General features: G+C 39.8%; 1 pseudogene; it reads left to right on the top strand.

The window, feature by feature from the left end:
• Positions 1–49,149: 49,149 nt before the first annotated feature.
• Positions 49,150–49,267, top strand: LOC126095431 (5S ribosomal RNA; annotated as a pseudogene).
• The last annotated feature ends 22,822 nt before the right edge of the window (positions 49,268–72,089 follow it).

The raw sequence follows: 72,089 nt of genomic DNA, 5'->3' as shown, positions 1-72,089 counted from the left end.
ATCACACTGACAGAACCACAGGCACATAGACACAGGCAACAGAGCATGCACAATGTCGGCACTAGTACAGTGTATATCCACCTTTCGCAGCAATGCAGGCTGCTATTCTCCCATGGAGACGATCGTAGAGATGCTGGATGTAGTCCTGTGGAACGGCTTGCCATGCCATTTCCACCTGGCGCCTCAGTTGGACCAGCGTTCGTGCTGGACGTGCAGACCGCGTGAGACGACGCTTCATCCAGTCCCAAACATGCTCAATGGGGGACAGATCCGGAGATCTTGCTGGCCAGGGTAGTTGACTTACACCTTCTAGAGCACGTTGGGTGGCACGGGATACATGCGGACGTGCATTGTCCTGTTGGAACAGCAAGTTCCCTTGCCGGTCTAGGAATGGTAGAACGATGGGTTCGATGACGGTTTGGATGTACCGTGCACTATTCAGTGTCCCCTCGACGATCACCAGTGGTGTACGGCCAGTGTAGGAGATCGCTCCCCACACCATGATGCCGGGTGTTGGCCCTGTGTGCCTCGGTCGTATGCAGTCCTGATTGTGGCGCTCACCTGCACGGCGCCAAACACGCATACGACCATCATTGGCACCAAGGCAGAAGCGACTCTCATCGCTGAAGACGACACGTCTCCATTCGTCCCTCCATTCACGCCTGTCGCGACACCACTGGAGGCGGGCTGCACGCTGTTGGGGCGTGAGCGGAAGACGGCCTAACGGTGTGCGGGGCCGTAGCCCAGCTTCATGGAGACGGTTGCGAATGGTCCTCGCCGATACCCCAGGAGCAACAGTGTCCGTAATTTGCTGGGAAGTGGCGGTGCGGTCCCCTACGGCACTGCGTAGGATCCTACGGTCTTGGCGTGCATCCGTGCGTCGCTGCGGTCCGGTCCCAGGTCGACGGGCACGTGCACCTTCCGCCGACCACTGGCGACAACATCGATGTACTGTGGAGACCTCACGCCCCACGTGTTGAGCAATTCGGCGGTACGTCCACCCGGCCTCCCGCATGCCCACTATACGCCCTCGCTCAAAGTCCGTCACCTGCACATACGGTTCACGTCCACGCTGTCGCGGCATGCTACCAGTGTTAAAGACTGCAATGGAGCTCCGTATGCCACGGCAAACTGGCTGACACTGACGGCGGCGGTGCACAAATGCTGCGCAGCTAGCGCCATTCGACGGCCAACACCGCGGTTCCTGGTGTGTCCGCTGTGCCGTGCGTGTGATCATTGCTTGTACAGCCCTCTCGCAGTGTCCGGAGCAAGTATGGTGGGTCTGACACACCGGTGTCAATGTGTTCTTTTTTCCATTTCCAGGAGTGTAGATGCTGCGCTACCGCCCGCCCGCATTATTAGACCAACCCGCGATATTAACACTTCGTTGCTATGAACGTAATTTCCAGTCGCAAGCATACGTGATAGAAATCTCGAACAGCAGATTTTTAGCAAACAGTTCGTATTGTGATGTTATTATGCCACTTGTAACCTTTCATGCCAATATGGCTTACTCCGTCAGTATTCGCTTCCATTTACCTATGTTTTTTCTACCTGAAAGTTCCTTCGTGGTTCCTTTGTCAACTGAATTACCTGTTTTATCCAATATATATAATGATCACCTTTTGACATCCATCAATGACCTTTTAAAACATGAGAGAGAACAAATTTCCTACGATCGCCCGATAGCACATTTAGTGAATGGCAGACTACCACTACTCTACATACAACTATTATATGCAGTGTCACAGTAACCCCAGTCACTGCAATTTTTATTATTGTGCTGATATGGATCTTGTATAAAATGGGATTTTGCAAACGGTTACGACTGTCCCCTCCAATAGTTCCAGAACCCCAGCCTCATGGCGAATATCGCCCATGATTTGTAAGAAAAAACCTATCAAGGCATGTGCCCTCCCTTAGTTGTAAGAGTTCAGCTGTGTTATTAACTAATGTGAAAACTGGTGCAGCATAGTGAAGTGCTCCCTTAATGTTAACCCCCTTTTTAAATATGTGTGAAACGTGGGAACCTGCCCTCATACTCCACTGCTCTGAGTTCCAATGGACGGTTCTGCCCACCGCCACACCCCCTTCTAGCCGGCAGCTTGTGCGCTGCTCGCCAAGGACAACGCAATGCCCCGCATCGCGCCACAGAGCCTTGTGTGTAACTTCGGCGGTGATACGTATATGTTTTTAAATTCATTTGGGAGACTAAGACGCTTGGCGTTTGCTTCTAATACAAAATATTACTTTCCATATGTTTTATTCACACTTATTAACTGGTGTAATTTTGTTTTATTCCTTGTTTATTCCTTGTTCTTGTGTAAACATCATATTGATGAAGTGTGTAAACCCCTTTGTGACCCCTAGGAGGTCGTCAATGTCTCTACTCCCACCCGTAGTTTAAGACCCCTGCCGACTTCTGTGGGAACAATCAAATAATGTCTATTTCATCTTTGCAACCTAAAATTGTCTACATTTAAATAACAATCACATTGAGCGAAATCACATACGTTCTCCACGCCCACGGGAGGGGGAGGAGTGTAAGGTTGAGCCAGATAGTAGGGGACTCTATCGTTATTTTATTTCAAAAGTTTTATTACATTCTCTTGCTATGGTCAAGCATTAGCCGGTAGCTTCAGCTGCTTGTAATTTTCTCGTCCCAAGATTCAGTAGCATCAAGTCAGCACAAGGTGGGCAGTCTCGATCACGCACCTCCCTCGTGTGCTGACTAGGTAACGCCGCTTAGGCGAAGCTGACCAACCAATGCTTCGGAACTTTCCATGCCGCCGCCATGGTTTTCTCGGCTCTTGACCAATCAGGGCGGAGGAAGTTGCGTGGCTGTGCTGGATGTACCCTGCTGCCCATCGTCCAAACGCTCTCTGCTGTGCGCCCTGTAGCCGTGAACATCATCTTCTCTTTCCTGTGCTGCGGCGATGAGGACTTCGTTTCTGTAGCTGCCACTCCATTCTGACTTGTCCGAATGGCAGCCACCACTTTTCTTTAACGTCGCCTAAGTTTGCGGTGAACCATGTTTCACCCACCACTACGTCTTGGCTCACCCTCGCTTCCCCAGCCCTGACTCATGTTGCCCATTGGAATTTTTAGTTTTTCTGCCAATAAATGGCCTCATTCCAAGCAACAAACACTGTCTTTCAATGCGCCCACCCCCTTGGCGCTCTCGCCAGAGCCGTTCCTGCACACTAGGTCAGCACTCTGCACTTCGGAAGCCAGCTAAGTTCTGGGCTCCGACCAACCAACAGCTTCTTGAAGTCTCTCCTACAAGCCTCTGCTGTGGATCTCGCCTGCCACTGCCTGCAAAGGTGTCTCATTGCGCTCGCCGTGAGCAACATCCACTGCTGCACTTCAGCGTCAGTCGCTCCCAAGAGCACCACTTCATAATATTCGAGTGTGAATGCCTACAACCTCATTCCCTTATGGGACCATGTCATTATGGTACCTTGCTGTTCACTGTGGACTGACCATGAGCCCAGCCTCTTAGGGCTATGTCTATATTAAAATTCTCTGCTCCTCATGACATTGCTGATCCCAAGTTGTGTAGACATTCATTCTCAGAATTTGTGTTTACTTTGGTTCTTGTAATAAACAGTTGTTATTTCAAAGAGCACACTTTAGTATATTGCCAGCCAACCACTGGGGCAAAGGATATTTCATTGGCGATGAAGTAAAAGGTTTTATATGGTTTTCTAGTGTTTTTCTCTCGTCCACCATATCACATTTGCGAGGAGTCTGTTTCTCACATACGTTATAGTGCTTTTGTGTCTATAGGCCTGAAGTTGCTTTCTCCTAATCTCGTCCATCATGTTACTTTGGCGTCAGGGAAAAATTTTTCAGCATTCTTCAAGTTCGTTTTAGTATGTCTTGCTGTGTTGTTTTGCTGGAGCAAGCATATCGTTTTTCAAGTTCGTTCAAGGCGTTTTAACTGATTGAATTTTTGCCTATGTACTAGCTTGATCTGTGGGATAGTGTCTCCTTGCTTCTGGTGTTGTAATAGTCTACATGTGGTGCTGTTCATCGCAGTGTATGATTCCTACAACATAGCCAATTTCTTATAGAGGTGGGTCATTTGCAAACGAACAGATCTAAAGGATCAGCCCACTAAAGTGAACAAAAGGATCAAGGAATTACTACTAAGGAACATTCACTTCTGTCGTTTCAGGACCAGTCGGAACGGTCGTGAGTGGTCCTTGTTCCGTGAATGGTAGCATTTCTCATTCCAGTAACATCTTATCCTCGTTTGTGGAATGGTTGTGGCTGGTCCTCGTTCCCAGAACTGTGGTAACTGGTGCTCGTTCCAGGAAGGAACGTGGCCTGTCTCATTCCCAGCTCCATCTCATTGTTTTTCGTGTAGTCACTCATTCCACATTCCATTATACAGGGTGTTACAAAAAGGTACGGCCAAACTTTCAGGAAACATTCCTCACACACGAAGAAAGAAAATATGTTATGTGGACATGTTCCCGGAAACACTTACTTTCCATGTTAGAGCTCATTTTATTACTTCTCTTCAAATCACATTAATCATGGAATGGAAACACACAGCAACAGAACATAACAGCGTGACTTCAAACACTTTGTTACAGGAAATGTTCAAAATGTTCTCCGTTAGCGAGGATACATGCATCCACCCTCCGTCGCATGGAATCCCTGATGCGCTGATGCAGCCCAGTAGAATGGTGTATTGTATCACAGCCGTCCACAATACGAGCACGAAGAGTCTCTACATTTGGTACCGGGATTGCGTAGACAAGAGATTTCAAATGCCCCCATAAATGAAAGTCAAGAGGGTTGAGGACAGGAGAGCGTGGAGGCCATGGAATTGGTCCGCCTCTACCAATTCATCGGTCACCGAATCTGTTGTTGAGAAGCTTACGAACACTTCGACTGAAATGTGCAGGAGCTCCATTGTGCATGAACCACATTTTGTGTCGTACTTGTAAAGGCACATGTTCTAGCAGCACAGGTAGAGTATCCCGTATGGAATCATGATAACGTGCTCCATTGAGCCTAGGTGGAAGAACATGGGGCCCAATCAAGATGCTACGTACTGATGTGCTTGATGCTAGTACTGTAGAGCAATGAGTCGCATGTCAATACAAGCACCGAAGTCAACATTACCTTCCTTCAATTGGGCCAACTGGCGGTGAATCGAGGAAGTACAGTTCATACCGACGAAACTAAAATGAGCTCTAACATGGAAATTAAGCGTTTCCGGACACATGTAAACATAACATCTTTTCTTTATTTGTTGCGAGGAATGTTTCTGGAAAGTGTGGCCATATCTTTTTGGCGCTAATAGTAGACACTGTACTTTTGAAAGCATCTAAATTTTTCTTTGTAATAACCCTATTTCTGAATACCTATTTGAGTGACAGCTTCATGATTACTTAACTGTGCTCTTTAAGTACAATGTCAACCACACTTACTTTGTCATCCCAACTATTTAGGTTTGTGGCAATTATGTCAAGATAAAATATCTCCTCTTGTTGGTAGATATTTTGCCACAAACAGCCCATAGCTGCTTATTATATTCACAAAAGCTCTCACTTTATCATTACCTTCTCCTATACAAATTTTAAAGACTCCACATTAGCCAATTTTTGCTCATACATACACTAGGTGACACAAATGACTTTGAATAGGTTTATAAAATTTTCAAAATTCCCATCTGGGGAATGGTACACAGAAACAACAATTAATTTAGCGTCTGGCAGCACCAAAGCAACCAATTCTAGGACTAAATCTACAAATAAGTTATTTAAGTTAATTTTATTGGCATCGATTGTACTATTTCAGCTGTGACACAAAAAGTTGAAGTATAGTATCAGAATTGAGGAACTAACAACAAAAACCTTTGTTAATGGCAAAAGCACACTTAGTGTCATATGTTCTTGATCAGTTTTTTGTGTTAAAGTGCTGAGAAATGAAAAACATTTCGAAATATCGACATTATACCTACACACACACACACACACACATACACACACACACATACACACTCACACAATATTTATAAGGCTCTGAGTAGGGCTTTTTTACCTTATTTGTTATGTTTTTTTTCTTACATAACTAATCTTGTCGTAAGTAATGGTACTTTTCTCCTTAATTAGAGATGACTTCTTCATTTAAAAGTATTATTTACTGAAAACTGCTTGAATTACTTATGTTCTTATTTATAAAAGGTGTAGGAATCAGCTGTATCTTGTTATTGTAAAACTTAGATAAATTGTCACTTTCAGATATCTACCCTCACTCATCAAAGAAAGCTCAATGGAAAAAATATCCATGTCATCGTGGAACGCTTGTAATTTGCTACAGAAGCAAAGAAAAACTAAGCTTAGGTAGGTATCAAAGTACGAAACCCATTTTTATAGCGTCAGTGTGGCGACAATAGGTTAACTTCCAATGTTTGCAGATGATGAACCATCAAAACTTTCTTTCCGAGAAAGTTTGATGGTGATGTGATGTAATGGTCCATTGACAGCCTGTGTGAACGCCGCCACTTCAAATACATTGTAGAATAATTTGATGTGAGGTTATGTGACGTAATGGCAAGTGGGAATTGGCCAAAGCCAGGTTCACACATGCAACTAATGTGATGCCCCAGTTTGTGGCTTTCTATAGTAGAATCATGAGCTACCTTTCACATAGGGTGCCACAAATTTTACATAACATACAGGTTTCAACATGCCATCAATTAAAATAGTATGGATGAGTATTAATTTTATAGTGCAGGTTATGGCATTATAGCTGTCACAAGAGTTAAATACTTGGAAGACGAAATCAAGATGTAAGGTCTGAAAATAGATATCACACAGGGATAAATCAGAGGCCAAAAACACATTTACTAAAGGTATGACACTCGAAGACGAAAATGCTGTCTGCTGTTGCAAATTAAGCAACAGCTGGCACGTCACTCTTCCAAGATTACAAAATTTTATTGTATTCGTTGATGTAGGAAATTCAAATAACTAATTTTTATTTTAACAGCTGTGACATCACACTCGGGAGTTATTTCCCAGATATACTCCTCAATTTATTGGTTTCACAAATCATGAAGTACAGTTCACTTTTTTTGTTACATATTAAGTCTGTTTATTTATTCATCTTTCAAAATTGTAAGACAGGCCTACATAACTGGGTTGCAAATATTTTGCACATGACGAAAGTTGCATCTCTTAAGTTGTCAAGCACCATTAAAAACTGTGAGTTCACACATGCAACTTCATTGCAACTGCAGTATGCCACTAGCTGTGGCGTCACTTTTGTTACAAGTGTGAACCTGACTTAATAGATGTGGCCGTCAGTGGACGTTTGGCATTAGATAGAACATCAACATGACTTTAATTCTCGTTGCTCAGCACAAAAATAGTAAAAGTGAGATTATGAGATATCATCTGTCATAGAATGATATATGTCACAGACGATTTTCTACAAGCCGCAGTCATGACAGATGACAGTGCTGTGAAATTGGACTGCCACTAATGCAGTACTGTATTCAAGGAAATATCAGTTGTGATCTTTTTGACTTCAGTTGTAGTAACACACACCATATCTGGTAAAATGTTTCCCCTAGACATCCAAAGGTCACTGGTCTACCTGTATAGGGGAGATTTCTTACTGGTTTATTATTATAGATGTGATATTAAATGATAGTGTAAAAGCATGAAGAACAAAATTAACTGCACAGGTGTAACATGTAAGTAAATAGTTGTGCTTAAATTATAGCATATCAGTTTCATTATTAGTTAAATAACATTTTTCAGAAACCATGCAAATGCGTTGTCACAGTATATGCAAACAGTTGTTGTTAGAGTGACAATAAGAGCTACACTGGGATATTCCGGTTACCAACAGGTGCAGACACACACACAGAGCAACTCCGAAAAGCAGCTGGATTATTTCTGAGAGATTTTTGGCCTATGCAAAACATTTTTAAAAAAGAAGACATTAATGACTTTCAAAGTAATGGCGATTTAATAATTATGATTCGACTTTTTTTCTCTTTGTTCTCCATATGCGCTTTTCTCTGTGTGGTTTTTTTTTGTCTTCTGCCTGTATCTTGTCTTCATGGTTTTACTGTGCTTGTGATTATGATTCTGGTAAGTAGTAAATTGATATTACTTATCTAAATACCTGGTAATTTCTAGCATTAACAACAGATTATGGGCTCAAGGTCACAAGTTTACAGTACAACAAATAAAGGCAGAAAAACTATTGAATCTGTTCAGTACATAAGTTACACTCATGGTTCAGGAGATAGAAAACTTCAGGATACCACTGTTTGATGGCGTGAACCTGAGCAAATTGAAATTTAGGACTGAAACACTTTTAATTGAGGTGGAATTATTGTGTTCTGTGGAAAAGTCCTACATGTAAATGGTAGAGTCTGCTCAGCATGCCAACACTGAACAATATTCATAGAAGAAAGCTCCTCTGGGAGAACTCAGCAAAAATGATGAGAAGTGTAAGTCACAAATAATTCAAAGAATGTCAGACAGTGAATTGGAGGACAAGGAAACTGCCTATTATTTGTTGAATTAATTATCTCAATTTTTGAGCAGGAAGGTATCGTTAATCAACTTTAGTTAAGGAAGACTCTGTTGACCATGTAGTTTAATGCAAATGATGATACTCTTGAAAATCATTTTTTGCAGTTTGATAAGTTAATACGTGATTTGAAAAAATTGTGTACTAATATTCAAGAAACCTGTGCAGTGTGCAGTTTGTTACTAACAGTGCCTCCTGATTACGAAGTTGTTGCTACTGCTCCAGAAACCTTGTCAAGTGAGGCACTGAAACTGAGTTTTGTAAAGTGTATACTACTAGATGAACAAGCAAGACGTAATAATTCTAATGGTAACAAAAGGACATTGAATGAATTTTCTTTATTGACAGCACTTGTCTCACAGCAAGGTCACAGGAAGTATCAAGTGACAACCAGATCTCAAGGAATGTATGATACAATCAAAGATCTATCTAAATTATTTGTTACAGATGTGGAAAACCACGTCATTTAGGGCACAATGCAAATTTAAATTATCGCAAAAGCATGAAAGTAACTATTCTTCAAATGTAGTGGAAAATGTACAAGCAATAGATGGAAGTGAAAATAACTTTTCTTTCTCAGCTGCCACTGGAAGTTTTTCATATGGCAAAGTAGAGTGGTTTTTATACAAGGGGGCAACAGAACATTTAGTTAATGAATCTGTTCGCATGATGAATGTGAAGAAACTGGAAAATCCAATAAGAATTATGGTTTCCAAAAGAGATACCACACTTTTTTTTTTTTACGAGAATGGATTGAGAAGTTGGTGTTCAAGTCATTGTTTGTGGAAAGAAACTGCAACTAAAAATGAAATATGTTTTTGTGGTGTTAGATTTACTAACTAATTTAATGTCATTGTGTAAACCAGAAGTGTCTGGGTTCTGGATTCTTTTTAAAAATTCAGGGGGTTGAGTTTGAAAGTATAGTAAAGCTATAGCTGGAGCTCACAGAAAAGATTCAGGCACATATAACATTTCATTCACACATACTATAGTGCTTGTGTTTCAGGCCATGATATGGACTTGTGATGTAAATGCTTAGGATAAGTGAACCTCAAAAAATTGAAGAAACTTCACTATCTATGAGAGAGACCAGATAAAGTAAAGTTTTCTGAACCTGTAAATAATTGTTTGACCTGCAAGGTGGTAAACAAATTCGATTACTTATTCAGTCTCGTTCTCGAGCCAAACGACCAATTGTACCAATATGCAGTGGTATGCTTGGTCCTACAGCACCTGTTTCTTTTGGTGGTAAGAAATATACAGAGACTTTCATTGATGAATATACCCAATGGTTGGTTGGTTGATTTGGCAGAGGGGGTCCAAGCACAAAGGTGATTAGGGAAGGATGGAGAAGGAAGTTAGCCCTGCCCTTTCAAAGGAACAATACTGACATTTGCCTGAAGCGATTTAGGGAAACAACAGAAAACCTAAATCAGTATGGCCAGACATGGGTTTTAAACATTGTCCTCCTCAATGCGAGTCCAGTGTGCTAACCACTGAGCTACCTCACTTGGTACATGACAATGGTGGTTAATGCATTTCAAATGAAATGATGAAATTCCTTGAGGAAAAGGGAGTGAGTGCTGTTTGAGTTTATGATAAGGTATGCACCTCAACAAAATTGACTAAATCTGCATTTGTAACAGTAACTGTAAAGGGTCATTGTTTGACTTGTATGATTGTTAGATGGACTTGGAAAAGCAGTTTTGGTTATAAGTGGTATTAGCAGCAGTTTTTATCATTAATCGTCCTCCTACTTCAGATTTATATGGAGAAACACCAGAGATGCTTGCACATTCCTTGCTAAGCAAGTTTGACACCAGGTCATTAAAATGCTTCATGGATGGATATTGCCACAATTGTTACAGATTATGTGTCCCACACAACACAAGATTGTGTTTGGAAGAGATGTAATTTTTGAAGGAGATAAGTTTGTATTTGAAGTAAAAATATCGATGACTAGATCTTGAAGAAGATCGTTCAAATGCACAGTGTAATGCAGAACAAACTAGAAGATCAAGGACCCCAGAATGAAACTAACTTTGAGGAACCTGAACAAACTTTTGAAGATACCTCAGATCCAGTGACTTCAGATGAAGTGAAGGAAGCAGAACCTCTGCAGGAAAACAATAGAATAACAAGCAAACCTAGATGCTTGGAGGATTATGCAGTGTTAGCCTTCAATTCAGAAGCATTTGTGGAAAACTGATGATGAAAAATGAATAAAAGCAATAAAGAAAGAACTGGATTCTCCATCATCTCAAGGAACTTGAAACGTAAGCACCACTTCCAGCAAATAAAAGAGCTATTGACAGTAAGGGGTGTTCAAAGTAAAAAGAGATGCATCTGGAAATATTCAAAGATAAGAGGCATGTACAGTTACTAAAAGTGGAAGGATATGACTATGTGGAGACATATTCTCCACTTGTTTGACTCACAACATAGAGAACTTTTCTTAGTGTGGAGAATGAACGTGACTTTTTTTATAGGACTAATAGATATACAAAACGCATTCCTGCATAGAGAAGTGACTGAAGGAATTTATATGAAAGTTTCTTGAGGTGTGAAGATTAAGGAAGGACTTGTAAACAAACGAAATAAAGCATTATGTGGACTGAAGCAGACACCAAGAACTTGGAACTTTGCATTTGACAATTTTGTGAAGGAAATCGGGTACTGAAAATCCAAAGTTGATAGATGTATCTATGTTGAAATCACTAATGATTATAATATTTATATGTTACAGTATGTAGATGATAGTCTAATTGCTGGTAATCATGAAATAATGTTAAGAAGAAATTAAAATAAAAATTTCGAATGCAACTTGTGGAGCCAGACTCTGTAAAACACCAATGGAAGTCGAGGTCAGGAAGGAGGTTGTGATGAAATCGTTGGGAATAAACCATACAGAGAATTAATAGGTTGTTTGATGTATGTAATGACAGCTACAAGAGAAGACATAAATGGGTCAATTAACTATTTTAGTGTGCATCACAACAAAACCAAAAGAGTTCTACTGGAAATGTTTTAAATAAATTCTTCAGTATATTAAAGGAACAGTAGATACTAGTCTGTGTTACAAAGACATAAATTCAACTGCTCTTCTCTGCCATGTTGATTCTGAATAAGGAAATTAAGAAGGCAGAAGATCTACAACAGGCTGCGTCTTCCACATTTTGGAAATACTGTTTATTGGGCTACATGGAGACAGATACATGTTTTACTATCTTCAACAGAAACAGAATTATTGCTTTGAAACTGCTACAACAGACACCCTGCTGTTACGGAATTAAAACTATTTGTGAAATTTCTAATAGTTTATGAAGATCGTTGATCATTCATACATCTGTCAGAGAAGTGGGGACTTCAGTGACTGAAGTGTACAGATATTAAACACAATATCACGTGTCAGCTGTATAATGAAGGACATCTGAATGTTCAATACATTATTTCCAAGGAATCTGGCTGATATTTTAACAAAAGCAACTATGAGTGTACAATTCAATAGACTGTGTCTGATGATGTGATAATGAAATTTGCAAATATTTAATGAAGTTATTAAATCTAAGATGGATGTTGAAATAATAAAAATTTAATAATTGCACTTTGAGTTATTTTCTCTTTGTTTTCTTTATGTGCTTTTTTCCTTGATTGTATCATGTCTGCATGATTATACTGTGGTTATGACTGTAATTATAATTTTGATGCCTAATAACCTCATATTACTTATCCAAATACCTGGTAATTTCTCGCATTAACGTCAATAACAATACGTATTTTTCAGGGTTTGCAAGTAAATGAACAAAAGTATCCAAGAACATGACAAAAACCAAGAGCAGGTGTAGCTCCAAGAATTTTCCCTAGTCTACCAAATTATTTCATTAAACCAACAAAAATCTATCGGTGAAAGGTCTTAATGAAAGAATACAGAAGTGGAGGCAATATCTTTGTAAGAGAAATGAAGAGTGGCTTGCAGAAAATGTGATTAAAAGTGTTACTGACATGTGTGAAAATGTACATAAGATTGCAGGAAGTGATGGGTTGTACCATACTGTAATGAACAATTAATTATGTTTCTGAGGGGTTATCAGTGGAAGGAATTCCGAAACTTCTAGATAGTGTAAAGACTGTCAATAGTAAAATTATTACTTCCTTAAAAAGAAAAGCTGAAATAAGTCAAATAATCTCATATCTTGTTTTCGTATATATGACTCTAATTTTTACCTGGAAGTGTCTCTGGTTAACAAACTGTGGCGATAAAAGATTATAAAGTTAACACATACCATTTTCAAACTAAATCACATAAAATGTTATCCTATCACAAACTGTTTAAAACAGTTACGTAAATGGAAGTTGTGTTCACAATGCACATGCTTCCCACTTACTGTAATTCTTTGTTACCCTTTGAGTAATTATTATGGATATACAAATCATCATCAGGAGTACGTAGTTTGTACAGTATTAGTTTTTAATCATGAACAAAATTTGAGTGACAGAACTTATTCTTCTGCAGATGTAGCAACTAAAATTAAAAGTATAAAAGAAACTTGGATCTATGAACCCTAAACACCAATGTATTTTATTAATAAGATGAGCCTGAGAGGTTACACATTCTACTGTATCTTGTTTCCTGAAACTGATATTTATGCAAGCACACACACACACACACACACACACACACACACACACACACACACACACACACACACACACACACTGCCATTGAAAATCAAACATAGGTTACTATTGTTGTATTCCAGAAGCTGCGAAAGTGTGCATGTCGACACTGCTTTCAATTTTTTTGGTAATAAAATGAAATCATATTGAAATTTGAATGGAGTACAGGAGCAATTACACCACAATAACTGCAGCAAAATACTCACGTTTCAAAATGCTGTCACCATGGAGCAGTGGTGGAAGGAAAGTAGTGCAACAAAGTTGAACATTTTGTGGCATGATAAACTTGCGTCTCTTAAGTTGCGCCACTAAAAACTGGGAGTTCACACATGCAACTGCAGTATGCCACTAGTTATAGTGACACTTTTGTTGTGTTGTGAACGTGTCATAAGGGCCTGTCTACATGCAAAGATCAGTCTGTGCAGATATTGGCGCAAATGTCTGTGTATGCAATAGAGCGCTGCAAATGTGGTAGCCAATTTTCATGTGACAAAGTTCCAATTTACTGCTCATCAACCATCTGTTGGTGTAGAAAAGAAATTTCAGTGGCAGGCGAATGCGCTCTCATACAGTAATCCCAAAGTTTATTTCATTTATTCAGAAATGGAGGAAGTTCTGTTCGGTCTGTGATCGCAACTTGAGATGTAAAAACCAAAAAGTAAACAAAACGCCAAGAACATAAAGACAGATTAAAATGTTCTGCACAATGGCTTCCTAAGCAAAGGCAGTTTTCACACATAAATTTATTTCGCGAGTTACAGGGCGAACTCGATGATTAGCGTAATTATTTGAGGATGGATTCAGAAATAGTGCTACTGTGATTTCGATAGAAGCCTTGAGTGAAATCCTACGCAACATAATTAAGCTATTTACGTTGCCCTAAAGAATGATTTCATGAAGGCAAGTAAGGTACTGCTCCTCAATTCTGACAAGTTCCAGATCACATGTTTATAGTTTTAAATGTGTCTGAGCCACAGTATGTTCTTAGAAGTTATATACATGGTCAATGAGTTCAAGTTCAGTTTGTTTCTAAAGTGAGATTCACACACTCAACTAATGTGGCGCCACAGTTGTGGCTTTCTGTAGTGGCATCTTGAGGTACTGTTCATACAGTATGACACAAATTGTACATAGTTGCACAGCTTTCAATACGGCGTGAACTGAAATTATGTGGTTGGATAGGGGTTATAGTGCACGTTTTCCATAACGAAACTCTGTCTCAGAATCTGGCAGAAAACCCAAAGAGATTCAGGTCATATATAAAACACATCAGTCGCAAGACGCAATCAGTACCTTCACTGTGCAATAACAACAGTGAAGTCACTGATGACAGTGCACTAAAGCAGAGTTATTAAACATAGTTTTCCAAAATTCCTTCACCTAAGAAGACGAAGTAAATATTCCTGAATTCCAATCAAGAAACATAGAAGTAGATATCCTTGGTGTAGCAAAGCAGCTTAAATTATTTAATAAAGGCAAGGCCTCAGGTCAAGATTGTATACCAGTCAGGTAACTTTCAGAGTATGCTAATGTAATAGCTTCATATTTAGGAATTATATACAACTGCTCGCTCACAGAAAGTTCCATACTTAAAGACTGGAAAATTGGTCAAGTCACACCAATGCCCAAAAAGGGAAATAGGAATAATCCGCTGAATTACAGGCCCATATCACTAATGTCGATTTGCAGTCAGGTTTTGCAACATATACTGTGTTTCTACATTATGAATTATCACTAAGAAAACGATTTATTGACACATAGTCAGCACGGATTCAGGAAACATCGCTCTTATGAAACAAAACTAGGTCTTTATACTCATGAGGTAATAAGTGCTATCGGCAATGGATGTCAAATTGATTCCATATTTTTAGATTTCCAGAAGGCAAAAAATGGTTCAAATGGCTCTAAGCACTTTGGGACTTAACATCTGAGGTCATCAGTCCCCTAGACTTAGAACTACTTAAACCTAACTAACCTAAGGACATCACACACATCCATGGCCGAGGCAGGATTCGAACCTGCGACCGTAGCAGCAGCGCGGTTCAGGACTGAAGCGCCTAGAACCGCTCGGCCACAACGGCCGGTCTTTCCAGAAGGCTTGCGACACCATTCCTCAAAAGTGTCTTCTAACCAAACTGTGTGTCTATGGAATATCACCCCAGTTGTGCAACTGGATTCGTGATTTCCTGTTAGAAACGTCGCAGTTCGCAGTAACAGATGGAAAGGCATCGAGTAAAACAGAAGTAATATCCATCGTTCCCCAAGGAAGTGTTATAGGCCCTCTATTGTTCTTGATCTACATTAACGACATAGGAGACCATCTAAGTAGCTCTCTTACATTATCTGCAGATGATTCTGTCATTTACCATCTTGTGAAGCCATCAGATGACCAAAACGAATTGCAAAATGATTTAGATAAGATATCTGTGTGGTGCGAAAAGGGGCAATTGACCCTGAATAAAGAAAAGTGTGAAGATACTCACATGAAAACTAAAAGAAATCCGCTAAATTGCGATTACGCGATAAGTCATGCTGTAAATTCAACTAAATACTTAGGGTTACAATTACAAATAACCTAAATTGGAATGACCACATAGATAATGTTTGGGTAGAGCAGATCAAAGACTGCGATTCATTGGCAGAACACTTAGAAGGTGCAACAGGTCTTCTAAAGAGACTGCTTACACTACACTTGTCTGCCCTATTCTGGAGTATTGCTGTGTGGTGTGGGATCCACACCAGGTGGGACTGACGGATGACATCGAAAAATTTTTTAATGTTGAGCTCCATAAGGTTCCCCTTCTGTGCAGCGACTGTGGAATATAAAATTATAAAGAATGTAGCAACCAGTCACAGAAATATAATTTATCTTGTTGCAAATCGATTTCGACTGATATCTGTCATCATCAGTGCATACTGTCCTTGGCAGATTTCTGTCATGATAGAAATCTGCCAAGGACACTACTTCTAGTTATGGCATGTCTTGGTTAGAAAAACGCACCGATGGTGACTCATATCAGTCGAAATCGATTTGCAACAAGATAAATAAATTAGGCTTGTTTCACATCTACCCGGCAGCTGGCAGCCGTCACCGGCTATCCAGTTATGGGTGTGAAGAGCTTATGGGACGTTTCACACCTACCCGACAGACGACGTGGCCGGCTGGTCGACAGCCGACAGCCGGGCTCATGCCGTGGGATGCCGGCGGCCCCCACTGTGTCGGCCCGGTGCCGGCTGTCGTGGGGAACACCTGGCGCGTGTAGTGGGGCAGGCAACAGAGGGCTTTACATCTATTGTTGTCTGCCAATCAGTTGTGTTTTGCATTGTTCTGGTGGTCCAGCCTGTTGTGAAGATTTCTAGTGTGCCATGGCGGAAATCGATGTCGAAATTCTGATAACATTAGTGCAGGATCGACCAGTTTTATGGGTCAAGACTTTAAGTAGTTGTAAGGACAGAATACAAACCAGGAATGCATGGATTGAAGTCTGCAAAGAATTGAACGAAGGTTTTGAACGGATGTGTGACAAGGATAGAGACAAGTATGGTAAGTACATATCTTTATTTTTTATGTTAAATCCATAACATTTTTTATAATCAGTGGTACATTAACTTTTAGATAATTGCCATTTCACAGACCCTTCATCCACAACATTATTTTACAATCAATGGCACATTAAATTTTAGATAATTGCCACGTCACAGATCCTTCAGGTGTCATAAAATAGTTCGTCATGATTTTTCGTACATTACTGGCAGAAATTCCCCCATGTGCACGTTCACTTCTTGTTATACTTTCAAGTCCAGTTATGGACAGAGTATCCTCAGAGTAGTAGCCTTTGTTTTTAAGAACAAATTTTTGCAAAAAAAAACACATGCCTTAACAATGTCAAGAGCAAAATCAGGTTTTAAATTTATAGCTCTGTGGAAAATCCTTCATTTATTAGTCACTATCCCAAATGAACACGCTACATACCTCCAGGCTCTTGACAGTCGATAATTGAAGACTCTTTTAGCAACTGTTGATTGGTGTCCAGAGAACAGTCGTAGAAGATGTTGATGCAGTCCAAACGCATCATCACTAACAAAAAAAAATAAGGTACCTTTGGAGTTACTGTACTAGGAAGGCATCTGTCTTCAGGAATTACCAGCTTCTTTTCCATCAGTGATTTCCACAAAGAACATTCTTTAAATATAGTAGAATAACCCTCTTTGCCATAACTGCCGATATGTGCGTAGATAAAATTAATGTCTGTACAAGACAAGCCACGCTAATAACTGGTCGGGCTCCATTTGTCGTCTGAAAGCAACTGCTGGTGGAAGGACGGCGCGTCACGGCATGCCGTGCTGCTGTCGGGTGAGTGTGAAGAGACACAGCTCTTGTGTCGGCCTGGCAAGAATGCCGGCTTGTCGGCTGCCGGGTAGATGTGAAGTAAGTCTTATGTTTCAACGACTGGTTGCTACATTCTTTATAATTTTGACATCGAAAAAGTTCAAAAAAGGGCGGCTGGTTTTGTATTATAGCGAAATAAGCGAGATAGTGCCACAGACATGACACGTGAATTGCAGTGGCAATCATTAAAAGAAAGGCGTTCTTTGTTGTGACGGGATTTCCTCATGAGATTTCAATCAACATTTTTCTCCTCTGATTGCGAAAACATTCTGTTGGCACCCATATACATAGGGAGAAATTATCATCACGATAAAATAAGAAAAATCAGGGCTCGCACAAAAAAAATTAAGTGCCCATTTTTTCCGCGCGCCGTCCGAGAGTGGAACGGTACAGAGACAGCTTGAAGGTGGTTCATTGAATACTCTGCCAGGCACTTAATTGTGAATAGCAGAGTAATCACGTAGATGTAGATGTTATGGCATTAGAGATGTGACAAGAGTTAAATAAAATACAAGGAAGACAAAACCTGTAAGTTGGATCTGATAAATCAGGAGCCAAAACACATTTATAAAAGGAATAGTATCAAAGATGAGAATGCTGTCTGCAGTGGCAAACTAACCAACAGCTGGCATGTAAATATCATCTGCAGACGCGCCACTCTTCTAAGATTTTAGAATCTTATTGTATTCATTGATATATGTACTTCGAATAACTAATTTTCAGTATAACAGTTAAAACATTGCACTCTGGAGCTATGACCTGCATGTAATCCACAATTTCTACAATTCTTCGTCTCACGAATCAAATACCATACAACTCGCCCTTTTTTTATTACAGATATTGAGTTTATTTATTTATTCACCCAAAATATCTTTTAAGACTCTGGTATACGTCATTGGTTTGTACATATTGCGCGCGCGCCAGCACACACACACACACACACACACACACACACACTGCTGCTGCAGAAAATCAAACATAGGTTGTTGTCCTTGTAATTCCAGAAGCTGCGGAAATCGAACGGTGTACAGCAGCAATGTTTCGAAATACTGCCACCTGGGGCCAGTGGTGGAAGAAACGTGGCGCCACAAAGTACAATCAAGATGAACTTTTTTAGGGATGACAAAAGTTGCGACTTTTAAGTTGCGCCACTAAAAACCGGGAGTTCCCACTTGCAACTGCAGTATGCCAATAGCTGTGGCGACACTTTCGTTGCTTGTGTGAACCGGCTTATGTGAGGTATATAAAATTCCATTCTGAATTCTTGACAGAGATCCAAATTATATCTGGAAAGTTTTCCATGTACTGTAGTAGTGTGATAGTGAATTCTACAGTTCACCTCTAGATCACTCTTGTTATGAACCACAAAGTATACTTGGAAGTAAAAGAAGCGTAATAATAGTTATGTCCCTGAAGGCGCTATTCCAAGATCTTCCATTATCAGCTTAACACAGTATTCTGACTGGCACTCATCTTTTTTTCCCTCTACGCGGTCGCGACTTACGTTAGATTACGGCATAGGACATGAGTACTCTAACAATTTCCCGGTACCATACCGAAGATTCCGTTAGGTACTTTGCTCAGCTCTTCGCGGTAAACAGTCCCAACGAATTTTTTTTTTATTATGTACCTAGTGTTTCCCTGTTTGTCGTAGGGTGAACCGCTCGTAATTTATCTGTTAAAGAATTATAAGCAGCTGCCTCCTTATCCCTATCACCGTATTCCCTGCTTTTAATTTTCAACAAACATGTATGACTGAATGACTATTATACATTTCGATAATTGCAGTGAAGTGTCTAGAACACTGACGTGTATCTGTCATTTTAAAATTCACCCTGCACACATAGCTCTCTTAATACGTTTTAGCGCCACATTTGCGGCTCTATCCTGTCCACAGGGTCCAACTTGTCTGCATAGATGTGATCTGAACCCACATATCTGAGCAATTTCTCTCAAGTCCCCAACTCCGACGTCCAGGTTTGCGCACATCTCATCCGCGCAGATCTCCCGTTCGCATACGTAGAATCTACTGTATGTTTAAATGCCGTCTGCGCAGATGTGCTGTGCCCATGAGATAGTTGGATGTGGACGAGCATTAAGGTTTCAGATTGATTATATAATGGTAAGACGTAGATTTCGTAATCAGATTTGAAATTGTGAGGAATTTACAGAAGTAGATGTAGAATGTGACGATAATTTATTAGTTATAAACTGTAGACTGAAACGGAAAAAAAATTGCAAAAAGATATGAAATTAAGAAGATGGGAGCTGGATAAATTGAAAGAACCAGAGGTTGCAGGGAGTTTCAAAAGAAGCATCGGGTAATGATTGAATGAATATGAAAGGGAAGGGAAAACTGTCTGGGTTGATTGCAGAAAACTTAAGGGGGGACACTGTCACAAGTGGTAAAATACCAGTGGTCACAGATGTCAGAGAGATGCCTATTTTAGGATAGGGAAGGGGGAAAGAAAACGCGTTTTAAGAGAGATTGGCAGACACACTCAGTTTGAGAAAACAGATGAACAAGAGTCAGATTTTAGCATTCAGCCTCCATTTAAACAATGTTTAACAGAAAGTAATCAGAAACTGCCAGTTCATCTTTGCCACAGCAGTTATAATCCCATTAGTATGCAGTATCAGTTATCTTTATTACACCAGAACATTCCGGGACTCAGAAATAAAGTTGATGAACTACTCATTTGTATCAATGAAATGAATTCGTCTAACCAAATTGACATAATCTGCCTCTCTGAACATCAAGTGACCACTGGTATAGATGTGTTAGACATTTCAGGATTTAAGCTAGCTTCCTACTTCTGCAGAGTAGATATGGATGGAGGAGGAGTTGCCACATTTATTAAAAACTGCCATAAATTCAAGAACATTGACATTAATAAATTCTGTTTAGAGCAGCATCTAGAAGCACGTGCAACAAAGGTAGAGTTCCATAACAGACCCTATATAATAGTAACTATTTACCGAGCACCTGCAGGAAATTATAATCTATTCACAAATCATCTAGAAGCTCTTTTGGGTTATTTAACAGTAAGAAACAAAGAAATTTTGATTGCTGGTGACTTTAATACAGATTTTCTAATGCAATCTTCCAGTAAACATTTACTGCAGCTAGTAATGTCTTTCAATCTAACTCACACTGTAAACTTTCCAACTAGGATCACTAAATCCTCAAGGACAGCCATTGATAACATTTTTATAGACAAATCAAAGGAACAAAATCATATCATAAAACCTGTAATAAATGGACTATCATATCATGACATGCAGCTCCTTGTTTTAGATATATATTCTAAGCAGATTATCAAGACTGCTAAATCTGAGTACAGAAGAGTAGTCAATCAACCAAAAATTGAGAGTTTTAGAAAACTGCTCAAATATATGAACTGGAAGGATGTTTATAGCGCTCATGACATGAATGAAAAATATAACACATTCATGAACAATGTCAGTACCATGTTTGAAAACTTTTTTCCTCTAAAAGTTACTCAACTTATACAGAAGTCTGTAATGAAACCATGGATTACACAAGGAATAAAGTTTTCCTGTAAGACAAAAAGGAAAATGTATCTGTCGACCAAGAATAGCTCCAATGCTGACGATTTAGCTAAATACAAGGATTAGAAATGAAATAGTGACGACAGCAAGGGATCAAATACCTAAAAAAACAAGGCCTAGTAGAAATTCTTTGATATCACAGGAGGTATTGAATTTAATTGATGAAAGGAGAAAATATGAAAATGCAGCAAATGAAGCAGGTGAACGTAAATACAAATGCCTAAAACCTGAGATTGACAGGACATCCAAAATACCTAACAGGAGTGGCTAGAGGACAAATGTAAGTCTATAGAAGCATATATAACTAGGGAAAAGAGGGATATCACCTACAGGAAAATTAAAGAGGCCTTTGGAGAAAAGAGCTGCAGCTTTATGGATATCAAGAGCTCAGGTGGAAAACCAGTACTAAGCACAGAAAGGAAAGGTGGAAGGGTTATATAGAGGTGCTTTCAAGGGGAGTGTACTTGGGGGGGGGGGGGGGGGGGAGAGTGGAAGCAGATGCAGATGAGATGGGAGACATGATATTGCAAGAAGAATTTGACAGATCACTGAAAGACCTACTCTGAAACAAGGTCCTTGAAGTAGACGATATTCACTCAGAACTGCTAGTGTCCTTGGAAGAGCCAGACATGACTAAACTATTCCATCTGGTGTAGAAGGTATGTGAGACAAAGCAACATCATCATATTCAAGAAGAATGTAATAATTCCAATTCCAAAGAAAGTTGGTGCTGACAGATGTAAATATTACCAAACTATCAGTTTAATAAATCATGTCTGCAAAATACTGACAAATCCTTTATAGAAGAATGGAAAAACTGGTTGAAACCAGCCTTGGAAAAGATCAGTTTGGGTTCCAGAGAAACGTTGGAACACACAAGACAATAGCAAAATATTGTTTCCAACTTCTACAGGAAGTAGACAGCAGTCACAAGAGTCGAAGGGCATGAAAGGGAAGCAGTAGTTGAAAAGGGAGATGGACAGGGTTACAGCATATCCCCCAAAATTATTCTATCTGCATACTGAACAAGCTGTCAAGGGAAGCAAGGAAAAGTTTGGAATGCGAAGCCAAGTTTAGAAACAAGAAATAAGTACTTTTCATTTGTAGATGACGTTGGATTTCTGCCAGAGACGGCAAAGAACATGCAAGTGCAGTTGGATGGGATGGACAGTGTCTTGGAAGGAGGATATAAGATGAGCATTAACAAAAGAAAAACAAGTGTAATGGACTGTAGCTGAATTAATTCAGGTGAAGATGAGTTAATTAGATTAGGAAATGAGAAATTCAAAGTAGTAGGTGGGCAATAAAATAACTTATGATGGCCAAAGTAGAGCGGATAAAAAAATGCAGCATCCCAGTGGCAAGAAAAGCATTGCTGAAGAAGAGAAATTTTTTATCTTAAATATAAATTTAAGTTTTTGGAAGCCTTTTCTGAAGGCATTAGTCTGAAGTGTAGTTTTATATGGAAGTGAAACATGGGCGATAAGTAGTTCAGGCAAGAAGAGAAAGAAAATAATTGAAATGTGGTTATACAGGAGAATGTTGATTAGGTGAGTATGTTGCATAACTAATGAGGAAGTACTGAATAGAATTAGGAATAAAAGAAATTTGTTGCATAACTTGATTAAAACAATTGGTCAGTTGATAAGACACATTCTGAGACATCAACGAATTGTCAGTTTAGTATATAAAATTCCATTCTGAATTCTTGACAGAGATCCAAATTATATCTGGAAAGTTTTCCATGTACTGTAGTAGTGTGATAGTGAATTCTACAGTTCACCTCTAGATCACTCTTGTTATGAACCACAAAGTATACTTGGAAGTAAAAGAAGCGTAATAATAGTTATGTCCCTGAAGGCGCTATTCCAAGATCTTCCATTATCAGCTTAACACAGTATTCTGACTGGCACTCATCTTTTTTTCCCTCTACGCGGTCGCGACTTACGTTAGATTACGGCATAGGACATGAGTACTCTAACAATTTCCCGGTACCATACCGAAGATTCCGTTAGGTACTTTGCTCAGCTCTTCGCGGTAAACAGTCCCAACGAATTTTTTTTTTATTATGTACCTAGTGTTTCCCTGTTTGTCGTAGGGTGAACCGCTCGTAATTTATCTGTTAAAGAATTATAAGCAGCTGCCTCCTTATCCCTATCACCGTATTCCCTGCTTTTAATTTTCAACAAACATGTATGACTGAATGACTATTATACATTTCGATAATTGCAGTGAAGTGTCTAGAACACTGACGTGTATCTGTCATTTTAAAATTCACCCTGCACACATAGCTCTCTTAATACGTTTTAGCGCCACATTTGCGGCTCTATCCTGTCCACAGGGTCCAACTTGTCTGCATAGATGTGATCTGAACCCACATATCTGAGCAATTTCTCTCAAGTCCCCAACTCCGACGTCCAGGTTTGCGCACATCTCATCCGCGCAGATCTCCCGTTCGCATACGTAGAATCTACTGTATGTTTAAATGCCGTCTGCGCAGATGTGCTGTGCCCATGAGATAGTTGGATGTGGACGAGCATTAAGGTTTCAGATTGATTATATAATGGTAAGACGTAGATTTCGTAATCAGATTTGAAATTGTGAGGAATTTACAGAAGTAGATGTAGAATGTGACGATAATTTATTAGTTATAAACTGTAGACTGAAACGGAAAAAAAATTGCAAAAAGATATGAAATTAAGAAGATGGGAGCTGGATAAATTGAAAGAACCAGAGGTTGCAGGGAGTTTCAAAAGAAGCATCGGGTAATGATTGAATGAATATGAAAGGGAAGGGAAAACTGTCTGGGTTGATTGCAGAAAACTTAAGGGGGGACACTGTCACAAGTGGTAAAATACCAGTGGTCACAGATGTCAGAGAGATGCCTATTTTAGGATAGGGAAGGGGGAAAGAAAACGCGTTTTAAGAGAGATTGGCAGACACACTCAGTTTGAGAAAACAGATGAACAAGAGTCAGATTTTAGCATTCAGCCTCCATTTAAACAATGTTTAACAGAAAGTAATCAGAAACTGCCAGTTCATCTTTGCCACAGCAGTTATAATCCCATTAGTATGCAGTATCAGTTATCTTTATTACACCAGAACATTCCGGGACTCAGAAATAAAGTTGATGAACTACTCATTTGTATCAATGAAATGAATTCGTCTAACCAAATTGACATAATCTGCCTCTCTGAACATCAAGTGACCACTGGTATAGATGTGTTAGACATTTCAGGATTTAAGCTAGCTTCCTACTTCTGCAGAGTAGATATGGATGGAGGAGGAGTTGCCACATTTATTAAAAACTGCCATAAATTCAAGAACATTGACATTAATAAATTCTGTTTAGAGCAGCATCTAGAAGCACGTGCAACAAAGGTAGAGTTCCATAACAGACCCTATATAATAGTAACTATTTACCGAGCACCTGCAGGAAATTATAATCTATTCACAAATCATCTAGAAGCTCTTTTGGGTTATTTAACAGTAAGAAACAAAGAAATTTTGATTGCTGGTGACTTTAATACAGATTTTCTAATGCAATCTTCCAGTAAACATTTACTGCAGCTAGTAATGTCTTTCAATCTAACTCACACTGTAAACTTTCCAACTAGGATCACTAAATCCTCAAGGACAGCCATTGATAACATTTTTATAGACAAATCAAAGGAACAAAATCATATCATAAAACCTGTAATAAATGGACTATCATATCATGACATGCAGCTCCTTGTTTTAGATATATATTCTAAGCAGATTATCAAGACTGCTAAATCTGAGTACAGAAGAGTAGTCAATCAACCAAAAATTGAGAGTTTTAGAAAACTGCTCAAATATATGAACTGGAAGGATGTTTATAGCGCTCATGACATGAATGAAAAATATAACACATTCATGAACAATGTCAGTACCATGTTTGAAAACTTTTTTCCTCTAAAAGTTACTCAACTTATACAGAAGTCTGTAATGAAACCATGGATTACACAAGGAATAAAGTTTTCCTGTAAGACAAAAAGGAAAATGTATCTGTCGACCAAGAATAGCTCCAATGCTGACGATTTAGCTAAATACAAGGATTACTGTAAAATATTAAAAAAAGTAATTCAGACATCTAAACAAATGCACTACGAGAAGAAGATAGCACTGTCAGGGAACAAAATAAAAACAATATGGGATATAGCGAAAGAGGAGACTGGTAGAACCAGAAAGGAACAGGAGCAAATAGCACTAAGGGTAGATGACACATTAGTAACCAATGGGCAGGCAAATCTATTTAACAAGTATTTCATATCCTTTACTGATAGAACGGAATTGTCAGGATCCGTAAATAATGCCCTTGAATATCTGAAACTAGCCTTTGCAACTAGCTTCAGGTACATGAATATGTCACTCACATCACCAAAAGAAATAACTTCCATAATAAAATCTTTAAAAACAAAGCATTCTAGTGGTTACGATGAAATATCAACTAAATTAATTAAGGCATGTTCTTCTGAGTTTAGTACAATTCTAAGTTACTTATGCAACCAGTTAATTATGACTGGGACATTTCCTGACTGGCTAAAATATGCAGATGTTAAGCCTCTATTCAAGAAAGGGAATAAAGAGATACCATCAAACTACAGACCGATTTCACTTTTGCCAGCATTCTCAAAAATTTTAGGAAAAGTAATGTACAGGCAGCTTCTCAACCATCTGACCACAAATAACATATTATCAAGAACACAGTTTGGATTTCTGAAGGGTTCTGATATCGAGTAGGCTATTTACACCTACAGTGAAAATGTACTTCATTCATTAAATAACAAGTTACAAGCAGCAGATATTTTCTGTGATTTGTCAAAGGCATTTGATTGTGTGAACCACAACATCCTTTTAAATAAATTAGAATTCTATGGTGTCACGGACAGTGCTGCAAAATGGTTCAAGTCATACCTCACTAACAGGAAACAGAGGGTGTCAGTGCAAGGGACTAGTGAATTAAGTCATCAGTCATCATCAGAATGGGAATAAATCACATGTGGTGTCCCACAAGGATCCATCTTAGGGCCATTGCTTTTTCTTGTGTACATTAATGATCTCTCATCAGTTACACTGCCAAAGCAGAGTTCGTTTTGTTTGCAGATGACACAAGTATTGCAATAAATAGTATGTCGAGTGTAGTTCTAGAAAGATCTACTAATGATATTTTCATGGATATTAATAAATGGTTTAAAGCCAACTCACTGACATTAAACTTAGAAAAGACTCACTATATGCAATTCAGAACCTATAAGAGGTTTCCACCCAGCATATGCATAAAGTATGAAGAAGAGCAGATACAAGAGGTTGACAGTCTTAAATTCCCGGGATTACAACTTGATAATAAATTCAGTCAGGAGGAGCACACCACAGAACTGCAGAAACGCCTTAACAAATCTGTATTTGCAATTGGATGTGTTAGCAGACATAGGCGACATAAAAATCAAAAAGCTTGCATACTTTGCCTACTTTCATTCCATAATGTCATATGGTATAATATTTTGGGGTAACTCTTCAAGTCAAACAAAAGTTTTCAGAGTCCAAAAGCGTGTAATATGTTTCATTTGTGGAAACCTCTTCAAAGAACTGGGTATACTAACTACTGCCTCTCAGTATATTTACTCCTTAATGGAATTTGTCCTAAATAATATATGTCTTTTTCCAACAAACAGCTCAGTTCATACATACAATACCAGGAACAAAAATGATCTGCACAAGGACTTAAAAGCACTTACTTTAGTTCAAAAAGGGGTCCACTACTCATGAACACACGTCTTCAATAATTTGCCAGCAAACATAAAAAATTTAGTTACAAATAAATATCAGTTTAAAAGGAGCCTGAAAGACTTACTAGTGGCCAACTCCTTCTACTCCATTGACGAATTTTTTAATAGAAACAAATGATGTATTGTATATATCCATACTATTAGTATTGTTATTTCAGCTTTAAAAAAAAAAAAAAAATTACACGTTCCACATCCACGAGGATCTCCTCAGCACAAATCTATGGAATGAAAAACTAATCTAATCTAATCGAATCTAGGTGAAAGGAGTACAACAGAAGATGAATTTGTAACTATTAGAAATGAAATAGTGACGACAGCAAGGGATCAAATACCTAAAAAAACAAGGCCTAGTAGAAATTCTTTGATATCACAGGAGGTATTGAATTTAATTGATGAAAGGAGAAAATATGAAAATGCAGCAAATGAAGCAGGTGAACGTAAATACAAATGCCTAAAACCTGAGATTGACAGGACATCCAAAATACCTAACAGGAGTGGCTAGAGGACAAATGTAAGTCTATAGAAGCATATATAACTAGGGAAAAGAGGGATATCACCTACAGGAAAATTAAAGAGGCCTTTGGAGAAAAGAGCTGCAGCTTTATGGATATCAAGAGCTCAGGTGGAAAACCAGTACTAAGCACAGAAAGGAAAGGTGGAAGGGTTATATAGAGGTGCTTTCAAGGGGAGTGTACTTGGGGGGGGGGGGGGGGGGGAGAGTGGAAGCAGATGCAGATGAGATGGGAGACATGATATTGCAAGAAGAATTTGACAGATCACTGAAAGACCTACTCTGAAACAAGGTCCTTGAAGTAGACGATATTCACTCAGAACTGCTAGTGTCCTTGGAAGAGCCAGACATGACTAAACTATTCCATCTGGTGTAGAAGGTATGTGAGACAAAGCAACATCATCATATTCAAGAAGAATGTAATAATTCCAATTCCAAAGAAAGTTGGTGCTGACAGATGTAAATATTACCAAACTATCAGTTTAATAAATCATGTCTGCAAAATACTGACAAATCCTTTATAGAAGAATGGAAAAACTGATTGAAACCAGCCTTGGAAAAGATCAGTTTGGGTTCCAGAGAAACGTTGGAACACACAAGACAATAGCAAAATATTGTTTCCAACTTCTACAGGAAGTAGACAGCAGTCACAAGAGTCGAAGGGCATGAAAGGGAAGCAGTAGTTGAAAAGGGAGATGGACAGGGTTACAGCATATCCCCCAAAATTATTCTATCTGCATACTGAACAAGCTGTCAAGGGAAGCAAGGAAAAGTTTGGAATGCGAAGCCAAGTTTAGAAACAAGAAATAAGTACTTTTCATTTGTAGATGACGTTGGATTTCTGCCAGAGACGGCAAAGAACATGCAAGTGCAGTTGGATGGGATGGACAGTGTCTTGGAAGGAGGATATAAGATGAGCATTAACAAAAGAAAAACAAGTGTAATGGACTGTAGCTGAATTAATTCAGGTGAAGATGAGTTAATTAGATTAGGAAATGAGAAATTCAAAGTAGTAGGTGGGCAATAAAATAACTTATGATGGCCAAAGTAGAGCGGATAAAAAAATGCAGCATCCCAGTGGCAAGAAAAGCATTGCTGAAGAAGAGAAATTTTTTATCTTAAATATAAATTTAAGTTTTTGGAAGCCTTTTCTGAAGGCATTAGTCTGAAGTGTAGTTTTATATGGAAGTGAAACATGGGCGATAAGTAGTTCAGGCAAGAAGAGAAAGAAAATAATTGAAATGTGGTTATACAGGAGAATGTTGATTAGGTGAGTATGTTGCATAACTAATGAGGAAGTACTGAATAGAATTAGGAATAAAAGAAATTTGTTGCATAACTTGATTAAAACAATTGGTCAGTTGATAAGACACATTCTGAGACATCAACGAATTGTCAGTTTAGTATTGGAGGAAGTGTGTAGGGTAAAACATGCAGAGGGAGTCCAAGGGACAAGTATAATAAGCTGGATGAAATGGATGTGGCTTCCTGTAGTCTTTCAGAGATGAAAAGACTTGCACAGGATAGATGGAGAACTGTATCAAACCAGCCTTTGGGCTGAAGATCACAACAAGAATAACAACTACAACTCATTTTACTTACTATACAATTAATAATAAAAAAGGTGGGAATTTAAGGAGATGGGACCTGGATAAACTGAAAGAACCAGAGGTTGTACAGAGTTTCAGGGAGAGCGTAGGGGAACAATTGACAGGAATGGGGGAAAGAAATACAGTAGAAGAAGAATGGGTAGCTTTGAGGGATGAAGTAGTGAAGGCAGCAGAGGATCAAGTAGGTAAAAAGATGAGGGCTAGTAGAAATCCTTGGGTAACAGAAGAAATATTAATTTAATTTATGAAAGGAGAAAATATAAAAATGCAGTAAATGAAGCAGGCAAAAAGGAATACAAACATCTAAAAAATGAGATCGACAGGAAGTGCAAAATGGGTAAGCAGAGATGGCTAGAGGACAAATGTAAGGATGTAGAGGCTTATCTCACTAGGGGTAAGATAGATACTGCCTACAGGAAAATTAAAGAGACCTTTGGAGATAAGAGAACCACTTGTATGAACATCAAGAGCTCGGATGGAAACCCAGTTCTAAGCAAAGATGGGAAAGCAGAAAGGTGGAAGGAGTATATAGAGGGTCTATACAAGGGCAATGTACTTGAGGACAATATTATGGAAATGGAAGAGGATTTAGATGAAGATGAAATGGGAGATCCGATACTGCGTGAAGAGTTTGACAGAGCACTGAAAGACCTGAGTCGAAACAAGGCCCCCGGAGTAGACAACATTCCATTGGAACTACTGACGGCCTTGGGAGAGCTAGTCCTGACAAAACTCTACCATCTGGTGAGCAAGATGTATGAAACAGGCGAAATACCCTCAGACTTCAAGAAGAATATAATAATTCCAATCCCAAAGAAAGCAGGTGTTGACAGATGTGAAAATTACCGAACAATCAGTTTAATAAGCCACAGCTGCAAAATACTAACACGAATTCTTTACAGACGAATGGAAAAACTAGTAGAAGCCGACCTCGGGGAAGATCAGTTTGGATTCCGTAGAAATACTGGTACACGTGAGGCAATACTGACCTTACGACTTACCTTAGAAGAAAGATTAAAGAAAGGCAAACCTACGTTTCTAGCATTTGTAGACTTAGAGAAAGCTTTTGACAATGTTGACTGGAATACTCTCTTTCAAATTCTAAAGGTGGCAGGGGTAAAATACAGGGAGCGAAAGGCTATTTACAATTTTTACAGAAACCAGATGGCAGTTATAAGAGTCGAGGGACATGAAAGGGAAGCAGTGGTTGGGAAGGGAGTAAGACAGGGTTGTAGCCTCTCCCCGATGTTATTCAATCTGTATATTGAGCAAGCAGTAAAGGAAACAAAAGAAAAATTCGGAGTAGGTATTAAAATCCATGGAGAAGAAATAAAAACTTTGAGGTACGCCGATGACATTGTAATTCTGTCAGAGACAGCAAAGGACTTGGAAGAGCAGTTGAACGGAATGGATGGTGTCTTGAAGGGAGGATATAAGATGAACATCAACAAAAGCAAAACGAGGATAATGGAATGTAGTCGAATTAAGTCGGGTGATGCTGAGGGAGTTAGATTAGGAAATGAGATGCTTAAAGTAGTAAAGGAGTTTTGCTATTTGGGGAGCAAAATAACTGATGATGGTCGAAGTAGAGAGGATATAAAATGTAGACTGGCAATGGGAAGGAAAGCGTTTCTGAAGAAGAGAAATTAATTAACATTGAGTATAGATTTAAGTGTCAGGAAGTCATTTCTGAAAGTATTTGTATGAAGTGTAGCCATGTATGGAAGTGAAACATGGACGGTAAATAGTTTGGACAAGAAGAGAATAGAAGCTTTCGAAATGTGGTGCTACAGAAGAATGCTGAAGATTAGATGGGTAGATCACATAACTAATGAGGTGGTTTTGAATAGGATTGGGGAGAAGAGGAGTTTGTGGCACAACTTGACCAGAAGAAGGGATCGGTTGGTAGGACATGTTCTGAGGCATCAAGGGATCACCAATTTAGTATTGGAGGGCAACGTGGAGGGTAAAAATCGTAGGGGGAGACCAAGAGATGAATACACTAAGCAGATTCAGAAGGATGTAGGTTGCAGTAGGTACTGGGAGATGAAGAAGCTTGCACAGGATAGAGTAACATGGAGAGCTGCATCAAACCAGTCTCAGGACTGAAGACCACAACAACAACAACAACAATTAATATAATAATTATCTAGAGTCTACCAAAGTCCAGCCACTAACTGTAGTTTTGGGAGCCGAGCAACTACATAAAGTAGCATTACTGCCTCAATGGCAAAGTTAGGACTACTTTGAGAACATTTTTCCATGTAAGTGACTTATCATTTGGTACCCACCCCCTCTTCTTTCCTTTTCACATATACCATTTCACCCATATTAGTTCTGCTGCTAATTGTGATGTGCACTGTATACACAGCTTGCTCTTGGGTACCCTGCCCCCCCCCCTCCCCCCGAGCTTGCCATTCTAAGTGGAAGCTCGGTTTGTGGTTCTTTGACCTTAAATTGAACCTGGGAGAAGAATACTGTGGACAAGTACCTCATGACCACCACAATACTTGTGAAGGCCCTACAGGAACCCAGAAAAGTGCTAGGAAATTTGGGCTCTGGTGAAACAAGATCACAATCAGTAAAAAAGAAGCTTTAATTTGTGGAACACATCTCAACATGAAAAATGAATATAAAGATAGATGACATAACAATGAACAGTGATTATGTTTTGGAACATGAAATGCATGATCTTTGAAAGGGAAAGTGGATGAACTTGTTACTGTATTGGAATGATGAAAACTAGTAATGTTAAGGATGTCAGAAACAAGATGGAGAATAGAAGGAAAGTCTGAACTGAGAAAGGATTTTTAACTGTACTGGACAGGCAGTAAGGAGAACACCAAACATGGATTTAGTATAACTGTGAGAGATAGACTGAAAGAAGATGACAGTCATAGGTTGAGACACTTTTTTTTTCATTCTACTTTTGAAAGCAATAATTCAACACACACAATATCTGTTCAAAAAATTCCCGAGAGCAATCGTAATTTCATGCCAACGATGTGTTGGGGCAAAATGTCGTTGGTATCCCTGCGCACACCTGCATTTAATGTGTAACAGCCAGAAGTTTCATTGTTGTACATCTTTCAGTTACTGTTCAGTGCTGTATTGATTAGAACGTTGTGTTGCACAGTTTGTGAGTTTTGCAATGGCAGACTTAGAGAAGCAACATGTCTGCACTAAATTTTGTGTGAAACTCAAGAAAACAGTTGCTGTGACACATCAAATTATACAGGAAGCCTACGGTGATGAGTGCAAAGCTGTACTCAGTGTTACAAATGGTTCACATGGTTTAAAATGGCCAGACAGAAACTGAAGATGACCCTTGTTCAGGACAACCTTAGATATCTACCAATGATGCTCATGTCAGAAACATCAATGAAATTGTGCATGCCAATTGAAGACTGACTGTACAAGAGATTGCAGAAGAATGTAACATTTCAGTTGTGTCATGTCATGAAATACTGACACAGCATCTTGGAATGCATTATGTTGCCTCCAATTTCATCCCACAGCACATGGGTCAAGACCAGAAAGACTTTTGCCTTGCAATCTGTGAAGAGCATTTGGATCATGCAAATGAAAATGAGATGTCCTTAAGAAAACCATAATTAATGATGAGACAAGGGTCTATGGTTATGTTGTTGAGGCAAGGTTCAATCTTCACAACGTGTTGGGAAAGGTCCTTCAACACCAAAAAAAGCTTGTCAGGTCAGGTCAGATGTCAAAGACATGCTGATAGTTTTCTTTGACTTTGAAGGATCAGTTCATCATGAATTCGTGCCACAGGGACAAACTATTAATCGGCGGTATTATCAGGACATATTGCAACACCTGCAAGAAAATGTGAGAAGGAAACGGCCTGAAATGTGGCAAGACAATTTGTGGCTCTTGCATCACGAGAACGCACCTGCACATTCATGCCTGTTGATGTGTGACTATTGCACAAAAAATGAACTCAGTGTGCTGCCTCATCCGCTGTACTCTCCAGACCTGTCTCCTGTGGAAAACCCCATTGAAAGGATGAGAGCTTTGCAATGATAGATGAGATAAAAGAAAATTCGCACATAACGCTTTGCACAATCGAGCTGGAGGCATATCAAAACTGCTTATGGAAGTGGAAACAGTGTTGGGAGTGGTGTATCAATTGAGGAGGAGAGTACTTTGAAGAAGACCATGAACAATAAGTAAAAGGTAAGGACAGAAAAAAATTGTGGACAAAGTTCAGAAAATTTTAAACAGACCTTGTATTAGTGTCAAAATGTTATGTTTTCCACACTTTATTTTGCTTGTATATGTGGAAAACCAAGAAAACTGAAAATTTTGTCATGAGAATGTGTCATATTTGAATTCCAGAAAAACCCACTGAAGATGCCTGTTATCTTATGTTGGTGTGGTGATCTGTTAGAAGAGTGGTTTGATGCAGTTCTCCACATTAGTATATCCTGTGGAAGCTGTTCACCTGTGTGTAGTTACTGCAGTCTAAATCCATTTCAGTCTACTTGCTTAAGTCAAGCTTTGATCATCCTCTACAGTTTCAACTAACTAACTCTCTCTCTCTCTCTCTCTCTCTCTCTCTCTCTCTCTCTCTCTCTCTCTCTCTCTCTCCTCTCCCCCATTGCCAAAGTGCCATTTCCTTGATGCCTCAAGATGTGTCTTGTCAACCAATTTCTTCTTCTGAAATAAATAAGAGAATACCAAAATGTCAATGCAGAGCAAAACAGTGATACGACAAGTGTATGCCCCACAGATAGGTTGCTCATCAGAGGAAAAAGAGGAGTTTGAAGAAGAATTACAAAAGCAGAATACAATTGCAATGTGAGGTTTGAATACACATGTTGGTCTAGGAGATATGGATATGAAAATGTACTTGGAGCAAATTGCTGGGAAAGTAGAAATAAGGGGAATGAAATATTATTGTACTTTTGCAAAAAGAAAAGAACTGAAGATTGGAAACTCATGGTTAGACAAAAAGAGAAAGCTATAAGGTAATGTGACTTGGCAGTGATTAGTGTCAAAAATTAGTAGTTGATTATGTTCTAGTAGATGGTGAAATAGTGAAAAACATAGCAGATATTAATATAATACCATCAGTGATCTCAGAAACTGATAATCAACTGTTAGTAGTGAACATCAGAGAAACAAAGGTGAGAAATGAAACAGGAAAACTAAAAAAGAGCATGGAAGCTAAGAGAAGCAGAGACAAGAACAATATGAGAGAAAAATGAAACAAAATTCCACTGGGTGGGCTGCAAATCATGGAAGAATTCTAAAAAATCATTAGTAGAACCAGTGGAGAAGGTGTGTGACAGAACTAGCAAGAGAAGGAGATAAAATGAGGCACCTTGGTGGAATTATGAAGTTCAAGAAGCAGTTTTGAAGATGAAGAAGGAATTTAGGATATGGTTCCCACAGAGGACACTAGAAGCAATGGGATAATATAAAGTGAGAAAGAGAAAGGCACAAAAAGTAGTTTAGAGGAAAAGAGAACGTGGAAAGATGACACATAATGATAAGATAGTGAAGGAAATAAAGGAATACTGTACAGAATGATCAGAAGGGGGAAAAGAGGAATGACAGAGAATGTAAAAATGGTTTATAAAGACAGGAATGAGTTATAGAAGGAATGTGTCCTTAAAGAGCTGTGGAGGACATATTTTGATGAGTTGCTGAAATGAACCAGTGGAGGAGGATTGAGACATAGAAGAGACGATGGGAAAATGGAAATGGAAAAAGAACTAATGTGGATAGAAATGGAGACGACACTGAGGACCATGAAAGAAGGAAAGGCACCATGCCTGGATGAATTAAGTGTGGAAATAATCAGTGCAGCATAAGGGTTAGGGACTCAGTGGCTCTATGGAAGGAAATGAGAACTCCAGAAGATTGAAATAAGGTGATAATTGCACCTGCCTTCAAGAAAGAAGTTGAAAGGATGCAAAAAGAAAATGTAGGGGCATTGCCCCCATCTGCAACTGTACAAAATTTTATAAGAAGTTTCTAGGTACACAAATCTGGAATCAGTCTAGATCTCATATCAGCAATGGGACAGCTGCAGAACATCGTTAAGGGTATGAGAGAAATCTGATGATCGTCATTCTCAGTTTAGAGAAGGCATACAACACTACAGGCTAAGTATGGGAGGGAAGGGAAGGGAAGGGAAGTATAGTTTGTGTGAGAGTTCAAAGAGATTGAACAGGATGCCTGATAAAGAGAAATGGTCTGAAACAAGGAAGTGCGCTATCTTCATTACTTTATACAGTGATATCATGATGTAATGATACAAGTGGCAAGAGATTACAGCAATGTTGTGTTTCTTTACGTTTTCCTAGCAGATAGAAATTCCTTCATCTTTCAGGTGTGCATCCTCGTCAACAGTATTTCTTCATTGGTCAAGGAAGGTGTGCAGCTATAATTAGCAGACAACCTGCTAAAGCAAGACAAGGTTTTCAGATTGACTAATTATGAAAACCACTTGTTTTACATCTATGCTCCCAGATGAATTATTGTTCTGAGGCTTTGCTGTCTGATATTCCAGCACATGCCATTCATTTTAATAATTAATTGCATAATATGTAAGCACTGTGGGTTTGCTTACTCAGCACTTGCTATGTTTTATTCTTAGACGCATAAAATGTTATCTGTGACTAATGCTGTTGTGCCTACTGTCTTATCTTTGAAGCACATGCATTTACTCCACAGTACATCAATGTGTCAAGTTGTTTTAATTCAGCAATTGACTCACCTTGAGGGGGGCTATACAGTTAGCGACCAGAATACTGGAAGAGGAAATATTGCTGTCTTGGATGTACACACAAAAGATGATGGGATATGCAGCAGCATTGTTTACTGATGGTGTGGGTGGAAAATACACAAGCAATTAGATGTGTGGGAAGAAGTTGTACAAGACCACGGCCCCAAAGTAAATGTAAACAAATGTGTGCTGGTGGTCATCACAACAAATGGGCATATGCCTATAGTAAACATGACAATGGGTGAGGAGCAGCTAAAAATGGCAGAAAGCTTCATACGCCTGGGCGTATAATATCTGAAATTGGAAGGAATGATGAAGAGATGAACAACTGTGCAAGGCAAGCCGACAGCTTTATGAGAAGTCTGAGGGAAATGACATAGAACACAAGAGACCTCCAGAAATGTAAGAAGGTCGTATACCAGCTACATTATACACCAATTATATTGTATGCCCCTGAAGCTTGAATTGTGGAGAGATTGGAACAAGTGAAGTGAAGTTTTTGAGAAGTCAGAAAGGTGTAACAAAAATGAAAAAAGATGAGAAAAGGAAGTGTTAGTGACATAAAACATTAGGAATTCCTTCAAGAGATGACTGAGGAAAGGAAATTAAAATGATATGAGCATATGAAAAGAATGAATGAGATAACGCTGCCTAGCAAAAAGCATCTGATGAAGACTGAGGGCAAGAGACCAAGATAAATGTCAAGGGACGAGAGGAAAAACACATTTGGAAGAGAGGAGAACACTGGGCCAGAGTAGTGACAGACAAGTGGTAGGAAGATCAGAGAGGATGGAAAAAGGTTTTGTGTTCTAATCAGCCCTTGCCAGTGATAGGAAACTATACAAGATGATGTTGATGAATTAATCCAACAAAATATTATTAAAAAATAAATTATTATGTAAATTTTAAAAATGAGAAAAAGCTAGCAACTCTACTGCTACAAAATGACCACCATCATTCCTCCTTTTATTACAAAAGAAAAAGGTAGGTCTTTTCCAGTATTCCCCCTGCCCCCCCCTCCCCCCTAGCTGTTGCACCCTTTCCTACAGGTTAACTTAATCTCTAGTACATGGAAAGTGGAGTTTAAGAGACAGACAACCATACACAAACATGCTAATGTCCTTTATCGAGTCATCTGTATGGCTTGTGTGGTCTCCTCTTCCTTAAGATTGTGTGTGTGGCACTCCAGGACACATCCTACAATCACACACGCAGAAGCTACTTAGTATCCCTGGCATGGACATACTCAGTGAGGACATGAGAGGATAGCTGTAGAAAAAAACTCTTTGTGAACCGTACTCCCATCCTGCCCTGCCAAACATGTCACTTTGGCATCAGTTTGAAGAAAGCCAGAACATGTAATAGGTGCTAGTAGGAGCTGTACCCAGAGCCATTTGTTGAAAAATCTCTAAACCATTTCATCATTCATTGTGAAACCAACATTGATTTTTTGGCCTCCCTCCCCTTTCTTTCCCCTCTCTCAGACCCCAGGTACACTCTTGCTCCTTGGTATCACAGCTTTGTAATGAGAGGCATTCACAACCAGTCAGAAGAGCCATGACCCCACAAGTCCTCTTGTAGTGATCTTTTTGTTTTCATTTTGTTCTGTTATTATGTCGGTTCTACAGATGTATCATCTCTTGTTTATCCTCCCACACTGTTTTATCTTGTTGCTGTGCAAGGTGGCTGGCTTTGTTTCTGCTGTGGATATCCAGTTCTTTCTTTCCTCCTGGTAGATTTCTAATGCCTTCAAGGAAACTTTGTTTGTTATTTTATTAAGTTTGTCTGCAGCCTTTCTTCTGTCCATTTTATAGAGACTGTCTGATTTCTTGTAGTACAACAGGTGCAAAAACTAAAAGAGAAGCAGCAAGCTTCATTTAAAGTTATTTTTTTACTATTCTATAAAATATTGCACCATCCACAATGAAAACACTTGTTCTTGGGCACCACATAGTCCCTCTCCCCTCCCCCCTCCCCCCCCCCCCACACACAAAGTACGGAGTACTCTTGAGAGGCCAGGCGGGGGGGGGGGGGGGGGGAGGAGGGGGCAGGAGCAGCACCATTGGGGAGCTGTGTGGGTAGATGTCGTAAAGGAAGTCGTTGAAGTGCTCTGGGCGTGCTGATACTGCGATGACAGGTAGGCCAGCGGTTTGTGGGTGGAACGGAGCGATGACAACGATGTCTCTGGTGGGCATGGCGAACACACGAAGCATGTCCAGGTCGATGTCGGGCGGGAGGGGAACACATTTCACCAGGTGGCAGGGAATGGCGGAGGTTGTGTCATGAGCACTGGATGAAGAGAAACTCACAAAGAACAGTGTATAGTCATGCAGTAGTATTGAGATGTCATGGATTATGTCTAGGGGGACAGGCACAAACACCTCGAGTGAGGGTATGTTCAAGATGGGGGGGCGTGAGAAACCTCGATAGGGCAAGGCAGGTGACGGTGGAGAGGTCGAAGGGACCGGTGAAGGGCCCGGCGGCAAGGGCGTGATCATAGGTAAGCTCAACATGGGGAGCATGTGGTCACTCGATGGAGTGCATGAGACCGGAGTAGAGGGCAAGGTCGGAGGAGAGCTCGAGGATTGGAGCTGGAAGTCACTCGATCGAGTGTGTAAGTCCAACGTGGAGGGAGTGGTTGGAGCATCGTGAGCCACAACAGTGAGTGGCATGGTCGTGGCCTGAAGGGGGGGTAGAAGAAGGCTCTACATGAGCAGGCTTAAGTCTGTTGAGAGAGACTGCAGCAGCTGAATCTTTCTTCTGGATGTCATAGGTGTTGGCTGAGCACCGGAGAACTCGGTACGGGCTGGTGTATGGAGGTTGGAGGGGAGCATGGACAGTGTCATCTCAGAGCATGATGTATTCGCAGTTGTCCAGAGATTTCAGGACATGAACCTTAGGGCAGGAATGGGTGGCGGGCCGAGGGATATGGAGGCTGATGAAGTGGTGTCTGACGCGGTCCACGAAGGAAGGTAAGTCAGACTCAGGGAGAGAAGCAGAAGGGCTCGCAAGTTCACCAGGGAGAACAATGTTCTGGCCGTATACGAACTTGGCTATTGTGCCTTGAGGTCTTCCTTATAGATCACACGAATGCCAAGTAGCACAAGGGGAAGGGCCTCCATCCATAGAGAGTAGTGGCATCGAAGAGCCGCCTTGAAAGTGCGGTGCCAGCGCTCGACTAGCCCATTACTTTGCGGGTGATATGCTGTGGCACAGATGTGCCGGGTGTCGCAAATGTTACAAATCCATTGAACAGGGCCGACTCAATTTGTCTGCCTCGGTCAGTCGTGATGATAGCTGCACATCCGAAATGCGATACCCATGACTTGAAGAAAGCTCGAGCAACAATTTCTGCCATAATATTGGAAAAGGATGTAGTGAGTTGTTCCGTCAACAGACGAGAGAACATAACGAAAGCCGTTAGAGGGAGAGAGAGGGCCGACAGTGTCAATATGAATCTGCTGGAAACGCCCAGGAGGGATCGAAAAGGTGCCGAGGGGGGGTGGAGTGTGCTTGTGTACTTTGAACCGTTGGCACGTGATACAGGAGCATGCCCATTACTGGCAGTCCTTGTTGACATTTCTCCACACAAAGCGCTCGCTATGAGGCGGGCAGACACATGAACACTGGGGTGGGCTAAATTATGCAATGCGTTGAAGACAGCTCGATGGAGCGTGGTTGGGATGAGGGGGCGTAACGTGCCCGCACTGTTGTCACACCAGATCTCACCAGAAATGCCAGGGAAGGTGGTGCGGACGAAGTGTAGTGAAGAAGTAGAGTCTGAAATCAGGTTTTGTGTGTCCTCATTGGCGGGTTGAAGGTTAGGCAGTTCAGAGAGGTCTAACAGCGAATGGACAGTGTCGACTCGTGAAAGGAAATCAGCAACTGTATTGCCAGTGCCCTTTATGTGTCTGACATCGATGGTGAACTGAGGTATGAAGCCCATGTATCTGAAGCAGCGAGGAGGCAGGTCAGCTGGCGGGTTTGTAATGGCCGAGGCCAGGGGTTTGTGGTCCGTTAAAACATAGAAAGGGCATCCCTCAACGTCAGTCTTAAAATGCTTCATTGCTTCGTAGACCGCGAGCAACTCCCTGTCAAACACGGATTATTTCCGTTGCGCATTGGTGAGCTTGCGTGAGAAGAACTGTGGAGGCGAAGTTTGGCCGTCGATTGTCTGGCTAAGGACAGTGCCGATGGCAGCATCACTCATGTCTGTGGTGATGAAAAGTTGTGCATTGGGACGAGGATGCGCGATGGTGCAGGCCTCGGCAAGAAGATTTTTTAGGGCAGTGAAAGAGTCAGTCATAGAAGGGGTCCATAGAACAGGCCGAGATCCAGAAGTGTTGGTGCCTGCCAAGGCATCCGTCAGTGGAGCCTGAATCTCTGCAGCCCGAGGTAGATGTCAGCAATAACAATTAACTGTCCCCAGAAAGCGCCGTAGCTCTTTGACTCACGAAGGTCTGGGTAGGTTTAGTAATGTTTGTACTTTCTCAGGGGGCAGTGAAATGCCGTTGGCAGAGACCTGAAAACCAAGAAAAGTGACAGCAGTTTGATGTAGCTGCAATTTGTCCCAGTTGGTCTTGATGCCTGCTGCCACGACAGTGTTCGTAACAGTTTCCACATGCCGAATGTTGTCCTCGACGGAGGAGCTGAACACAAGAATGTCATCAAGATATGCAAAGCAGAATTTTAGGTCGAATTGCACTCCGTTGATGAAGCGTTGCCAGGTCTGGGTTGCGTTTTTCAGATCAGAGGGCATGAATCGAAACTGAAATAATCCGATCGGGGTGGTGATTGCTGTCTTCTCGATGTCTTCCGGTGCCATGGGGATCTGGTGGTAGGCCCGTTTACAATCAATGACAGAGAATGTGGTCGCACCTGTGAGGGAACTGGTAAAGTCGGCAATGTTGGGTATGGGGTAGGTGTCCATAATTATTCGTATGTTTAGTCGACAGTAGTCTCCGCACATGAGCCGGGACCCGTCTTTCTTGGGTGTCATATGTACGGGCGTAGACCAGCTACTGGCAGAAGGTTCAATGACGCCGGAGCTTAGTAGTTCAGAAATCTGATTTTTAAGGTCGGAGAGGCGCTCGGGACAAAGTCGACATGGTTTATTGGAAATCGGGGGACCTGGCGTGAGGTGAAACTTGTGAATCGTGCCATTGGTGACGACGGAAATGTTGCCGGCGGCACAGGAGGCGGTTTGTTTACAATGTGTGGTGGGCAGGGCAGGCGAGGCATGGTCGTGGTGTTCGGAGCCACTCGGCAGATCCAACGGGAGCCAAGGCGGCCAAGTGTCCCAGGAGTGAACGCGACAAGATGGCCGCTGGCCCGAAGCAGTGGCACTGTGGTTGGGTGAGCTCAGTAGAGCTCGTGAGCCGTTAGTGAGTCCATTGTCCGAGGGCGCAGCCTGTGGCAGCACAGTCGTGGGCGAAACACTTGGCGCAAGTGCACTGTTTGTGTTGTCAGTGGCAGTCGCATGGCAGCACACAGGAGCCGAAGTTGCATTGTTAGAGGTGCTGTCCGCGAGGGGCGGGGTAGAAGCCGTCAGTTCGGGAACACGTGACGCTCGTTGCGCAAGCGCACTTGTGTCCGGCCGAGTTTCAAACACTGCCGTGTGAGGAGAGTGTGGCCCTGCGGAACTGTCAGTACACGTTATGGCAGTCTTGATAGCACAGTTGCAAGGGGTAGCGGGAGGTAAATACACAGAGGCTCGATTGCTTGGACTGCAAGCAGATTCGGCACACTTACTGACCTTGCTTTGTCCTTGCTGTAGTGCCTCTAATTCCTTTGCTGCATCAGAGAGCTGGCGTTGCGTTTCGTGGAGCCGGAGGGAGAGCTCAAAGTTTTCCTTGCGTAGGCGAGCGACGTGTTCAAGCTCGACAAGGCACTTGTGAGTTGTTTCTTGTAATGTCGTCGACAGAGACAAGCATGTACGGATGAGATGAGCCCGGACCAATTGTCAGGGGGGGGGGGGGGGGGGTTGCTCGACGGAACACAGGGGAAGTGAGTCTTGGATGGATGATGAAACATGGTGTTTTGCACTAGCTCCAGTGAAAGTTTGTGGTGTCGCAAGAAGTCAATGCCTAGAATAGGTTCGTCAGTTTCGCACACTAAAAAAGTCCACTCGAGTTTGCAGTTTGTGGAGAGTGAGATGACGTGGGAAGTTGAACCAGAGCATTGTAGTTTAGTTGAATTCACGGCTTGCATTGAAGTATGATGAGGGCGGATGTTCAAATGACGCTAAGGACGTAGGCAGCAGAGAAACATCGGCACCTATGCCCACTAGGAAAAAGTATCCCAATGAAATGTCTTTAATGTAAAGTTGTCCGCAATTATCTGGTTGTTCCCGGAAAGAATGGAGCACTGGGGGGTGCCTATCATGTTGTGCGCAGAAGGTGGCACCTGGACCTACCTGCGATTGGCATTTGGGAAGTAGCTGGGTGGTCCATGCCGCCTCAGCAAACTGTGTGTGGAAGTAACAGTACGGGTAGTGCGGTTGCATTTCCTGCGGAAAGTTTGTTGCCAGTGGTGGTTGCCAGGGTTTGGTGGCCACAGCAGGTTTGGTTGCGGGAGGGGGAGTGACTGTGGGCGGAGCCGGTGACGTCCCAGTTGCGTGTTTACTGCTTCCCGGAGCGAGTGGAACGGTTGGCACAGAATGGCCCAGGCCGCGTCCGGCCGCAGGGCGATGAGCCTGAACCTGAGACTTGTCAGATAGGCAGTGGCTGGCGAAATAGAGCAGTGATGCATCGTGTAGCTTGTCAGAAATTGTCATTCTTTGCTCGACAGGTTCAGGAGACCTTTGAGCCAGAGCAAAGCGGATGTGAGGAGATAGTTTATCTGACCAAATGGCGAAGAGAACTGTGTCAGAGAATAGATCGGTGCTGACCAGGGCACGTAGCCATCTCCAGAGCTGGGAAGGTTTGTCATTGCCTAGTTGCTCGACATGGAGCACTTGCCATATTGCTGCCTCAGTTGAGTGTGCAAACCGATGTAGAACTGTCTTTTTGGCTAGAGTGTGCCGGGTAGATGAGTCCGGGGTGTCAACCAGATCAGCAATCAAGTCCTCCTGATCGTGCAGGTGGGCGATGAGGCACAGAAACCTGGTTGACTCGTCAAGTTTGTAATGGTCGAACACTTCGTCCACAATTTTGAACCAGGTTGTTGCTCTGTCGGGATTAAACGGTGGCAGCCTCAGTAAGCATTGTAGAATGTTTGGAAGAACAGATTGAGTTGAGTTCATCAGGGCACTGCCTGAATCGAGCTGTTGTTGCTGTAGTATTCCAGGAGTGTGTGCCTCCAGGGGATGTGGCAACGATGGCTGTTCGGGTGGCAGCATGAAGGTGACACGTTGTGGTTGAGCGCGATCCGTCACGATGCGGAAGGCCAAAGCGGGTGAGACAGCATAATGTGTCGATAGTGGTTGTGGGAGCTCAACACGTTGTGGGTATGTTCAGATTGATGCGTCGTGGAAGACCGACTCAGATGAGGCACCTAGATGTGCCAAGAACGGTAGTGCAAGCTCGACAGGAGCTGGCGCGGGGGTGACAGGTGAGAAAAAGTTCAAAGTTTGAGAACGCATGTTAGTCCGTGGAAAGCTCGACGTATGATCAGAGCTGGGGCCACCTGTGTTGCAGGGAGGCTGCGGAGGTGCGGACTGTCCAGAAGCACAGTGTGCAAAATGATGTCGAATGTGGGACGGAATGTGTGAATGTTCACTGTTCATAGTCACTCCACTCAAAACGGTGTGCGGATAAGGTGAATGTCGTGGCACAAAACACTGAGGTGTAGCATTGGGACAGAGGTGGAGGTCAGGCACAGATAACAAGTTATTGTTCCTGTTGCAGGCCGAGGTATCAAAGTAGGAAGGCATGTGCTGATGCTGAACCGAGGCAGGCGTGGGCGTGGTCAGATGCTGCGGAGGTAGACCTGTGAATGAAGCAGTTCCGGCCACGTGGCAGGTATCCGCATGGTACTGCATGGATTTTGGCATGGCAAATCGTTGTCCTGGTGGTAGAAGGTTGTCCGACGAAGCATTTGCAGAAATCGGCTTTGGTCCCGCACTGCACAGAGATCCGTAAGAGATAACTGTACAGTCGATGATGGAGTTCACATGTGGCAGGAACAAAGGCGTTTGATAGCCAGAGTCACGCGCACTCCTAACCTCACTTATTGCTGCAGGCTCAAAAACGTCTGGCGAAATCGGCGGAATCATCGAGTGAGAGGCATCGTGTTGCAGTCCTGGCGGGTGTACATCGCCCGCAACACAATGCATGTCGATCACAAAATCCGGCATTAGGCACTGGGCCAAAGTCATTGTTCAAATGCTGTATCGATGTATACACGCAAAAATAACGAAAATAACTGACGCAGAGGTCGCAGACACAGTAAAACAGCGAAAACGGAAGGTGTTACAACTCGGGGTCACCAGTGAGGAGGATTACTGGGTTGGTTGCACCAATAATGACACCCATTTAGCAATAGTTCATTTATTAACCTTAACACATACAAGGATCACAAACAACTGAACTGAACATGGCAGAACAGCCAAAGATAGTGCTTAGAGTCCAAAGGTGAATGCATATCGATGTTGGTGTCAATTTCATCGGCGCCACATGCTGAAAATCCTGCTGACTGCTGTCAAGCAATTGGAAGCTGTTGCAAATAGGTGTGTTGGGAGAGCTATTGAAAGAATTGGGCAGTTGGTGACACAATTCGCAAGACCCCTCACCTTTCCATTATGCTGAACTGCAAAGCTTTACTGCCCATTACACAGAATAACAGGCAAGGAGACACAATACTACCAGGAAAGAAAATAATCATCTACAGGCATCACAGCTAGTAATAATAACTTTCCTCATGATTCACACATTTTTGTATGGCGTGATGTGTAGTTTGTAAATGGAGTCACTAGGTAGCAGACGTGCAATATTTTTTTCTCACAGTGTTTTAAGCTCTTCACAAGTGACACATGATTTTCTACTTTCCTGTTATCATAACTTCAGTTAGTGAAGCAACCAATAAGGCCTGAGGTGCCGTAGTTTGAATATATTAGTCAGACACTTGCAGTGGAAGTTCAGTGGGTTGTCAAGGAGCAGATAATTATGACTTCAGAGAATGATGAGATAAAATCTGTACCAGTAAGCATGTTTACATCAGTATTAACATGATTTTTATGTCTTTATGTAAACCATGTTATATATTAATGTAAAGTTTGTGCTTGCACTATGCTACAGATAAATTTTTTCTGTTGCTTCTGATTGTCAAATGTGTAAGTAATCTGCTACCCATACAGACTAGTACTAACAACAGCATTTCTGCATTGGAAGGATGACTCGTGGGATCCTGCTTTACACACTATGTTAGGAAGTGCTAGAGGCCACTAAGTCCAATTGTTTTAGGATCAGACATGTGGCAGTTTTCAGCAACAGGCTGTGTCAAGCCCTATGCAGGAGACAACTGATTGCATGGCAGGTCACTGGTGGTTTTCACGAAAGTGAAGATTTAATTCTAATTGTTGTCCCCACTAATTTCAACACTTGTGGGAGACATGACAACTGAAATATTAATTTAAATGTAAGACAAATATAAACTAGTTGTGATGCCATTGCTGACAATTTCCTATATATATGCCTCATTAATACAATAACCTACCAGGTGTCATGAATTGATTTGGAAACAATAGTTCAAAAGGAACACAAAGAAAAATAATCCATTGCATTGCAGGGTTATTAGTTTTATTAATATTGCATCTATAGAGTGCAGGTAATAGAGAAATGAATTCTATAATTTCTGAAATGACTGCAGAAAACAAATCTCATCTTTCTTTATAATCCCCATACATTAATACCCGTGACTAGAAATGCTGAAAGTCAGTTGTGAACTGTTACTGCTGCAGCTAACTGATCCACAATCAGCATTTTATTAAAATATTTAATGATAACTGTATGACAAAATGCTTGGAATAAATATTAACACGTGCAATTATTTGAAATGACAACTCAAAACACTGAGTTTTGCTGAAATGATAAGCGTACATAGTAACTCTGAGCAGCTGACACCGCTTTTGTCGAAAAACCCAAATTTCAGTGCTTCATGTCCTATCCTTATCATATTTTTATACACTGAAAGGAACAAAAAATGGATATGTAATTTTAATAATGCTGAAGGATTATAAACACAATGAATAAATTATCATGGCCATACACAATCTTGGTCCATAACAATGAAAAAATTTGGATAGTAAGAAAAGAAACAGAGAACTGTGTAGTACTGAACAAATTTCTTGACACCATCAGTTCACAAACAGATAGTAACTTTTTTTATTTCTTATTTTTCAATAATGGCACAAGAATTAAATTTGTTCTATAACTGGCATTCAGAGTTTTCATTTTCTGTGGCATCTGTCTCTCTCATGGTCTACTCTAAAAACTGACTTCACCACAGTAGCAGTAGTTACACTTGTAGTAGTAGCAATCACATTAAAATAGGATTCCAAACAACGGCCTACCCCAGCGTTCTTCACTTGGCTTTCTCAGAGGTGTAGGACATATTTTGGTGCATGTTAAGTTTGTGACTCAGATGAGCCTGAACACAGAACCTTCAGAATATTGTGCAAACAGGAATCCACCAGATCACCTGTACTGATGTGGAGAAACATCAGTCTCCTTTATTTTTGAACTGCATTTTGTTTACTGCAAGTATCAGTCTGGTGTAGCCGCAAATTAAATTACTTTACTTTCTTATCTGTGGCATCATAATAGTATATTGTCTCGTGCTCAAGGAACTATTTTCTTATCATTTGCAGGTAACTCTTTTACGTTTAGAGTATAATGCAATTTCTGAAATGATAATTAAATTTATGTCTTATATGTGAGCAGGAGCATTACAATATCTATGCCTCATCAGAGAACATGGAGTTCAGAGACTTGCTGCTCTATAAGACAGGATAGACAGAAATCTGTGGTAGATCTGATGATAGAATACTATGGTGGTGTGGGCACAAGTGTTTCAAGACAAACTGTTGATGATGCTCATTCTGTGGGGGCACATACTCCCATGTTGACCCAACATCATCATCAATTTCGGTTGCAGTTGGTACAGGGTTTTCAAGATTGGATTGTTGGTCAGTGGAATGGGAGATATTCACCTAGGTTTCCATGGGACATATAATAGTAATCAAAGGCATCATGGCAGCTGTGGACAACATGAGCATTATTGTGGATCACCTGCATCCCTTTGCACTTGATATCTTTGTTGATGGTGACGGTATCTTCCAGTAGGATAAATGACCATACCACACAGGCAGAATTATGCTACAGTGATTTGAGGAGCATGATAATGAACTCATGTTGATGTCTTGGTCACCTGATTTGCCTGATCAGAACCCAGTGGAACACATCTGGCTAACTAACACGCAACGGATCCCCATGCCCACAAACCACCTGCCTGTAATTTACAGAAATTGCATGACCTTGTGAAGGAACTTCCCCTAATTTTGTAGTCTCTCCTCGGTAGCACCAAGCTCTATCACCATAAAACTGAAAAATCTAATTGTATGTGTGATGGTGTTTGTTCACTGAGGTACAAGACATCATATTTTTGATAATGTTGATACAAAACTTCCTGGCAGATTAAAACTGTGTGCCGGACCAAAACTCGAACTCGGGATCTTTGCCTTTCGCGGGCCAGTGCTCTATCAACTGAGCTACCCAAGCACGACTCACGCCCCGTCCTCACAGCTTTAATTCCGCCAGTACCTCATCTCCTACCTTCCAAAGTGATAGAGCACTTGCCCGCGAAAGGCAAAGGTCCCGAGTTCGAGTCTCGGTCTGGCACACATTTTTAATCTGCCGGGAAGTTTCATATTAGTGCTCACTCCATTGTAGAGCGAAAATTTCATTCTAGAATGTTGATACAGACATTTGTTCATGTGAAATTCAGTTATTAGTTTTGGTGACCAGTTTTTACACAATGAACAATCATTAGAGCAAATTTTCAAGCCAGCACTCACAATTATTGTGGCAAAGTTTTCAACTGTGGCCATAAAACTAAACAGTTCACATTTAACTGACACAGTTCACATTTAGTGCAGTTCTTCAGTAATTTGTTAAAGATTATTCATTTAAGTTGGTCCATAATTAACATCAACAAGGCCAACAATTAGTACTTCAATGACAATAACCATATACACTTTTGATAATACAACAGGGCTCAGACACAATATTCATTATTTTTACATACTAAAGTTGTTCAAAAATAATTAAATATTAAAGTTCATAAGTTTTTGGTGACCAGAGTGTGTACTCTAGCATGCAGAATATGTTTTGTAGAAAAATGAGTCAGACAACGAAACATGTCTGGCATTCGTGTTACTTGTTAACTCTCAAACCAGTGATTGGCTATTTTGGTCAATGTCTGACTACTTATAGATGGGCTTAACAATAAATGTTATTTTGAAAACTGAATAATGCATTTAAATTTGGCTAGGGTGGAATTTATTGTTTTTGATGAACTGCAATAACTAATATGATTCTCATTTATAGAAAATGTTGCTAGTCAGAAATTTAGAAAAATAGATACTACTATCACTACTACTTTTCTTACTACATACTATTACCCCTATGCCAATGTGAAGTATTTTGTTTATGTGAATGAGCACCATACTGTAATCAATGGTAAATTATATGAAATAATTAATTAATGCTGTATGTCAATGGTTTGGAAAAAATAAGGTAACAAAAATGTGTAGACAAAGTTTGGTATGTAGCCGCCGTTAGAAAATCTACAATTGAAATCAGCAATAGCTAGAAACTAATGATATTTATTGCATAAGATAATTAGTTTTTGGTGATTTAAAAACTTTACAGGAAAGTCAGATTCAAATGGTGTACATCACTTTATGGAATTATGCTGATTAACTCACAAAGTGTTACACATCTCAAACTACAGTGCTAATTTCAGTTACTGTAACCTTTAATTAACAGTGCCCTAATGAAAACTGATTACTCCAGTGGAATCAGAACAGATAAGATAATAATCTTAATAATAGATTTAAGTGAAATCTAGTCTAAATAAGAACTTGAGGGTTTTGGTAAGTGCTACATGCCTGCAGAGGAACGTATTGAGAACAAGATTAAAATTAGTGAAAGAAACTGTTATTTTTAGAAGCGGAAAAAACATAACAAATGGAAAGAATCCATCAGTTTTATCACAACCTGTGTGTATATGTCTGGTGCTACATACCTCTAGGCAATGGCCTTGCCGCAGTGGATACACCGGTTCCCGTGAGATCACCGAAGTTAAGCGCTGTCGGGCGTGGCCGGCACTTGGATGGGTAACCATCCAGGCCACCATGCGCTGTTGCCGTTTTTCGGGGTACACTCAGCCTCATGATGCCAATTGAGGAGCTACTCGACCGAATAGTAGCGGCTTCGGTCAAGAATACCATCATAACGACCGGGAGAGCAGTGTGCTGACCCCACGCCCCTCCTATCCGCATCCTCTCCTGAGGATGACACGGCGGTCGGTTGGTCCTGTTAGGCCACTCGTGGCCTGAAGGTGGAATGCTAGTGCCTACATACCTCTGGCAACCTATCAAGGACTTATCATATCCATACCATGCAGAATCACTACTGTATTCCATTACAAAGGCAGACAAAATTATTAACGCTTTTGCGGGCGCATTTTTTGTAGCAACTTAGCAAAGATAATTTTTTTGCTATCCTATTAGAACTGTGATCAACTGACCATATGTATTTTTTGATAAATTTATTTTGTGATTCAGGACCAAAAACTACTCCCACGATAAATATAAACTGATTGTTGTAGCAGTTTTCATACACCAAGTGCAGTGTACTACTACAAGATGTTAGGCATAGACAGAGGTCATAAGATGTATTCCCAAAAACTTTGGGATACCCTGAAGTTGGTGGTAAGTATGCTTCCCAAGGACCACAAATGACAGATTAATTTTGTGATAAGTATACTTCCCAAGCCCCTTCCAGAAACTACTTTTTTGGTAACTTCACTTCCTAAGAACTATTAAAACACTGTTGTTTGGTGGGATATATACTTTCCACAAATCTGAGGGCTATATTTCACAACAAACAGAAACTACAGCTGGTGCAGTGGACTGCTATTAGATGCCAGGAGTGTATAGAAATGGGAACACTTATTTCCTTAAATGATGCAAAGAAATGCATTTAGTGGGGAGCACAAGAAATGGTTACTTAGCAAGTTTTGGCTCATTAGAGTATCTCTGGTTTACATTTTGAACTGGTTTCTATTGATTATTTCTGATGAATATTGCTCACATAAATCCTATTCTGTACCCATAATATCAGGAAAATTGTATATAATTATATAAGATTTATGCTTTTGCAGCGGCTCAGATTTCAAACTTTCCTGCACTGTCATGCCTTGCAGAATCTTTTTACTGTTGCCTCTGTTGCTGCTTCAGTGATGGGGACATTGTGTGATGTCCTCATACCTCTTAATTATCTCTTTCTTTGAATTTATTGATTCTCTGAATCTCTGATTTGTCATCTTGACATGTTGCATTTGGATCTGATGAATAAAGTCACTGTTTGTCTATCGTGTATGTGTTTTGGCGTTCCTACAGTTGAGGTTGTCATAATGGCATAGAAGACATGGTTATTTCCTGCCCAGTGTGGACTTTAAACTTTTGTTCTCTTTCTCAAGTTCCACTACTTACCTCACTTCACACAGTTTCACTCTTATAGCAGAGACACAAATGAATTTTGCAATTCAAGTGAGGATAATATGCGGTCGTGGCACAGGTGTATTTCATTTCAGATTTATGACTGCCATAACAGCAGATGAAAGTTGACTGTATCCATGTGTGGAAATTATATAATGGACTGTACAGGATGTCCATCTTGCTAGTCTATCTGCAAGTCATATAAGTCCATACATTAGTTAATTTTTTTGTCTAAGGCTGTGTTCTTCCTGCAGGTGGAATCATGATGGGCTGTGCTTGGTTAGATTACACAATAGCTATAAAGCTGTCAGTGGCTCAGAAAGGAGCTCGATACGCAGCAACAAAAAAGATTTTTTCCCAGTGACATAAAATGACTGACAGATAAATTTCAGTGTATCACTACTTACATGAGTAAAATTAAAGATTATAGGCTCACTCTCATTAAACTTAAGCCAGTGAGCTGTATAGTACTGCACAAAAGGCCAACATTTAGTCATGCTCATACACAATGAACACAAACTCAGTCCACAGCATTTTGGTGTCATTAAACTTAAACCAGTGAGCTGTTTAGTACTGCAGAAAAGGCCAACATTTAGTCATGCTCATACACAATGAACACTAACTCAGTCCACAGCATTTTGATGACAATCATGCAAACGATCTATGGTTAGTGAACAAGGCTGCTGGTCATGATTCACCAATTTTTGGGGTCCAATGACATTGAAGTGATGTTGCAGATAGCATCTCCAAGAGTTGCATGGTCAGGGACAAACTCTTCTAAAGAAAAGCACCAACCATAAAAGAAAATAAAAGTGATGCATTAAATATTATTAAGAGTGACTGAGAGCTCCACTAAAGGCCAGCATGTGATATGTTTGGGGGCTATGTAGGTTCTAAATTAAAGGGTTACAATAGTCATGTACAAATTATAGTACAGTTCAAAGTGACAGAAGTGAAAGGGTTACAATAGTCATGTACAAATTACAGTACAGTTCAAAGTGACAGAAGTGAAAGGGTTACAATAGTCATGTACAAATTATAGTACAGTTCAAAGTGACAGAAGTGATGCACCAGGATACTATGAGAAATTTCAACTTTCCGTCTAAGTATATTCAGCCAGCTCCAATAATTCAGCTTCTAAGCACTACCATTCTGTCAGATGAATCAACATGTCTACATCTAGATCAGCACTACACAAGCCACCTGACAGTGTGTGGCAGAGGGTACCTCCAGTACCACTAACTGATACCCCCTTCAGCATTCCACTCACAACTGGCACTTGGGAAGAATGATTGTAGGTAAGCCACTCTATTAGCTTCAATGTCTTGAATTTTCTTGCCATGGCCATTTCACAAGGTGTTTGTGGGAGATTGTAATATGTTGTCCAACTCTTCACGGAAAGCACTCTCTTGAAATTTCAGAAGTAAACATCTCCGTGATGCATGATGCCTCCCTTGTAGCATCTGCCTCTTGAGTTTGTTGAGTATTTCTGTAACATTCTTACACTGACCAAACAATGCCCTGAGGAAATTCACTGCTCTATATTGTATCCTCTCTATCTCTTCTTTCAGCCCTATCTAGTAAGGGTCCATATTGATGAACAGTACTCAAGAATTGGTTGAACAAGCACAATGTAAGCCACTTCCTTCGTGGATGAGTTACATTTCCTTAAAATTATTCCTATGAATCTCAGTCTGGCATCTGCTTTTCCTACTATTTGTTTTATGTGGTCTCTCAACTCAAGGCTGCTCTGGATAGTTACTCCTATGTATTTTATGGTCGATACAATTTCCAGCAATTTGTCATCAATAGTGTAATTGTACAGTAGTTGATTTTTTTTCCTATATATGCCCAATATGTTACATTTATTTATGTTTAGGTCAACTGTCAGCACCTCCACCACCCATCAACCCGTGTAGGTAATTCTGCAAATTGATATTGTTTTCTGGCATTACTGCTTTCTTATAGGCAGTCTTAAAGAGCTTCCAACACCTTCTTCTATATCATTTATATACATTGAAAACAGTAACTGTCTTATCACACTTTCTTTGGGTACTCCAGAAATATCCTCTACATCCATCTATTTTGTTGCATTGAGATCTGCACTGGATCTTGGATCTAGTTGCAAATCTGGTCCAATATTTAGTAAGCTCATATTTTTTTCACTAAACAAACAGCAGTCCAAGATGGTGTAAAATGTCTTCCTGAAGTCAAGGAACATGGCGTCAACGTTAGTGCCATTGCCTACAGTGCTACAGATCTCATGGAGGAAAAGAGCAAGCTGCATTTTGAGGATCTCTGTTTCCTTAATCCATGTCAATTTTTATAGAGGAGATTTTGGTTCTCCAAAAACATCATAATTCTTGTGCATAAAACATGCTCTGTAATTCTACAACAGATTAATGTCACAATGTAGACCTAGACCCTTCTTGAGTAGAGGAATGACCTGCTCTTCTTTTTCCACTCAATAGGTACCCTTCACTGCTCCCACAAACTTGATAAATTGCTGTTACAAGAATAGCAAGTCCTTTCACATAACCTTTATAGAGTCTTACAGGTATATCACGTGGTCCTGATGCATTTCCACTACTAAACAATTGTAGTTGCTTTTCTATTCCACAAACAGTTTTCCCAATATCTGCCATTTTGACATAAGTATGACTATTAAAAGGAGGGACCATACTATGGTCTTCTGCAGTGACACAGTTTTAGAAGACAGAATTCAGTATTTTAACCTCCTCTCTTTTTATCTTCCGTTTTGGTGACATTATGGTCAATGAGTGACAGAATAGTGATTGTATGTAAGACTGAAACCTCTAAGGGCTTTTAATCAGATCAGTTCACAAAATTATAATTTCAAAGCCATTTAACACTTGTGTCATTGCTCTCCTTATGCTCATTTTTGCTTCGTTCAGCTTTTGTTTGTCAGCTGGGTTTGACTTCTCTTGAATCTGGGCTGATGCTCTCTTTTATTTATGTAGCAGTGTTCTAACCTGGGTATTAATATTAAACTGCAGCATCCTTCCATGCCTTAGTGTCCCGATTGTTTTTGCAGCAGGCAGGATACAAATAATATCAGGCCTCTCCACTATTGACCCAACTGGGACAAAAGGGAATACAAATCCAGATCCTTTGTTCTGCAGATATGAAACATACACTTCCTCTTTCCCAGCAGTATTCACAACTTGGCCAACATAATATTTAAAAGTCTCCTTGGTGGCAAAATGAACCAAAACAAAATCACCAGACCTCACTTCTTCCTCAGCTGTCAACATTTGTAAGGCTTGGGCTTAATCATCATCTCTTTCACAATATCCCTCATCCAGCATAGTGGAAGAAAGGGTTTCCAATTCACTGTCTGTATCATCACAAATTTTGTTTTTTGCAGAGATCTTCATCTCCTTCTTGCTCTGGAACAAAGTCTTCTTTAAAGCTGGTCTTATTTAATACACCACTACTGCTTCCAATTCATCTTTGATTGGGTTACTAGTGTAAACTGCAGATTTCCTTGGCCTCAATTTTCCTTCTCGCCTTGTGGCTTTTGGGAAAGGTCAACAGTCTTCAGGAAGTGAAAGGTGGAGAATCACACAAATTTGCAGGTGCCACAGGAGTGGGAGGGGGGGGGGGGGGGGCACAACTTGACATAGAGGCTGCTGGCTGCTCAGTTACTTTCAATGGCCAAAAATCATCTTCAGTGAATGCCAACCTATTAAGTGGTCAGAATCCAGGCACCTTAAAGCCAGATGCGATATTTTTTTGGGGTAAATGAAAGTGGAAATGCTATCCCACAAACCATAGCGCTCACTGAAATAATGACTGGGCGACCAGGTTGCATTCTCATCCAGTCAGCCATTGCTGTTCTTAGCTATCCCTTAAATGGCCCAAACATAGAGATATGTAGTGGCTGCATCCTGTGGGAACAATATGGTGGGAATGTCAGCAGAATGATTCCAGCATCTTTGGCTATGCAGATAACATCAATCCTGATGTGACTTGCATGATTTTCCAGAAGTATGAGGAGGCGATTGTCTTTCGAACAGCTCATCTGCTTAGCTACATGCTTCAAAACTTCAAGGAATAATTCAATAGTCATGTATCCAGATTTGTTGGCAAATCCAATACTACCATTTGGCACACCGTCCAGAAATTTGTATTTCATATGGACTCATTGAACAATGAACACTGCCGGTATGGCCATCCCTAAGGCTGAACAGAAAGCACACTGGTGACATTCTCACCTCTCTCTTGTGATGCCACCATTCCCACTTACTTCTTACCATGTTCTGCAATAACCTTAGGAAGCTACATTATGGTAGGAATGCCACACTCATCCAAGTTCAATATCCTGTCTAGAATGAACTTAAATTGTCAAAGAAAAGGCTAACATTTGCTTTGTTAAATGCTGCATCCCTTGCAAAGCTTGTATTTTCAGGTCTACAAAGAGATAGCTTCTGTTGCCTTTGTAAAAATCCATACAACCAGTCCTTTCCTGCCTTATGCCTTACATCTCAGCTCCTGGGGTAACTTCTTTTTTGCAGTTTTTTAGCATACATATACGCCAGTTCACGTGCTTGGTTGTATGTCAGTCCATAATATAAATTCTATGCCTTCATGGAGTATTGAGCTAGTAATTTCTCTTGAGGATCTGTAAAAACCTTGTGAACTCTGTATTTGGACTCTGTTGTATTAAGTGTTTGAATTTTTTCATCTGAATTTCCAGAACCACTTCCATCACATGGACCTGAAAAAAGTATATAATATAATCAGCCACAATTTATGGAACAGAAAAGGATTTATGCAGTTACACAACTGTATCTGTTATTTGTCTAAGACAGTTGGTTTACAAAGAACAATAGAATTATTATATGGTGGCATAGTTGTTTGGAAACTCACTTGGATGGATCTAAATGCTTTCAGCAGCATATTTCTTACGTTACGCGTTTCTGTAGCATAGAATTCTTTAATTCAAATTTCTCTGCAGTTCATCGAATACTCCCCTTTTCGAACAAAACTTCTTTTACTGCTTTCTGAACTTTTTCTTCGTCAATATTAGCCCTATCACTTTTCTGGATATATGTCCTCACCATCTACAATATAGATAATTTACTAAAATCATTTATAAACATAAAATCATGAAACTAAAAGTTGGCCTCTGTTCTAAACCAGGACTGGGGTAACAGTGGACACCATCCACACTTGCCCCTCATCAAGTGTCTGCACTTGCCCCAGGGGGCCATTTTGGAAATGAAATAAAATTGCAGCAAATGTGTTGTGTTTAGATGAAACATTACACAAGTAAAAGTTAGGGAAATCTTAATAAATTTATAAACCACAACTGATATTATGTTTAGTACTAACCTTTTGGAGTAAACTGGAAATTTGTTTATGACAAATTGAATAGAAGGGCAGAAATCGAATTTTCACTTCTCTTGCTTGCAACAATAACCAGACTGGCACCAAATTTTGTTTGATTGTTTACTGCAACATACAGAACTACCAACGTGAACATACAAAATTTCCAAAGATCATTTCACTGAAATAATTCTGTGTCCACTCTTACCCCATGTCCACTCTCCCCTATAATGTTTTTTTTTAAAAAAAAAAGTGTCATTATTCCATCCTGTATTTTCCATTGTTTCATCTTGCTAAGCAAACATATTTCCCTACCTTTCTTAACATCCTTTGTAACACCCATAGTCATAGTTACTATCACTGCCTTGTGATCACTAATGGCCTCCTCTCTGTTAACTGATTTGATAATTTCAGGCTTGTTCATTGCTAGGAGGCCTAAGATGGAGTCAGAAAAGACATTCACAATAGTGTCACATGAATGTCTGTCTCTAGCACCAGTTGAAATCTGTACATGGGATGTAGAAGTTGCCTCCTATTGCAATGCAGGAATATTAATAACTATATTCTGCAAGTTCTCTCTTAAGTGTTCTACCACTACAGCTTCTGACCCAGGTTGTCTATAAAATCATCCAATTACCATTTTTGGCCAACCTTTCATGCTTAACTTCTCTCAGATTAATTCAAATTCAGAATCCATGATCACCCCTTTAGATATTATTAAACTTTTTACTGCAGTTAATGCCCCATCACAATTAGTGACTCACCTATTCTTACAATAAATATTCCAATCTGAACTTAGGATTTTGTTGCTATTCACTTCCAATTTCAACATACTTTCTGTTCTCTAATATTGTCTGGGCAATAAACCTTCAATTAATGATCTAATTCTGGAACCTTTCCTTGGATGCTCCAACAGTTTATTCATACCATATTAATTTTTTCTGTGTCTTTCCTGTGAGGACGACCACTCTCTGAGAGCATTGTGGCTGATGTATCTTCAATTTTGGCAAGCAATTTGTCTCTGACCTCAAGGATGGTTTCCTCAAGCCTAAAAAATACCCATGTGCACACCATGCATACTCCAATACCCTAATAGCCATTTCCTGCCTGTAGTGCACACCTGACCAATTAAGGGGAGACCTGCAGTTCTCAGGTCAAGAAATTTGCATCCAGTAACATCACAGAATAGTCTGAGCATAGCAGAGGTCAATAAATTTGCATCCCATAACACCATAGAATAGTCTGAGCCTCTGGTTTAGACCTTGCACTTTGCTCCAAACCAGAGGAGCACGTGCAATGCTAGTTGCCTTCACCAAATCAACCATCCTCTGAAGGGAACTGAGGATGGCCTCAGAACTTGAATGGCAGGCATCATTTGTGCTGATATGTGCCACTATTTGCAGCTGGTTCCATGCAGCACACTCATCGATAACCACTGGCACAGTCTCCACGTCCCAGACGAGACTCCCCCCCCAAGCAAACATACCGAGTGGCCCTGCCTTCTATTACTTTAAGGAGCTCCATTACCAGCCTAATGTCAGAGCTCCCAATGACTAACATACCGCTCTCTGCACTTATCCAGAGTGGGCAAAAAATCGGCTGCTGACCTAGCAGGAGAGGCATCCTATGCTAACTCAGAAGTATTATCAACACTAAGCAACATCTTGTACCTGTTGCTGAGGCATAAGGAGCCAGCCAAGTGCCCCATTCCCTCTTCTGCCTTCTGCCCCCTGACAAGTGAACCCACCAGTGTCCACCACCCACTCTCAAGTGGAGACAGACCAGTCAGATGTTGCGTATCGGAGGATGCAATGACAACCATGTCACCAGGGGATTGCAATGGCACCAAAGATGTTGTAGGTCTCATCAATGGCATGCTGATGTCACTGCAGCTTCAAGCAGTAGCCAGAAGCCTATCAACTGTGGCCAATGCAGCTTCCAGCTGTTTGAGGACAGCAGCCAATTGTCTCTGTGTCAGCCCACAACAAGCACAATTTGTATACATATCCTACTGTGTAAAATACTGAATAAGACCTCAAAAAATACAAACAAAGCATTCAGGAGTAACTGAGAGAGTAGAAACAGACTTCCACAAAAGAGAAAATTACTCAGCTGTGGCTGTACTAAAGATGGAAAGTAGGCAAAATATAAACAAAGAGAATAAACCAACACTAAAATCTGCTCAGCAGTGTTCTCACTATATCCTAAGATAAATACTAACTCACTGAACACAAGTGGACAGCATATGGGCAGACAACAACTGGCTGTTCTAGAATGTTCAAACTGTTCGACTGTGGCACTGCAGGCAACACGAATCTGTCTTTGTTATGGTAATATGAATGGTATATTTGTATTTCTTTATCCGGGCTATCTGGTTTGTAAATGCTAAGCAGGATGTAATGGGAAACAGCAGTGTAGATTACCAGTTCAATAATGGTTATTCCATTAATAAAAAATAATTTAATACTCATCTTGATTTGTGGAAATAAATGTGGCTCAGCTCATCGTCTTGATGTATCCTAAGGGATTATTTTCAGGTGTAGGGTTTTTGAAATATTAATGAAGATATTAATTCACAGTGTAAAGACATTGCGGTTTATTTATAATTCCAACTTTCCAGGCAATCAATTTATGTTTTCAACTTTATGAGCTTTACTAAAGAGAGCTTTAGACCTGTCTGTATAACAAACACTGTCTCCAAGTGGACGAGTTTGAATTGCATTTCAGTTCCATATTCCATTAATAGTGGCATGAGTAAGTAAAAATAATGTACATTTTACACATGTAGCTCACAATACTTACACCAAGTGTAAAACTGAAAAACAAAGGCAAGATTGTTCTGCTTCAGTTCCATACCAACGCTTGCACACTCCATTTCCAAGCCAACACTTACCTCCTCCATCTTCAAAACAAGACTGCCTTACATGAAAGTGAATCAAACACTGTCTAACTATTTGGTGCATAAAATCTTGATCTTTCTATAACCAACAAATAAGCAAATTAAGCCCTGAACACATTTTCTATGCTTGCTTGAGTTAACATTTACAAAAAAAGCATGATTCTGGATATAAACAAAATTTATGTGGTATATATTGTTGAGAATAAATTTCAAATGGAATTTTCATAACCAAATACTGCAAAATGTGGAATATGTGCCAATTAAAGTAAAAGGAAACAAATGGAATCTATAGGATAATTAACTTCTTTAAAATCAAAGATAAAAATGTAGTTCCAAAATATTACAGAAAAACATCGAAAACAAAGAAATTTAAATAAACGTATCCACACAATGCATTGACTACATAGGCTCCATTTTTGAACAACAAATTTTCAATTTTATATAAAATTTAGCTAAAAAGAAGGAATGGAGTCACAAATTTTATCAGTCAGGATAGGAACTGTAATCTAATGTTGGACAAAGGTTCTTGTGGTACAGATTTGTTATAAGTTGCAGCCAACGTCTTATTCCTCTACCATGTCCTGTTTCAATGGCAATACAGTTTAATAAATTGATGCATGTTTTGTGCAATTTTTTTTTCCAAATTTTTGTTGCTATTGTTTCTTTTGTATTTTATTTTATGAAAAAGAAACAGCACAATAGATTTTCTTGAAAATAAGTAGATATACATATGTACATATTAGGCTGAATAATGTAATATTAAAAAGGGTGCAAAATACATAATCACAAAGGTATTGCTGTTGTAAGTTTTTAATATAGTAATTAAAAAATTTAAAAAAAATCCCTCAATCAAATTATTTCTGCTTCAAGAAACTGTAAAGCAAGAAGCTATATGACAACTTGTCTGTATAACTTTACATTGCATTAATGTAATTTATTTTATTTGTTCCCTTACACTTACATTAACAAAATCCTTGAGAGCTTCAGTTGTGGCACTGCAGGTATCTGGAACTATCCAAGATATAGCACATGCTGAAATAGGATACAAGTACTTATGAGTAAAGTAATTATCTCCAGTTATAAAGAAACTCAAAAGTTAAATCCTGAGCTTTCTGGGGTCATGGCACGTGACATCAGGCCACCAAGTACCTGCCACTTCTGGCAGACATCAAACTCAGCAAGTCATTCTTTTCCAGACTTGTGTAGATGACTGCAATGTATTCAAGTCATTATTGGATTTGTTATACATTTACTATGAGTATGCACTCTGATCAGACAGCAGGTTGCCAGTCAAAAAACATATGAGCTTACCTGACAAGTGGACCTTATGGACAGGCCCCATTACATTTTCGTAATAGGATTTGAAAGTCTGTGCCCAGACATTAGTTCCCTAACATGAAACACAATTAAAAAAAAAGAAAAAGTCAAAAAAGTTGCGTTAGAAATGAGACAATTTCTGAACACTGTTTACTGCAAAACATTACCCAGATGTTTTGTAGATATCTGTAGCTGATTGTATAGCATCAAACACTGGTATTTTTGGTTTAAATCTCCTTAACAACAGTTTTTTTGCTTTTATTTAAATCCTATATCTTTTGCCAAATGGGAATTATAATAAAGAAATAAATATTGAATCATAATTTTATAATGAAAATAACATCATTTTATTTTCAATTATAGGTCATATACAACAAATTAAATTTGGTACAGGTATATGAAGTGACTTATACACATCAATAACACTACAGAATGAAAGTTGACTATGTAGCAGAGTGTATGCTGAACTGAAATTTCCTAACAGATTAAAACTACTTTAATATGCTGGGAAATTTCATCAATAATACTGGTGCATTTCATACGCTCATTTCTCCATGGAATGAAGAAAGAAGAAACTAGTGGGCATTAGCAGTAAGCAGAGGAGATGTAGAGTGAAATTCACTCTGGGTTATTGTTGATGTATATAAGTTACTACGCATTTCTGTAGCAAATTTTAATTTGTTACACATGACCATAACTAAAAATAAAATGTTAATTTCACTATAAAATTATGATTCAATATGTCTTTATTATAATTCCCATTTTAGAAAAAATACAGGGTTTAAATAAGTGTCAAAAGTTAAAAAGATTGTTGCTAAGGACATTTGAACCAGACACACCAGTTTTCGACGTACGCATTCACCTACAGGCATCTACAAAACATCAGCAAAATGTTTTGCAATTAACAGTTTTTGGAAACTGTCTCATTTGTATAGGAAACTTTTCTAATTTTTCTTTTTTTAAATTGTCACACTGCATTAAGAAACTGATATCTGGGCAAAGACTTTCAAATCCTATAAGTATATACGTAAAGAAAATTGAACAGGGTCGAGTCCATAAGGTCCCCTTATCAGATAAAAGATCATATACACTCTGTGATAAAAATATCCGAACACCTGGCTGAAAATGACTTACAAGTTCATGGCGCCCTCCATCGGTAATGCTGCAATTCAGTATGGTGTTGGCCTACCCTTAGCCTTGATGACAGCTTCCACTCTAGCAGACATATGCTGAATCAGATGCTGTAAGGTTTCTTGGGGAATGGCAGCCCATTTCTCAAGGAGGTATCAATGTCAGACGATGAGGCCTGGCATGAAGCCAGCATTCCAAAACATCCCAAGGGTATTCTGTAGGATTCAGGTGAGGACTCTGTGTGGGCCAGTCCATTACAGGGATGTTATTGTCATGTAACCACTCCACCACAAGCTGTGCATTATTAACAGGTGCTTGATCGTGTTGAAAGATGCAATCACCATCCCCGCATTGCTCTTCAGCAGTGGGATGCAAGAAGGCTTAAAACATCAGTGTAGGCCTGTGCTGTGATAGTGCCATGCAAAACAACCTCCATGAAAACCACGACCACACCATAACACCACCGCCTCTGTGTTTTACTGTTGGCACTACACATGCTGGCAGATGACATTAACAGGGCATTCACCATACTCATACCCTGCCATTGGATTGCCATATTGTGTACTGTGATTCGCCACTCCATACAACATTTTTCCATTGTTCAATCGTCCAATGCTTACACTCCTTACACCACGAGAGGCATCATTTGGCATTTATCAACGTGATGTGTGACTTATGGGGAGCTGCTCAACCATGAAATCCAAGTTTTCTCATCTCTCGTCAAACTATCATAGTACTTGCAGTGTATCTTGATGCAGTTTGGAATTCCTGTGTGATGGTCTGGATAGATGTCTGCCTATTACACATTATGACCCTCTTCAACTGTCTGTGGTCTCTGCCAGTCAACAGATGAGGTCAGCCTGTACGATTTTGTGCTGTAAGTATCCCTTCGTGTTTCCACTCCACTATCACATCAGAAACAGTGGACCTAGGAATGTTATAGGAGTGTGGAAATCTTGTGTACAGACTTATGGCACAAGTGACACCAAATCACCTGACCATGTTCGAAGCCCACGAGCTCCACGGAGCACCCCATTCTGCTCTCTCACAATGTCTAATGACTACTGAGGTCACTGATAAGGAGTACATGGCAGTAAGTGGCAGCACACTGCACCTAATATGAAAAACGTTTGTTTTTGGTGGTGTCCGGATACTTTTGATCACATAGTGTGTATGTTCACGGGTGTTAAACCTATACAACCTGCTGTCTGACCAGAGTGAAAACACACACAGAGTGCATAACAAATCTGAAAATATACCATCCAGTTAGCCGCAATCCCAGAAAGTTCAGGATTTAATGTTCAATGTTAAGAACTGGAGTGCAAATGCTAGCCTTTCATCAGCTGATTTTACTCATTAGGAATTAGTATCCCCCTTGCAGTTTTCCAGCCAATTGCAGTGATCTCCGAGTGAAAATTGTCTGCCAGTGTACATGAAAAGTTTTATATTAGATTAGCTGGATTTTTCATTCCAATTGATCCATAGTGAAGAGATCCTCTGGGATGTGGAACATGCTGAAAACAAGAATACACAATAAATATTCACAAAATAAAAACAGATATGCTAATGTACCTTCCACAGATTCCAAATGAAATCACCCTTGTAGCTGTGGGTTCAGTCAATAAATAAATAAAATTAAGCATATTTACATTTAAAGGGATTTAAAACTTGTCACTGAATATTAAGTGTTTAATAAACTTAGGTACATATGATAATTCTCAGGCTATTGTAGCCAAGCATAAAATAAAAACATTTTACAGCACTCTTTTAACAATGATTGCATTACTGTGCAAAATTGGCACAGAAGTCAGATTTATGCAACATTCACATTATGTGATACTATTAATAACATACATGCATCAGTTGGTTCTACTAAGAAATTCATCAATGGAGTAGAAGGGGTTGGCCACGAATAAATCCTTTAGGCTCTTCTCAAGCTGAACTTTATTATTAAAAAATCTACTCACCAGTGGCTCCTTCTTCAGGCAGAATGGTTGACGGGGAAGGAAGAGGGGTGAAGGAGAAGGACTAGAGAGGTCTGGGAAAAGGGGCAGACTTCAGGAAATTCACCCAAAACTGCAGGCCAGAGGAGTCTTACTGTATGGGATGAGAAGGAAAGACTCTTTCCTTTCTCTTCGGTAAGTTTCCCTTGAACTGCAGTTCTGTGTGACTTTTCTGAAATCTTCCTCTTTTCCTAGACCTCTCCACTCCTTTTCCTTAACCCCTCTTCCTGCCACTTCAACCCTTCTGCCTGAAGGAGGAGCCACTGGCTCTGAAAGCTTGCCTATTTATGTTTTTCTTTTGTGTGTGTTTTTTTTATCTATCCAAATAAATTATTTTGTCAAATACTTATTGTTTTCATTGTTATATGAACATTATTACTAGTTAATATATTTAAAAAGAAAGATGATGAGACTTACCAAACAAAAGCGCTGGCAGGTCGATAGACACACAAACAAACACAAACATACACACAAAATTCTAGCTTTCGCAACCAACGGTTGCCTCGTCAGGAAAGAGGGAAGGAGAAGGAAAGACAAAAGGATATGGGTTTTAAGGGAGAGGGTAAGGTGTCATTCCAATCCCGGGAGCGGAAAGACTTACCTTAGGGGGAAAAAAGGACAGGTATACACTCGCACACACACACATATCCATCCACACATACACAGACACAAGCAGACATTTGTAAAGGCAAAGAGTTTGGGCAGAGATGTCAGTCGGGACGGAAGTACAGAGGCAAAGATGATGTTGAAAGACAGGTGAGGTATGAGCGGCGGCAGATTGAAATTAGAAATTAGCGGAGATTGAGGCCTGGCGGATAGCGAGAAGAGAGGATTGCTGAAGGGCAAGTTCCCATCTCCGGAGTTCTGACAGGTTGGTGTTAGTGGGAAGTATCCAGATAACGCGGACGGTGTAACACTGTGCCAAGATGTGCTGGCCGTGCACCAAGGCATGTTTAGCCACAGGGTGGTCCTCATTACCAACAAACACTGTCTGCCTGTGTCCATTCATGCGAATGGACAGTTTGTTGCTGGTCATTCCCACATAGAACGCTTCACAGTGTAGGCAGGTCAGTTGGTAAATCACGTGGGTGCTTTCACACGTGGCTCTGCCTTTGATCGTGTACACCTTCCGGGTTACAGGACTGGAATAGGTGGTGGTGGGAATATCATTAATTATTACTAGTTAAACTTTTTATGACTGCTGGCATGTTACTGAAATCATATATTGCTGTATAGTGAACACCTTTTTGAACCAAAGTAAGTGACTTTAAATTTTTGTGGACATTATTCTTATTTCTAGTATTGATTCCATGAACTGAGGTGTTGGTTTGAGAGAAAAAAAGACATGTTTTAATAACAAATTTCATTAAGGAATAAATATATTGGGAAACAGTAGTTAGCACCCCCCAGTTACTTAAACAGCCCTCTGCAGGATGTTCTTCAGTTCATTCCACAAATATTATTGCACATTTTTGGTCTCAGAAAACTTTAGCTTGGATCGATAAGTTACCCCAGAAAAATAACCCGTATGACATTATGGACTGAAAGTAAGCATTGTACACTAGCTTCTTTATTTTTACATCAGTGATGTCTGACAACATTTGCAAAGCAAACAGAGATTTGTTGAGGTGCTTCACCATTTCTGTGATATGCTCCTCCCAGTTAAATTTATTATCAAGCTGTAAACCTAATAATTTAACACTGTGAACTTCTTCTGTCTGCTTTTCATCATATTTTAATCACATACTGGCAGGAAACCTTTTACAAGTTCTGAACTGCATATAGTACTTTTTTTATGGGTTAGTGAAATGTCCACAAAAATTTGGTTAGCTGACCCTTCTAAGATTATAATTGATTTACTATTTACAGAAATGTTTGTATCACCTGCAAACAAAACAAACTTTACATCTGATAATGTTATTGATGAACGGTCATTGATATACACAAGAAAGAATAAGGCCAAGGAAGACTGGAGGTGCATTTCAATATCAAATTTCCTATCTCCTCACATTTGATGCTTAGATCAAAATTCAGACGGTCATAATTTTCTTTTCCTACAGTGCTGTGCTCACCATATAACCAACAGTGCTCTCTTTATAAAGAATAACCCACTCTCAGTATTATAGTTTTGGTTTGTGACTATAACTAGCTTTGTATTAAATGAAAACTACATGTTGTTATCTTTTCCAACTAAAAAACAAGAATGTTATTTTCTGTTTTCTCTAGTGTAAATATTTGTTGAGAGATATAAAAAAATAGTAGTGAACATTGGCAAATTGTTCTTTGAATGATTGTTTGCTTCCACCCCACTTTAGTTTAAACTAGGATTTAGATGTCACTGGCATGATGCCTGTGTGAAGATTGGAGAGGAAAGCAATGGGATTCATATTGCATGACAGATCAACCATGCCATGTACACATATTAAACACAAACCAAGGTCTCAGATCTATTACTGTCCAGTTATCTACATTTAATCAGAGCTTTCATTTCTTTTAACCAGTATGGGTTTTTGAAATAACACCCCTGTTGATGACATCATGAACCAACTATTAATACACAGCCCACTGTTATGATTGGCCTCAACTTAATACGGCTGTTAGGTGTGTTTACATGGGGCTGGAGAGGGTGCTGATGGCAGAGGGCATGGGTCACATCTCATTGGTGTCAGTTGGGTCTATCAGTAGATCGGGTTTCACTAGGCATGGCCTGCACCTCAATAGGTATGGGAAGGGGAGGCTGGCTAAGCTTATAGGTAACAGTGTAGTGAGTGGTGGTAGTGGGGTCACTCATGGTAAAATTCCTGTAGCAGTTGGTGTTAGAGCTGCACCTTTTTTTTAGATTCAAGTCGGCTGATCGGTATGCCTGCTTAAAGAAGTCCCTCTAACTAAGGGCTCACCTTCCGAGTATGTAATGCTTCCAAGTAGAGAAAGAATTAGCATATTTCATCAAGGTATAAGAGGTATTAAATATAAAGTTTGTTAACTGATTATAGATGTTGACTCTGAAATTATTGGTATAACAGAGCACCACTTAAATAATTTGACAATTCAGAGAATTTCTTTACCAGGATACAGATTAGCTGGCTGTTTCTCAAAGAGTTCCTTGCAGGATGGGGGAGTAGCTATGTACGTAAAAAACAGTATTCCATTTGAATCCATAGATATATCACAACACTGCACTGAATGGATATTTGAATGTTATGCAGGGGCAGTTGAATTTAGTGAAACTAAACTTCTAATTGTCGTTGTTTGTAGGTCCCTTAACTCTGACTTCAGAGCATTTCTGTTCAAGCTAGAGAGGGTTCTTGACTCACTTTGTAGGAAGTATCAGAAATTAGTTATATGTGATGATTTCAATATTAATTTTGTATATGACGGTGCAAGAAAAAGGATGTTGGTAGATCTCCTAAATTCATATGATTTGATGCAGACTGTGTTTTTTCCAACATGGGTGCTGGGGATCAGTAGCACAGCCATAGACAATGTTTTTATTCATTCTTCATTACTAGATGGGCACTCTGTTAGTAAAACTGTGAATGGTCTTTCAGACCATGATGCACAAATTTTAGCACTAACAGGCTTTTGTACTCAAACCAATGTCATATTTAATTACAAACTATGTAGGAAAGTTAATCCAACAACAATAGAGAGTTTTTTAAACCTTGTCAAGGAACAAGAGTGGCAGGATGTTTATAATGCCGATAACAAAGATGGTAAATACAATGCTCTTTGAGAGTTGCTTTCCATTAGAGCGTTCTAAACGGGGTACTAGCAGTAATAGGCAGCCCGGGTGGCTGACTAGTGGGAAAAGGATATCTTAGAGAAGGCTATTTATACCTACAGTGAAAATGTACTTAATTCATTAAATAACAAGTTACAAGCAGCAGGTATTTTCTGTGATTTGTCAAACGCATTCGATTGTGTGAAACATAACATCCTTTTAAATAAATTAGAATTCTATGGTGTCACGGGCAGTGCTGCAAAATGGTTCAAGTCATACCTCGCTAACAGGAAACAAAGGGTGTCAGTGCAAGGGACTAGTGAATTAAGTCATCAGTCATCATCAGAATGGCAAGAAATTACATGTAGTGTCCCAGAAGGATCCATCTTAGGGCCATTGCTTTTTCTTGTGTACATTAATGATCACTCATCAGTTACACTGCCAGAAGCAGAGTTTGTTTTGTTTGCAGATGACACAAATATTGCAATAAATAGTATGTCGAGTGTAGTTCTAGAAAGATCTGCTAATGATATTTTCATGGATATTAATAAATGGTTTAAAGCCAACTCACTGACATTAAACTTCAAAAAGACTCACTATATGCAATTCAGAACCCGTAAGAGGTTTCCACCCAGCATATGCATAAAGTATGAAGAAGAGCAGATAGAAGAGGTTAACAGTCTTAAATTCCTGGGATTACAACTTGATAATAAATTCAGTTGGGAGGAGAACTGCAGAAACGTCTTAACAAATCTGTATTTGCAATTAGAATGTTAGCAGACAGAGGCAACATAAAAATGATAAAAGCTTGCATACTTTACCTACTTTCATTCCATAATGTCATATGGTATAATATTTTGGTGTAACTCTTCTAGTCAAACAAAAGTTTTCAGAGTCCAAAAGCTTGTAATACGTATCATTTGTGGAGTAAATTCATGGAAGTCCTGTAGAAAACTCTTCAAAGAACCGGATATACTAACTACTGCCTCTCAGTATATTTACTCCTTAATGAAATTTGTCCTAAATAATATATCTCTTTTTCCAACAAACAGCTCAGTTCATACATACAATACCAGGAACAAAAATGATCCTCACAAGGACTTAAAAGCACTTACTTTAGTTCATAAAGGGGTCCACTACTCAGGAACACCCATCTTCAATAATTTGCCAGCAAACATAAAAAAAATTTAGTTACAAATAAAGATCAGTTTAAAAGGAGCCTGAAAGACTTACTAGTAGCCAACTCCTTCTATTCCATTGATGACTTTTTTAATAGAAACAAATAATGTATTGTATATATTCATACTATTAGTATTGTTATTTCAGCTTAAAAAAAATTGACATGTTCCACATCCATGAGAATCTCCTCAGCATGGATCTATTGAACGAAAAACTAATCTAATCTCTAATCTTGTAGAACAAAGTGGGAGCTATATCAAAATGTTAGAAGTAGTCACAATCAAGCTACAGTAGCCCATTACAAACAGAATTGTAAGGTGCTTAAAAACGTTATTAGGAAGGCAAAGAGTATGTGGTATGCAAATAGAATAGCTAATTCACAGGATAAAATTAAAACCATATGGTCAGTTGTGAAGGAAGTGTCTTATCAGCAACACAAGGTCGATCATATAAAGTCAGTTCATACTAAAAATACTTCTGTTACCGATAAATCAGATATATGTACAGTATTTAACAATCATTTTCTGAGCATTGCTGGTGAATTAAATAAAAAATTAGTTTCTACAGGAAATTGTATAGCTTTATTGGCAAATGCATTTCTGAGATTGATGTCTGAAATACTCCTCTGTGATACAGACAAGAGGGAGATTGAGTAAATAATTAAATAATTAAACCACTGAAGACTAAGGACTCTCATGGTTATGATGGAGTGTCTAGCAGAATATTAAAGTACTGTGCTGTACATGTTAGCCCTGTATTTAGCCATATTTGTAATTTTTCCTCTAGGAATGGTCAGTTTCCTGAGCGATTGAAGTACTCAGTAGTAAAGCCGCTTTATAAAAAGGGAGAAAGGGATAGTGTAGATAATTTTAGACTTATTTCTATGCCATCAGTGTTTGCAAAAGTTATTGAACAGGCTGTGTATGTAAGGATAATTGATCATTTCATACCACGCGATTTGCTATCAAATGTACAGTTCAGCTTTTGAAGCCGCTTAACAACTGAAAATGCTATATTCTCTTTTCTCTGTGAGGTTCTGGATGGGCTAAACAAAAGGTTTCGAATGCTTTGCATATTTTTTGATTTAACTAAGGCATTTGATTGTGTTGATCACAAAATATTGCTCCAGAAGTTGGACCATTATGGAATATGGGGAGGGGGGGGGGGTGCCCCAGGGATCAGTGTTGAGGCCACTCCTGTTCCTTATTTATATAGATGATATGCCATCTAGTATTACAGGTAACTCTAAAATATTTCTGTTTGCTGATGACACTAGCTTGGTAGTAAAGGATGCTGTGTGCAACATTGGCTCGGTTTCAAATAGTGCAGTACATGACCTAAGTTCATGGTTTGTAGAAAATAAAGGAATGCTAAATCACAGTAAGACTCTGTTTTTGCATTTTCAACACTCAATTAAAGAAAACTTGACATTTTAATTTCACAGAATGCACATATGATTAGTGAAACTGAACAGTTCAAATTTCAAGGTGTTCTGATAAATTGTAAACTGTCATGGAAAGCCCTCATTCAGGATCTTGTTCAAAGACTTAATACTGCCATTTTTATTATTGGAATGGTATCAGAAGTGAGTGATCATTCGACACAAAAATTAGTCTACTTTGTTTATTTTCATTCACTTATGTCATATGGAATTATATTTTGGGGTCACTCTTCCCATTCGGAAAAGATATTTTTGGCTCAGAAATGGGTGGTTTGGGCAATAGGTGGTATAAGTTCACGAACCTCTTGTCGACCCATATTCACGAGTCTGGATATTTTGACATTGTCCTCTCAATATATATATATTACTTACTGTAACTTCTTGTTAACAATATTATCTTATTCCCAAGAATAAAAAGCTTTTGCTCAATTAATACTCAGCGGAAATCAAACCTACATTTGGATCGGACTTCCTTAACTCTTGTGCAAAAAGGTGTGCAGTATACTGCTGCAACCATTTTCAATATGCTACCACTCGAATTCAAAAATCTTAGCACTAATCCACGCACTTTCAAATCAAAATTGAAGAGTTTCCTCAAGGGTCACTCCTTCTATTCTGTTGAGGAGTTCCTTGAAAAACTAAGCTGATTCTTATTGCATTGCTGATTGCGTTTACTTAAACTTATGGACTCACTTTTTTCAAGTTCATAAACATTTATTTTTATCTGTTATTACTTTTATGTTGTAATTTCATGTACTGACACTTTCCATGACCTTGGAGATTTGGTCCTCAATTTGGTCCTACGGAACTTGACGTGTAAATAAAAACTGCAGAAATATTTGCCAGTCTTTGACAGCTTATAATGATTCACCATATGAAATATTTTAGATAAGCCAGTACCTCTGTCACAACTTAAAACCTACTAAAAAGGCAGTGTCATCAAGTGGAATGTGCAAAATCACAATGTGGTAAGGATTTCCACAAGGCTCAGTCTCTAGACCAATTTTATGGAAACTAACTGTAGAACCCCTTTTACAATCTCGAGAGGCAGTATTACCATGGACATTGTTATCTGTTGGTAGACATTTCTGAGGGCTGTAGGACTTCACTAGAAAGCAGGGCATATAGTATGCATAAGGTGGTCACAATTCGGCAATAAAGAGGTCATCACAGTGCATAATGTCATTCAACAAAAAAAAAAAAAAAGAAAGGAAAACTTGATAATATGTCCATTGGTACATCTTTAAGCTTTTACACACTACAGCAGTGAAAGCAGATAAAATTATTCACAAAAAGGAGTAGGCAGGCACTGTCACATACAAATTTCCTCTAGTACTGGTAAGAGTGTGTCACAGTAGCATTAGTGACAAATGTCAAAAATTGATTTTTTTCATTGTCATATAATGAAAATGGATAGAAAAAAAATCTTTTGGTGTGTGTGTGTGTGTGTGTGTGTGTGTTGTCCTGCCGCCACTTTCTGAGTAGATTATCTATCCATTTACATTATATGATAATGAAAACAATCCATTTTTGGAGCCAGTGTCTCTTTCTTCTGGGAGAAGAGTTGAAAGGGAAGGAAGAGAGGAGAAGGAAATGGACTGCAGAGGTTTGGCGAAAGGTGTAAAGTTCAGAAAAGTCACCCAGAACCCCAGAACAGGGGAGATGTACTGGATGGGATGAGAAGGAAAGACTGATTGCTGGGGGCTGCATTGGACAAGATTTGAAAACCTGAGAGCTTAAAGGTGGAAGACAGGGTAATATACAAGACAGAGATCACTACTAAAACATCATAGTTGAGTTAATGAGAGTGAAATGCTAAGTGCATTGTATGTAATAAAGGTGGGAGGGGAACTATAGCAAGTCCTTGGTTCTTGCCACCCACCTGATCTTAATTAGCATTAATTCCTTCCATCTCAGCATTTCTTCATGGTAACTATTCCTTTATTCACTCAGTTTTAGTTTTCTACAACTTTCATTTTTTGCCATCCCCCCTCCCACCACTGTTACATAGAATGCACTTAGGTTTTCATGCTTATTAACTTGCACATGATGTTTTAGTAGTAATCTCTGTCTTGCATATTACCCTGTCTTCTACCTTTAAGCTCTTAGGTTTTCAAACCTCATTCAGTGCATTCCCCAACAATCAGTCTTTCCTTATCATCCTGTCCAGTAAGTCTCCCCTGACCTGGGTGGCTTTTCTGAACTGTACTTCTTCCCCTAAACCTCTCCAGTCCTTTTCCTTCACCCCTCCTCCTTTGCATTCAACTCTTCTGCCAGAAGGAGGAGCCACTGCCTCTGAAAGCTTGTAAAAGTTAAACCTTTCTGTGTGTGTGTTCTCCTGCCACTGCTTGGTGAGTAGATTTTTTATCTATCCATTTACATTATATTGTCAATAACTGATCATTTACAGTAGCATTAGTGTTGG

This window comes from Schistocerca cancellata, chromosome 1 (assembly GCF_023864275.1).
Source record: "Schistocerca cancellata isolate TAMUIC-IGC-003103 chromosome 1, iqSchCanc2.1, whole genome shotgun sequence".
Taxonomy (NCBI): domain Eukaryota; kingdom Metazoa; phylum Arthropoda; class Insecta; order Orthoptera; family Acrididae; genus Schistocerca; species Schistocerca cancellata.
The sequence above is the reverse complement of the archived record's forward strand: the minus strand, read 5'-3'. Positions and strand labels throughout refer to the sequence as shown.